The sequence below is a fragment of the Manacus candei genome, unplaced genomic scaffold (genome assembly GCF_025592945.1).
Source record: "Manacus candei isolate 608988 ecotype Guabito, Panama unplaced genomic scaffold, ASM2559294v1 h1tg000159l, whole genome shotgun sequence".
Taxonomy (NCBI): Eukaryota; Metazoa; Chordata; class Aves; order Passeriformes; family Pipridae; genus Manacus; species Manacus candei.
The window spans coordinates 1,289,942-1,362,030 of NW_026138207.1; the positions used below are offsets into that span (position 1 = coordinate 1,289,942).

The 72,089-nt window shown below is 40.3% G+C and overlaps 1 protein-coding gene across 1 annotated transcript; it reads right to left on the reverse strand.

Annotated features, from left to right (window-relative positions):
- Positions 1 to 8,173: 8,173 nt before the first annotated feature.
- On the reverse strand, positions 8,174 to 32,818 carry IRS2 (insulin receptor substrate 2). The gene is given in 4 exon segments (XM_051772805.1): positions 8,174 to 26,795; positions 26,797 to 26,873; positions 28,900 to 31,966; positions 31,968 to 32,818. Coding segments are annotated over 4 exon segments (3,759 nt in total). The 5' UTR covers positions 32,403 to 32,818; the 3' UTR covers positions 8,174 to 26,615.
- Between the last annotated feature and the right edge of the window lie 39,271 nt (positions 32,819 to 72,089).

Consider the following 72,089-nt stretch of genomic DNA (forward strand, 5'->3'; position numbering starts at 1 on the left):
AGTTTGATGTTTTGTGACATGTCCCCACTGGTGTGGCTGGTTGGAGCAGGAGCAGCTTGAGTGGACCGCGGCAGATCATACATCCATCCCGTTAGTTCTCCCCGTCCCAGTGGCTAGGGAGGTTGCATAAAGTATTACACTACTGCCTTACCCACCACCATAAAGGTTTCCTGTAAAATGATGCACATGGCTCTCTGCTTAGCTGGAGGGGTTTATTTCTTTCCTTGTCAGGCTCCTGAAAAACCTGAAATGCAAAAGGAAATAAAAAAAGTCTTTTGCTCAAGTCAGACATCTTCCAGAGCCTCCTTGCAGAATAATGCAGTGAGACAGCAATTCCAAAAGAGTTTTGCAAAGCCCTTGTCCTCGCTACATCTCAGTCACACAGATCAATGTGATGATTTAAATAGACTAAGAGAGGGGCACAGCTAGTGTTTCAGGCTCTGAGGCACAAAGTTGAAGTCTGGTGGCTGACAAAAGTTGGAGGACAAACGTTGGAGAGCCATTTGAATTATTATTCAGGGGACATTCAGAGGTTGCACCTTGTGGATCTTCTGTGCTAGAGGACAAGTAAAATAGTCACCCACTCATCAGTAAAACAGGACAAACAAACACCCTCCAAATGCATGTCAATGGGTACGTTGACATCTGGCAAACTATATCTGAGTGCACACAAAGCATGAGATTTCTTGTGTAGTAACAAGTATAATGAGGCCTTTATCAGAGTATCCATTTATATCCTTGTGCTGCTTCTGCCTAAGAGGAGAACCCAAGCACATCACTGAACAGCATGAGAGTGATGATGCACCTTGCACTGAGATGGTATATCACTGCTTTACCCATCAAATGGAGGACAATCACAGTGTCCAACAACACAATTTCTTGAGCTCATAATTTTTCATAGGACAGGGAGTTCAATGGCTGGAAAGTGTAAAGGCAAGACCAAACATAAATGAGGTTCTTCTGCCCAAGGTCCCTGTATGTTTCTTCTAATCTGCACATCTGTAAATGAAGAGCGCAAATCACAGATATAATCTGGAAGTGGTGTACTCTGGGTACATCACATAATAAGTCTTATCGTTCAACAACAAAAGATCAAGTTTTCAAAATGAAAATTATGATGTCCTGAATTTCTTTGCAGTGCTGCTTCTCTGGTTTTGAAGGCATTGGACTAGAGCTGCTCAGTTAGAAATCTCATTTCTTTTTATTCCCTTGGAACAGAAAAATCCTGGTGTCTGTTACCTTATGAGAAATACAGACATAGTCAAAAAAAAAATTAAATGTTTATATTGTCCACATATTTCCTGAAGGAAAACATTATTCCTCTTTGGTCAAGCCTGTTACTAAGAAAAGACTTTACCCAATGTAGAAATACTTTAATAATTGTTCTTTACATAAATAAGATGAAATTTTAACCTTTACTGTTCTGAAACCTTTAGAGAAATATTTATCTGCAGCTGAAATTAAAAATGAATTGCTTTATTGAATCATTGGCTAAAGGCACAGACTAGCTGTGAAAATTCCTCTCTGCTTTCATTGACATATTGAACACGAATTTAAAAAAAATGTAATTTAAAGGTAGTTTAGCCTCAAGAAAATGGGTAGTCACTGTAAGGTCTGGCATCTTAGAAGAAAAAAAAAATTCTTCATGCATCCCACTTAGGAACCAGGATGTTTATATGGAACAGCTTGATAGACATGATAAATAACTGATTATAATTACATTTCTTGAAGTTCTGCTCAAAGGCAATCTTACACCACAACACAGAATAACCTTCAGAGAACATAAGGTTTAAAAAATAAAATATCAGAAATACATAAACAACATCCCAAATGACTCTGAGTCAGAGTTTCAGCTGCAGTAAATCACCATGAATGCAATGGTGGCATATTCCTAATCTGTGGCCACTGGGACCGGGGCTCCAGAGTTTATCTTTGTGCAACAGCTTGTGATATTTAGACTACAAATTGGCAGCAGTAAAAGGGCAACTGGTGGTCATGTTGTAGGTGATCTGGGTGACCGGTGTGAACTTAATTCCCAGTGTCTGTGTCATCACAATACCCTGATCCCAAGTGTGAGACAATTTGATGTAATCACTGTTCCATAGGGAAGGTGTAAACACCTCACAGTTACCTCTGGGTTGGATTGTAAAATGATGGAATTGTTGTTGCTTTACCCCTTATTTCTTCTTTATCTACATTGCTTAAGTATATACACATTTACATGAACCATGACACCCTCACCTATGTTTATCACACAGCTGAAGTCATGGCATAATACACACCCTGCCTCATGCGCTTTCTGGTCCTTTTGCAGGATGGTCTATTGTCTTCAACATCTACATCCAAATTAGGCCAATTGCCAGTAAAGGGTCAATGTTACAGAAACCATAACTTTTTTTTTCCAAGAGTAGCTGCTCTGTCAGATATGGTTGTAATGTATTGTAGCACCAGAAATTTATAATACACAAAAATGTGTATCATAAAAGATACAGGGAGACCTTTCCACAGTCATTTAGTGTACAAATTAATTCAAAAAGCCGTTATGCCTGAGTGAAAGAAACATTTTAAAGTAATTAAGAGCATAAGAGCATATATTATATCTACCATTTTAAGGAGACTTTCACACAAAAATATTCTAGTGGAGATGTAGTAAATTCATCCCTTATACACAAGTTTAATCAGTTGATCTGACATTTTGAATTATGGGAACACTTCAGTTCATTTTTTTTTTGGAGAGAAATCTAAGTTGTATTACAAGCTCTAAGTATGGACCCTTTTGCTTGAGCAAAGTTTCCGTGCTGGAGTTTCTCTGAGGTAAAATAGTAGTCCTGGATGTTCATCTCTGCAATACAGCATTTTTCTCAGACCAAAGAATGAACAGGGAAGTAATAACTGCATTGTTGCAAACACCCACATTTTCAGACAGGATCATTACTTAATGAGAAGGAAAACTATTTTTGGGAGCAGCAGTAGAAATTTCAAAGGTTGAGACAGATTAAAATACTAATATTTAACTCCTGTCAAATGTGGGAGTTCAATTTAACTGGTCCATCTGCAGCAAGCATGTTTCCGACTAAGGAAATCCTGTTCCTTTATCTAGTCCCTCCTCATATTCATAATAATGGATGTTTCAAGGTGTGCATAATCCCATCTTCTGCCTACTCCACTTACAATATGTAAACATAGCCCAATGTTTATATCCTCTTTCTTATGTAAGAGTTAATATTTTTGCAGTAGTGCTTCTCACCTTCTAGACATACTTTCTACATTCAGTTTAGCACTTACTGATGCATTTTTATGATTGTGTTTATTACTCACTTTAAGCAAAGGGGAAAAGAGAAAATGAGAAGAGACAAAGAGGCCCTGCAAAGAAATACTGAGGGTCAAGTGGACTTTCCAAAACCCTTTGGCAGCCACGCACTCAACACATGACACTATGTTGCCTAATAAAATGAAAAAAATATGAGGCCATAGCTCATATGAAGCAATCTTATGCGCTATATCCATCCCTCAGGCCAGTTTCCTCATCCCTAGATTGAACATTGTAACATATATGTTTAGTCTGATATATAGACTGGACACATCACAATGATAAATAAAAAAAGTTTAAAAAAAATCATAAAAAACCCCCCACAAAAGCGAATAGTGACATTTTCTGTCCCTAATACTTTGGTAGGCCATTAAGATGCTTCAGAGAAGTCATGTTTTCAGAATTCAGATTCCCACTAAATGTCACAAATCAAGAAATATCTATTATCAATTGTAAGTCAAATAATTACAGCTCCTAAAAGGAAAAAAAATCCCATTTATTAAGTATAATATCTGTTCGTAGACCGTATCAGAAACTCTTGCCCCTAAGGAAAAGCCAGGTGCAAGTCAGGTGAGTCTTGCACTGCATCTTTATATCTCTGTAAGAGCTGGTTGAAGTTCCTCAAGGCATAAAAGCCATCTGAAAAAGACTGAAGTGTAGTAATATACTGAAAAATCTGGCAGGTGATCTCCAGCCAAATCTCTTCCCTTTACACTATTCAACAACGGTTCTCCCAAGAGCAAACTCCAGAATACTCACAAACTACTTCAGAACTTGCAAAGCAAAGACCTGAACGCTTTCCTCTTCCCATGGTCTTTGAGAATAGAAAGTACGTTGGGGTGACATCTGGCCATGTACCAACTCTTCTCTGAACTGTGTACCACAAAAAAGTAACCCAAGGCTCTCAAGGAGGCTAGAAGCCATGGACTCCTTCTCATCATTGACAAGGATAGTCACTGCAAAAGGACTACAAAAGCACCACTCACATCAGTGCAAATGTTGCTCTGTCTGAAAGCATACTACATCAAACTAAACTGCTGCGAGGATGCTGAGTATCCCAAGGTTTCCTTTTTTCTCTGATTCTCAGAGAAACTGACACTGGATTTCCAGATGTCTTATCAAACACATTCTTCTTCTAAGGTGTCATAAGGTACCACTCACCTGTTGACAGCAAAAAAGGAGGACATTCTCCTGGATAGTCATATTTCTCCAGAGCATTTCAAAGACTAAAGCAATTGCTCTTTCTTTTCAAGGATGTAGGCACCATGACATCCAAATGTCCCATTTTTTCTCCTCTAACAAAGCCTACAGCTAAGAAGGTCAGGACAGATAAGAGAAGGAACTGAATGTTCTCTCTTACACAATCTCATATACAATTGTCTGTGATTTACTTCTGCACTCTGTGGTTTATACAGACACTCTAGCGACCACAGGATGATCCTACTGCAGCAGGAAACAGAATTGCTCTTTTCCATTCCAGACACTTTCAGAGAAAAAAATCTTACCACGGCAAGCCAGATTTTGTCCTTTAAAGGTCAAATTATACAAGTATGGTCCTTCAACCACCCCCAAAACATAAGGTAATCTTGAAAGTACCAGCCCACCTAGTTGCAGATGTGGCCAGAATACAACATACATATCGCAGTGCAGGACTTCACTTCAAATGACTTTAAACATGGTAGACACAGATTGTGACTCCTTCCACTAGCAGGCCTTGTACATGATTAAAGGTTAGTCACTCAGACACCCTTGAGCTTAAACAAAGAAGTTCTCAGCAAGAACTGCTGCAAAACAGACATCAAGCTTTTTATGAAGCTGTTGTTGTTGTCCCCTGCCCCTCATCACCATATTTCCTGTCATGAGTCCATGACCATCTCATGTCATTTGCCTGGGTGCAAGGGACATTGCAAAAGGGGTCTAATGTCAGGTATAAGAGACATTCCTACAGCCCAAATCAGGCTACAGTGACCCCATGGTGTTTGTGACTGCAACTCAGATGCCCCACATGCAAACTAGCAGCTGAAGACACCTACAGAGAGCATTAGGTTCCCACTCACCTTGTACCAGTGTGACTATACAGTTTGTATAGGGCAAGTCTGTTCCCACTAAACAGGCTGCCGGAAAGACTCACATATTCTTCCACTCACTTTTAAAACTGGAATTAAAAATTAAGACCAATTTCTGCTCCTAGTTATCTCCTCAAATAACAAACTTCACCTTTATAATACCAATCTTTTTAGCATTAAAAAATATTCAAAATTATTTTGTGATTTTTCAGGAGTTAAGAGGAAAGCAATTATGTGCAGAGCAGTTAAGATTTAACAATAGAAAGTGCGTTTCCATTTAAAAGAGAGAATAAACTGATTTCATGTAAACCACTAGAAAAATCCATTTCACCACCAGAGAAAACAGGCACACAAATACTTTACTCCTTTCATAAATAACGTATTTTATTGCATATGGCTATTAAGGAGAGCATCCATGATCAATACAGACTAAATACAATACACTACTCTAGTCCCATTTACTCTGGTCTCCAGCAGCATCACATTTATCCTTATATACAGCGTGTACATTGGAAGACACAGCAAGATAAGTTAAGTCTCTTGTCATATCACAATAGCAAGAAATATATTTAACATCTTGATATCCAGAAACAATACGTACCCAAAAAGAAAGCACTGCTTAATAACTGTTAAGGTTATATAGCAAAAAATATTTTAAATTTAAGGTAAGTCAGGCAAAATGTACAAAGACCCAATATACATTGTGAAGTTATAGCAAACATAACATTTATACATTTTGGTTCCATTCTGTAAACTAAATTAAGAATGTAAGTATTGCATATGCCTTTGTGAAATATACAGGATAGAGAATAATGGACTATATTGTCAAGTTGTTTTGAAGTTGCTGTATGCATTTTAGTCATTTGTTTTAGTGGCACAATTTCTTAATTGATACAGAGGGATACTTCAAAATAGAGATGTTCAAAACATTGAATTCAGCAGGTACCACACTCAGTGATGGTGGGGGCAGGGGTCAGGGGGATGGTTCAGACAGAAGATGTCAAATGTATGTAGTTATTTTTCATTCCAGACTTGAACAAGCAGCATCTTAGAAATTCTGAGAACCATTTATAGCATTATTGTTAGAAAAAAACCTCAAACAGATCAGATATTTAAATTGATTTTAGATGTAATATTGTATTAGCCTATGCATTGTTGTGATTTAAGACCCCAGAAATTACAGTGAAAAATAAAGTGTATCATAAGGTAGGGAAAAAATTAGTTTACATTCATCTTTGTCTTGTAATACAATCCTCAGTTCTAAAAACTCAGCATGTAAGCAGGAAGACCGCATTGCCATTCATTGTATTTGTAAGACATTGACTCTTGTCTTCCTCAGAAAAAAAAAAAACAAAAACCAAAGATAATGCATTGCTAATAGTGAAGTACAGGTTCCATCTAGCACAAAAAAAAAGTCTCACATAACTCATAACTTAGTAATACTTACATGTCTATCATGTCTATCAGAGCAGGCACTGGGGAGGTACCCTTTAAATGTATACAAACTCTTCAACAAATTTAGCGAAGGAGAAGCAAGGTGGTATGACATTCTGCTAGTCTGGTGCAAGAGCTGTATGTGACTTTTGTGACAGTAGCCACATCACTCGGATTTTCAGGCCACTGGAAATGTGATGCACAGGTAGCCTTGAAAAGAACTCAGGATAAGTGACTGCAATGGTTCTTCTTCCCTGTAATAGTGCCTGCAGCTACAATGGTGCTTTCCCGGTAAAAGGCAAATATCAGGACTTTCTAGATGGCAAGATAATACTGTGTTAATATTAGCGCTTGAATCTGCCCGATACCCATTATCATCCCTGCATTCCTAGCATGCCTATGTGGATTTTTGGTTACAAGAAACGCAGCTAAGAACAGGGTTAGCTGACAAAAGTGAGCTTGTAAATAGAAGAAAAGGCTTTTGCAATCTGAAGTACCTACATAAACACCTACATAGAGAGGATTAAACAAGTGTGTCAAAGGTACAGAGAGATACCTCTAATACAGTTGGATGTTTTTAACTTATGTTTCTTCAGTTACACATTTTATATTTTTTAACTACTCTGAATCCTTTGTCCAAGTCTGATTCACAGAGTTTCATGCCATTTTAGAATTTTCAGTGCCCTACTTCGGCTTTGTCTGAGAAGTAAACCCTGCGGCTAGCGATTCAAAACCCAGCAGCAGCAGCAACTGCACGCATTGCAAGTTCAGTAAGGCTGGCAACCGTTCTTGAGAGACTCAGCATAGAGATAAAGGAGTTCCTGTCGTACACCAACACCGCAAATCCGGCTTTACTTTGAACTGAGGTAGTACTGTCGTAGGCTTGAAATTATGCCAGTAAATACCAGATCTTGCTGCTTCAGCAGGTGTTACAGAATCCCCTAATATGCCAAAGAATAAATACAGCTGTCTTTGAAGAAAAAGAAAATGAAGGCATTGGCCATTAGTTAAAGAGGCCAGCAGAAAAGTTCCTACAATTTAAAGAGCATCTCCAACTTCTGTCGAAACAGCAGCAAAACGATACCATAGATGCCATGGACAGGTAATGAGTTAGGCAAGTTGCTTTCCCTTCCTCCTAGATTTGTTGCACAGCTTGGCCCACAACAGGTAAGTAACTGTTAGGACCAAGAATAACAACAATAAAAAGTAAACCTTAAGCAGCTTCAGTTAACAAAAAAAAAATTAAAACAAAAATCCAAAACCAAATAAACAAAAAGGTATATGCCGAGCAGCTTCTTTGAATGTTGTACTCTGTTGTTTGAGGTCATGGTCAGAAAACTAACTCCTTCACTCTGAAAAGAAAAATGAAAGAAAGTCAATAAAAGAGGCAAAAAAATTTCATATATATGATTTAAACAACACAAAAAATACCACAGAGAGATTATTCAGAATAGGTTTTCACATGAAAAAAAAAAAGCTATGCAATTATTACTTTCATAATTGTATACATCATAAAGTATTGCAGAGGCAATAAAAGGAGTACTCCTCAGTATTTTTAATTCCTTTGAGACAATAAAACCAAAATAGATTATATACAAAACCTGGATGTCAAAGTAAGCACAGTGCTTATCTGTGCAAGTTTTAATCCATATAAGCCTCTGATAAACCAATAAAATGGCTTTTCCCTCAAGTTTACACAAAAACAAAGGTTGATATATCTTGACATATATGTGAGAATTGCTAAATTGTTATTGAATCTCTCAGAGCTATGGTTTACTTAAGAAATTAGTCCTGCTGGAGTCAATTGGATCCACTATACGATCAGATACTCAGAATACTACTTGGTATTTTACTTCATGTCACAGCCTGAGATTAATTACTAGCCTGCCAAGACCAAAAGGAAAGCATCTCATTGCCCCCACTTTTCTCATCAGAAACTAAGTCAAATCTACCCACTGAATCTTCAGTGAACTAGCTTTTGTTGTTTGGTTTGGAAGGGCGTTTCAAATTAAGAACATGAACTGGCTTATGATGCAACCAGAGCATCCCAAATCCGCCACCATCATCCCGAACGGCTGTATGGGTGAACATGTGGCAGGATGGACAGCTCTCAGACAGCAGCAGAGATCCCTCATTTGAGGAAGAGACGCCTAACAAACCACTTTGTTCCCATTTTTGTTCAGGGAAGCAGCATAAATGCATCATGTAGGCAAACGAGTGAATGTTTAAAGGTCAGTGCTGACTCTGCATTACTGCTTTCCGCCTTCAAATAGAAACCAACATGACAACTAAATTTACATTCCCAAAAGTGGACAAATGATAGTGAAAGCCAAATAAAGTTTAAAAAAAAATAAAAATCTCGTCTTCAGATAGGGAAATCAGTGGAAAATGCACAGAGAACAAACAAGTTCCAGAAGAATGTCAGACTAAGGTAGACATGAGGGAAGACTATTAGCAACTGAGTAAACCTGATGTTGCGCTTGCAGCACACCAGGTACTGTCCAGTCAGAATTAAACTGCAATAGGTGAAGTGGCTGATGCTTCAAAGCACTTTCAAACTTAGTTCGTAGGGTTTTGCAGGTGGAATTATAGGACTGCGGGCACAAGCCTAAGAGCCTATGATGCAATAAACACATCATTCAATGACTCTATAATGCTGACCTATCACTCAAAATCTACCCCAAATAGTCTTCAGTAATGAAACAACTTCCCCTGACTTCAATAAGTTTTCAATCAGGTTTTGAATAAGCTTTGAATCGAGAAAGGAAAAATAACTACTGCTACCACTTTACCCATGTAATAGTGTCAGCTTCAGAGGAAGCCTATTTGTAAGAAATGAATTTGGAAGTTCCACGCTAAACTAAAAACAGAACCCAATCAACCAACCAAACAACAAAAAAATCAATACCACTGTTAATTTTTACCTCAGTGATTAGTATCTTTTATTTATTTCAAGCCAAAGGTCAATGTTCCACTCACACCATGATCATTGCCGAGTTTCCAAAACAACTTTTGTCATCTGATTCCACCAGTGCTTCTTGGGGAATAAATCAAGGAATAAACACACAACACAAACTGCTAGGAAACTAACAAATACTCACAGACTTGTTAAATATACTGTGAAGAGAACACAATGGTTACCTAATTAAGGAAAATCTACTCTGCTTATTAATTTTCAAAGTCAGTAAGCAATGAATAATTTTTTTTTTAATTCCTAAAATAATTCTCATCTGCTTAGAAGCACACAGGCAAGAACAGTTATTCATGTGGCTCATGGCAAAATATGTTGCTGGTTATTCATAACCAGTAAATTTATTCACTGGCAGCGTGACTGCCAGAGCAGATCAGGCATCGGACGCAGAACCCTCGGCTCTGCTGCAGGCTTCTGCCCTGACTCCAGACAAATCACTCAGTGGCTTTATCTCTGTTTCCCCTCCCCTTGCTGTCTGCCAAATCAGCTAAGGCTGTGGTTCTGCTAACTAACTTTTCCTGGAAGAACACTCCAATTAATAAAACTGAACCTGGAGCTTAACAGCACGTAAGTTCGTGGGCATCAGGCCAGGTTGTTAGACAGCACAGCCCAAGGAACTGAATCCACCCACACGGAGATGCCTTTGGTACCCCAGACACTGGGCAAGGCAGCTGGCCACCCAGAAAGGGCTAGTGTACCCTCCCGACCCTCCAGCTTCCTCCAGCTCCATGCATCATACCTGGCCAGGCAGCTCACAGGAGATGGGCCTGCACAGGTTGGAGCTTTGTGCCTCAGAAGCACTTCTTCACACCCAGAGCAGTCTGTCAGCAAGGAAGTGAAGCAGAGAGGCAGGGGCTGAGGGTGGGAAGGGACAGCATGGGTCCTAACAGTAATAATCAACCCCATGCTGACCTGGCACTGACAGCAACAAGAGATGGTCTGAACTGCAGTCTCCAAGGGCTTCTTTGTAGGAGGGATCACAAGGTGTAAACTTGGCCAAGCATCCAAATGCAAATACAGCCTGTCTGCTACCCAGGGTGCTACTGGGGAAGCGCACAGAAGCCAAATCCTGATCTGGCTCCAACTCTCATAAAGTAATGCAATGAATACTGCACTTAACGTTATAGGTAACCCTGCTAAAGACAACAGAACAACTCGTGCTGAGCTATGGCTCTTCACAAGTAATTCCAGGGAATCTGAGCTCCACTCAGTGGGACTCCTCTTATGAAATAAAGCTGAGTACAGCCACTGTCAGAGGAAAAGGTTTCAATCAGAGCTTGAACATTAGCTTTACCAACACTTTGCAGGAAATCATGAAGTAGTACACTCTGAAAGTACACAAAACCCATGAATAATATCCATCCAAAGTAAAATGTTTCCACATTTGATGAGAAAAACAAGCTAAACTATTAAACAAAAAAGCCATGTTATTTTTATTTTTTAAACAAGTCATGGTTGGCCATAATTGGAGACATGCTGCCCAAAGTAACTAGGCTCTTTTGATATGTTATTCTACTAAGAAACAGTATGCAATGTTATTTAGATATGTCTCTGTTGTTTTATGAATTTAGAAAAGCGAGCATCTGACCAACATAGGTTCTTCATGACAAATAACAAAAAAAACCCCAACCAAACAAGAAAAAAACCCCAACCATAGACTATATTTCTTTAAAGTAATAAAGTAGGGATTTTGCAGCTACAGTTATCTATACTAAAATGTGCTTTATAATACTTTTAACTCTTGTGTCAAATGGTTAAAAATCATATCATCTTGAATTGCATTAAGATAACCAGGGAGAAAGATTATCTTCTGAAGTGGGAAACAAAACACAAGATTACCTGGGAAACAATGCTGCATGTCAGTACCTGCAAGTACCTTTTAGTTTTTTATGCCTAGCATACACACAAGAGGTTAACATGTTCATCTGATGTCATGGACAAATACCCAGAACTTACAATAAGTGCTGACTTTTAACCAAAGGTACTAAACCCAAAATAATTTGGATGTATTTTGATGCCATATATTTACATGACTAACACTTATTTTACCTACAATCTTACACTGGAGTTTAAGCAATTGAGTCTGTAATAGAAGTACAGACGAGAATGTTGGCTATGCTTGGTTGACTTCAGAATTCGATAGAATTTGTGTTTCATATAATTTTGTCAATGTTCTTATACATTTTGTAGTACTAAAAACTAAACATTAAAATGTAATTACGTGGAAAATAAAGGATTAAACTTACAAATGTCATTATAATGAATTTATAGCCCTGGTCCAGAAATACATTTTCCATATCAATTATAATAAATATAGACACTTCAAATTTAAAATTAAGAAGCTAGACATGCTCATTTTTCCCAGGATTAATTTAATACAGCTGCTATTATATCTCTTAATTTCAGAGCTACAGCCACTGTGTAGTATTAAACAAGTTTGTATAGATGTGATTTAATCTCATGATTAGGAATACAATAAATTAGACAGCAACCTCTCAACATAGTATTATCTGAAATGTGTTCAATTATCCTCTCCCTTGCAAGGTGGGTATACAACCATTCAAAAGCATTACATGAAATTAAACAAAATCCATCTGCTTTCTCTGTACAAACAAAATCCTAGAAAATAAACATGTTTAGTCCTTCTGGCCTTCCACTGGGAGTTTGTAAGAGGGACAGAAACATGCACACAGAAGATGTAGAAGCTATATAGAAAATTTGCCACTGAAAAAGATTAGTCTGTGGCAGGCAGGCAAAGAGCCAAGAGCCACTCCACAGTTCACACGCACAGGATGCACAGGATTTAACCATCGTGGAACAAGAAGTCACATTCTTCATTGATGACCATTATCATGCAAGTGGAATTGCCTCCCACCTTACAACCACCACATGATTACTATATTAGTGTAGATTCAAGACCTAACATCATAAAAGTGGCCTCAGTGAGGTGACCGGCTTAATTTTTACAGCTCTTTTCACTACACCAAGGAGAGAGAACAGCTCTTCCCAGGTGCAGCCTGGCAGCAATATTTGCATACCAAGTGAGGCTGGAAGTTTCTTAAGAGACAGAATTTTTGCAAAATACATGCTCACCTTCCAAATGATAAAAGGGTGAGGGTAGAAAGGATTGGTGACTAATACACTGAACTACCTACCCACCCCATCTTTGGAGAAACAACAACTGAATTAGCACACCTGCCGGCACAGACCAGGCAAGACTCAGCTAAATTCTACCAAGCCTTGTGTGTACCCCTCCACATCTCTGACCTACTCACCCTATGAGGAGCTAGTCACTCTAACTCCTTAGAGTCAATGGGAAGAAACAGCCACTTCTAAGCAACAATTCATTAACAAGGTCAACAAGGAAGAAGAGCTCTTGTAAGTAGAGTCTGATATTCTCACACAACTGCCGACTGAAATGCTGTCAGTGTTGGCTGTCCTATTTCAGGCAGTTAACAGTGAAGTAAAAAAAAAAAAAAGCACAATCAGACTTCTGGTTAGATCCATAAGTGAGAATCTGAGTGCCATCCTAAGTTTCAATGGACAATACCACAGTTCAACAGCTGCTCCTGAGCCACTAGGTTACCTCCACCCACATGCCTGAAAACACAACATTAGAGTACTCTCAAAGAGCTTAAAAGCATGCTTTTTTTCTCTCTCACTTGGGATAAAAAGCAATCTTTTCCACTGACTAAACTGAAAAATTATTCATATTAAAAATTTAAATATTAATAGGAACAGAGATAAGGACTCATGTAAGTTGTGGGAACTCATGTTCACTCTCCCTTTCCATTACAGTGAAAAATCTAATATCATGAAAACAGCTTCAGTAGAAAGAACAAGAGAAAGAACAAGAGCACCCTACCAAAGAATATATGGTAAAGATCTGCTGTAAGATGAGGAGGGGGGAAAGAGGACTGAGATTTTTTTTCATCCAGAAAGGTACTGGACACTGGTCAGTCCTGGGTAAGTGCTCTAGCCATGTAAATGTTGTGGGGAGGGGAACAGAAACACTTCATCCAGGCACTCTGAAAGACTGATCCCTGCCTCTGTCACTGCCAAATGGGCTTAGGCACCTCATATCAAAAGCGGATTCAGATTTACAAAGTCTTTGAGAAAACTGGAGCATTCCTCATTCCTAGAGGAAGACATGCATGTCGAGATACCTCTCAAAGTTCTCATCTAGTTTCTACTGATTTACCTACAAGGACAAGCCAGCTAACTTCCTTAGTATTGTAGACTGTAGAGTTGTACTGTAGACCCACAGCAACCACTAGCACAGTGGATACTCTGAAAGCCAGATTCACAAATTTAGTGAGTTGCCCTCACCCTGTTGGTTTCAACTCCTTCACCTGCTTGAGCCTTAATAGTTATCCCTCTACAGAAGCCCACTAAGTCTTCTCGAAAACAGCCATTCTTTCTCTAACACAATCCCCCAGGAGACATTTCCCAATATTCCTTCAATAAACAGTCAAACACCCCGGTAAATCAAGCCAAAATGATGTCTCAAAGAACAATATTTGTAGATCTATTATTTACAGATTGTATTCTGTTCTCTCTTGCATTAAATACGTTTCTGAGAAATGCTAGAAAAATAAAAAAAACAGTTTTATGTTACATTTTTAAAACAAACAGGTATCTGTAACTTCCTACTCTGACTTTAAGCTCAAGATGAATTAGCATTTCTTTCTGAAGCTGGTATGGATTTTATTGCATACAGAAGTTAGTATTATATTAAGACATGAAAGGAAAAGATGTGTTTTTGTCACATGGTCATGATAAATATCATGCACCTATCACTCCTGGAGGCTAATTGATACTCTGTTGGAAAGCAGAGGCAAAAAGCGTAGTAAGCTGTTTAGGAAAATAATTTTGGTGGTTGAAATTTATCTTCTGAGAACACCAGTTTCAAAACTGGAAGCTGGTCATAAAATAATTTGATAGCAGAAAGCATATAATTACCTCCTCTTTTTTACTCATATTTTACTTTCTTTCACAAGCAAGAAACATAGATTATAATGAATGAATGAGATTGTTCCCAGCTCCACTGGGTGCACCTTGAATCCTCCCCATCTAAGAGCTTATTGCAGAAAAAGAAGTGAAGCAAGCCCACACTGATTTGCTCTGCAAGACAAAACAGATGCCAAAAGTGAATGCAAAGCGCCAGGTTTTACCTACCCTAAGAAACAAGAATATCTGAGACATGCAACAAATCTCAGTTTAGAAAACAGCACTTATTTGTTTTTTCAGCTATGAGACCTGCCGTAAAAATGTTACTTTCCTCAAGAAAAAAACCCCAAACTTAAAGTATGAAAAATACTATGCTGTCAGTGTGCTTCACAGCACTTTTCTCAAAACTTCAAAGGGATTGTTTTTAAAAAGAGCAAAAAATTAGTGTTGGTTATATGCAACATTACGCGCTCCAGAGCAAGATGCACTTTCTTCTGTAATTACACAAGTACTCGGTAAATATTTACAGAAAAAGAGCTCTACTCTACTGTTTCACCATTTTTTTCCTTCTCTCCCAAGTGCTCTTACACAGGTGTCTTTGTTTTGTTTTATGGCTCTCTACATTTTTTGCCATTAAATATATTTATAAGCAATCAATTACACTTAATTTCCTTAAAAAGGAAATTATCATTACTCATCAGTAACTGATACAGCATTTTTAAAAAATGCATTTTACTTATACCAATATATCTGACCACACACCTATATAACTGACATTGTCATCTTCTTGAGATTGTATCATGTTGCCAGGATTGTTTCTATAAAACAAATTAAAACCCATCTATGTCACTCAAGATGTGATACTTTGGAGTTTGGCTCTAGTCCCTCAATGCTGAGCAGAGAATTCCCCTGAAGTTCAGGGAGGCTTTCCAGTACATCAAGACCTGCATGTATTTTCTCCCATTGCCAGCATCCCAGCTCTTTAAAGATGCTTAGGACATCTCGAATAGGTGTGATGAACACCTCTCGATGTCACATAAGGAACTACAACTTCCTGTAGGATATCATGCAGTGGCCGAAACTTTATAAAGCTATGATGCTGCTCTAGAAGTTTGCTCTGTCAAAAACAGAAAGACTGCAGACAGTGCCACAAAGAAATACTTTGCAAAATACCAGTATTTCCCCCAAGGCATCTGCACCTTTAAAGCCCAAGTTTGCTTGCAAGCGATAGGGCCCCAATACTGTTGCATATTTCCCATATTGTAATTGACCAGGAAAAATACTGGAAAGTGTTCAGCCAACAGTGCAGCAGCTGCACAGCCAGGAAAACAAACAAACAAACAAACAAACCGCAAATCCCTTTTAATTTCACATTTACGGCACAAGTACAATATACATCATCAACTAACTGAAGTACAGTCTGGGTCAGGCAGGAATACTTAGCTATGCCAGCTGATCCACATACAAATATCAGTCTCATTTCAAGTCCTTCTGTTTGAAATAGACTCCACACAGCAAGGTTGATCTCACAAGCTGCAGATCTCTGGAAGTTCGGTGTTCCATTTATGCCAAGCATATGAGCTCTCTCTATGGTCAGGGGAGACAGCTTTGTGCCAATCTCCAATTCAGTCAGCCTCTTCAATACTTAAAAGGCACCTGTATCCTTCTAGTGACTACTTACAGAAGCCAGATCCTTATTTTAGGAGAACTCCTTCAGTAGGCTCCTAATAAGGTTCAAATTAAGTGACTACAGACCGGGCCAAATCTCTCAGTTCTGCAAAAAGTGCAAGAACACTGGCTAGACAAAAAAAACCACCATATATGTAGAAATCTAAAACAGGAACATGGACCCTTAGGACATATTGGAAACACTTGAGCTGGAATCTGCAACATAAAAGACATCAAGTAGCTTCACTCAGGACACCTACATGAAGGTCCCTTAATATTTGGTCACCTCTAGCCTCTGCCTTTTAATTATAGTCATATCCATCAGATCAAAACAGGAACCCAGCACAGCTGAATTCCACAAAATCTGTTAGGAAAAACAAAGATAAATGGCCTCCTCTGGAATATCCTCCCTCGGTTTGCAAATAATCCCATCCTGTCTGTGCTAAACAATCCTACAAAAACATTTCCACAGCAAACACAAGATGCCTGTTTACAAGGAGGGGAAAAAAAAAAAATCAAGCAACCTGAAGCACTAATAAAAGGCAAAACAATTTTGACAGTGTCTTTCACTTTGATGCCTCAGCCTCTCCAACTATCAACAACAACGAAAGAAAAAGGCAGATTCAATTTATGTTTGAGACAATAGAGTACAGACACACATTTCTATACAGCAGGAATAAGACTTGGGCAAAATCACTTTACCATACCCATAAAACACATATAAAATAAACTCAACATGAACAGGCTGTAAATGACTGGTTCCTCCGTATCACAGATTTCCAAATTACAGTATAAAGTAGTCCGTGGACCATGTCAGAGGTTCTTATTTCCAGTAGCTATTTTTAAAGTACACTGAAAAATTAATTGAAGCAATAATTATTACTATTCCAGAAAGATAATATACGGCCACAAATGGCCCAAAAAAGAACCTAAGATGATCAATGAGAAAGAAGAGAAATGGTTCCAAGCCTCCCTGTTAATATCTCATCACTGCTATGAAAAATCTTGGAAACCCCTGTCAAAGTAAAAGTTACACATTATAGAACCAGAGGAGAAGTTAGAGAATGGTGTCACCATATACAGCAAGACAAACACACCTGGTAGGAAAAAAACTTCCAGTACCAGCTGATCCAACGAAGAAACAATTTCAGATTTAAAAGACAGATGGCAATGCTGTTCATTCCAACAGTCATAGCCACATTATACTATATCCTGTACAGAATGGGTACCACTTCTTTTCAATGTTTTTCCTAAACTAAATCATGGAATTTGGACAAGTTTCTCCTGCTACTCAATTAACTGACAATTACCAAATCTAATTATTTTTAGCACAGTGCTTTTCTGAACTGATGAGACAACAGGCTTTTATGTATCAAATACAAACAAGGCTAATTCTTACCTAGCGAAATAAAGTGTATCTGATGTAAATAAGTTAATATATTTTGAGATATACTGGAATGTTTCTTTGACTACAGAATCAAAATTAAGATCTTAATCGGGTGCACACACACACACACACACACACACACACACAGAGAAAAACACAGCTATACTAACGAATAAGATAAAGCCATTTCACAGTCTAATAAAACAATGTGACTACATGGTAAAAAAAAATATTGTAAAGAAGAAATTTAATATAAAGTTTCAATAAAAGACTTATTTGTCTACTGTTTTGTCATCTTCAGCAGAACTTAACTTTACCTCCAGAGAAGAATGAAGAAGAGTCAGCTGCTCACAATACAAAACACAAGAAAATGCCTCAGGAAGACAAGCAAAAAAAATGAGTGCCTGATAAAACAGGCACCTGACTAAAGACAGGATGTATACACTTCATTCCACTCAGCGTGGAGAGTTTAAAGTTGTCTCCTATGCATCACTCCTCAACAGAGCCCGGTATTTCCTATGTACATGTTGTAAGTCCCAGTACCTTTTCTTTTTTATTATAAAACCTTCATTCCGTTTCTCCTATGCCTTATTAAGGAAACAGTGCAAGCTGCACTAAATAAATATTATTATTTAGCAAAGTAGAGTAGAATACTTTAACAAAATAAGCAGAATACAAGCCTGAGTCTACATGACACAAAATATCATGTAAAAAACTCCCAGTATGTTTTTTTAGAACAGTATGGATGAAATGCTGTCACCTTGTAAAAGTGACAACAGCCAAACTATGAGAATAAAGAAAATTGAAAACATCTACTGAGGAGTGAGAGGAATAGAAAACGCTGCAGCATTTTCTCTTAATATAACAACATAGCATCCACGTGGCCAGTATAGCAAGTTAATGCTTGCCACATTCATGACAGATGAAGCAGACTCAACATTTAAGGAATTCCTTAATTTCAGACTCAGAGGACTCTCTAAATGACCTCTAACAATGACTCCATCAAAGAGCAGCCTGGTATACAAACATCCTACATAGCTCATTCACAGCAGAGTCCTGCTCTCTCTGCATTCAGGTACAACAGTTTGACTGTGTTCACTCAAGTTGCAAGATCTAAGTATTGTTTACACTTCCTAGCACAGTCAAGTGTACATTTACTAAAATAGAAGTCCATCAATTTATATCCTGAGGGCTGAATCCTAGTTCTACTAAAAATCAATTATATTTCACTACTATCAAGTTGTGACTTTTTTTTTTTAAATAACAGGTGTACTATCTCATGTTACCATATCTTACAAACCTCTCAGTTTACTGTCCCTTGAATATTCATACTGAGGGGGGGTGGGAGGGAAAAGAGGACACAGATTAGAAATCACTTACAGTGCTGAAATACATCAGTGCATCTGGGAATCATCCTAATGGCTAACATTCAACAACCAAGTACCATCAATTTATTTATTTAGAACTCACACAATCTACCATTTATTTAAAAATACACTGGTTAAAGTTAAAAGCTTATCTTCACAGAATTGTCATTTAGTATTTAAAGATTAAAACAGAACAGTATAATAAGTCACCTTTCTGTACATACCGAAAAGAAAGCAATACTATCCTGGCACTCGTTAGAGTATGTTAAGTCTCTCTCTGGTATTTGTGAGAGTAACTGCTAGCCTATTGAGATTATAAAACAGTAAGTACTAACAGTTTTAAGTTTATGGTCAATTCTTTCAAGTATTGTGTGCCTCAGGATCATATATATATATATATATACACACACACACACACGTTTATTCCTAATGGTCCTCCACACAGTTCATTTTCTATAACTATTATTAAACTCAGGAGCACTAATTCTGTAACTTCACCATTCAGGGAATTATGTACCCTTGCATGAAGTTATACAAGACTGATTCCAAATCCAAACATAAATGTTCCAAGTTCTATGCTAGATCAAAACTAATTAGTTGTAAATAATTTTATAATAAAGTGCCTCATTGTAGTTCACAAACAACTTTCATAGTAATCATCAGCACAAATCTTTATTGTTTCTGCACAGGATTGTTAAAGTGAAAGCATAACTTTTCTTTTTTTTATGATAAAGAGAGTATTATAGTTATATTTCATTAATTTTGACAGAACTAATTGCTTGGGACTGAAATATCTTGTAAAAGATGCAAGTCCATCCTCATATAAATTTTTCCAAACTTTTATGATGTAAAAATGAATGGTGTTAGAACACAATTGAGTGCAACTGCCTTACAGAAGAACTTTACCTCCACCTTTCAGTTCCAAATCTCATAATTGTGTCACCAAAAGTCTTTTTTAGGTGTAAGTGAAAATTTTGGTTAGACACATCACCTAACTTTTGGTCTGCCTTTTAAAGTAAACTAAAAAGCACTTCCTGAAGTTTTTGAAAAAATCAGTATCCGAGAAACCAGTAAAAAGACTACAGAAGAAATTCACACCTGAACTTCTCCGTAATTCAAGCATGGGAGAGACCACGGTAGTTGAAGCAGTCAACTCGGTGATGTAAAAGAGTTTTGTATTAACTGGAAAACTGATGAGGTTTGTGTCTGCTTGCCAATTTTACCCTAATTCTTTTAAATAATGCTGAAATGTAACATTACCAGTTACTGCAAATAAGTTTCTATAGCCTCAGTTATCTTCATCAGAGAAGTAAGACTAAGCCAAAGTCATTATTGTTTTCTTGTTCTTGAGCAACTATTCAACATCACTGCTTTCTATGTAAGAGTTAAGTCTAACTCTGCCCCAAAAGACTGTCAGATGCCTTGGTCACCAGAAGTCACAAGACTGATTGAACAAAAGCCTCGATCCAAAGCAAACAACAACAAAAAAATCTTCCTAATTCTCATTCCATACATTAATTTAACAATGCTAATCAATTTAATGAGGTGTTAAACTGGACATTATGACTGCCTTAAACACTGTTTTTTAAATAATATACTGCCTCGGAGGAAACAATGCAAGAGGCAAATCTAAAACTGCTTAGATCTTATTTCATTAACATGATTTTCCCACTGTTACTGGAATGATTTATTGATTTGTCTTTGACTGAAGAGAATCAAAGTCCTCTGCCTCACGTTCCACTTATAGTCATGTTCTTAGTCTACTTTAAGATATCTGTAAAACAGATCTGTAAATTGAAACTCAATGGAACAATAAGTTTCATACCTTACACTCATCATCACGGCACATATCAAACAAACTTTACTAGAGCATCACTTGGAAAAGCTTGGAAAACTCTCCACAGTGCTCTACTGTTTCTAAGAAGCTTCTGCTATTTCTGATTATCAGCAAGTTTGCTATTTTGGCATCACACTAAAGCCCCAGTGCCTCCATTTCTGACCCCTTCAACAAAAACAAGCTGCTCAACAATGTCTAATCCGTGCGTCATGTAATCCTGCTTAATACCCTACAAACTCTGGGTAATATTTGGGTAGTTTTTAAATTTAGCAAAGAACATCCTGGCCTAGTTCAAAGATACCCTTGCCTTGGGTAGTGTCCCCTAGAAACATCGCCCACACTAGTTTCAAAGAAGAAAAGCAAACACACACATATGCATAACAGAAATGAACAAAAAAATAAAGTAAGAGATCCCGGTCTAATGACATAATAAAAACATATCAAATTACAAATCAAATTATTGAAATGGGAATGCATTATGCAAGCACCAAATGTGCCATTCAAACAATTAAAGAGACGTTCTGTCATTCTAACACTGCTTATGGCCTCATTTGCCAGCGCAAGCACATCTAACTCCCTGCTTGCAGCGAGGGCAGACTATGCCGCAGAGGATAGTGGCACAGCCAGCTAAATCACACCAGCCCAAGCCTTCCTCCCATCAACACTGAGCTATTAATATAAAGCCAGCTATCGCTCTGCCAGAGAAGCAGAAAATCCCTTCTTTGAGACACTGCTTTTTGAAGCATCATTATCTTAAAAGTGGCTCATACTAAAAACACTACCAAAGAGGTCTAATCTAAATTCCATTATAATTTTTCAGCATACTGTTCTGACTGTCCTGCCTAAGATTTCTCAGCCTCTTGTTGAAGGGCAAATACGTTCTTATTCTGTTTAGGCTGTCAGGCAGACAGTCTCTAATCATTAGCCTCTTGTCAACAGCGATGCTGGGGTAGATTACTACTGCACAGTGCTTGTAATGGCAGGTGCATGGCCCTGGGGCTGCCATCTGCCAGGAAGGAAGTGTTCTCCTCCAGGATGCTGAAGAGATTGACAAATAATGTAAACGAAACACTGAATCACTCCTAATCTATGCAATAAAGCTATTGCATTACTCTTCTGCAGTGTAGATGTTACCATCAGAGGTGGAGAGTTAGGTTTGTGGCTAGGGTTGGTTTTTTTCCTATTTTTGTGATTGATTTACTGAGGTAAAAAACACACTCTAAAGTAACTTTTATTTAATCGAGACAGGGCAATTCTGGATTTGAAAAAAAAAACAACATCCTAGTATCAAAGATGTTTATTCTGGAAAGTATCTTCCCACTGTTAGCTCATAACATATCTCTTTCCAGAGTGTATAGCCCTTTACTGAGAACAAGAACTGCGTTTTTTAAAATTACTATTTTTGATGCACCTACACACAATTTGGGGTCATTATCATCGATAAAAAATTCAGAACCTCTGTTTGAAAACTATTTGTTAAAGCAAAAGTAGTAACAGAACTCCAAGTATTGCCTTTGGTCTTTTAAATCAATTTCTAAAGGCATTTTTTATCATCAGATTGAACAACTCTCCTAAACAGTCCTAGTTTAGTGGCCAATTTGTCACCTCAGCTACCAAGCACTAGTACAACTCCATAGAAATATGCAGGCACTTACCTATTCTTCAGGAAAATTACTCATTACCATTTCACTGGCAATCCAGAGATTACAAACTACTGCTGTCTTTGAGTGAGCCTCAAATGTTACTATATATGTTAGCACTTTAACACTCCATGAAATGTATTTTTAGGTGATCCTCTGTAAAAATCTCTGCATTGATTTCTCTGCGGTTTGGATGAGGCTTACAATATCTAAGTCTTAAAAGCTTGTTTTAACTATGAACACTTACAGCCCTGCAACTGAGGGATTCATTCTGCCTATATTAGTGTGGAACCTGCAAATACAATCTAAACCAGTAATCCTGGTTTCCTCCAAAGCTGACAGAGATGTAGAGGAAAAATCCATGCTGCTTTATAACTTGCATTTAAAAGACAGCGGGAGCAGTCACCTTTGCTGGCTCTGTTTACTGCTGCATGTTCTCAAGAGTGCCTGGCAGACTGACTAATCCAAGAAGCCAACATGCTGGATAGCTAAAGGCAGTTGACACAAACGCAAGTGTAAAAAAAAAAACAAACAACAACAAAACAACACACACAAAAAAAACCACAAAAAAAGTTTTCCCTTGGAAAGTCTGTAGTAGGAAAGCCAGCCTTTTCAACAACCAGCAGCAAGGGGACTACTCAGCTGAACTTGGCTTTTCAAAGCTGCCACTCTTGACCCCCTATGCACAAAAACTTTAAAAATAACCATATGCCAGACAACAAACACACAAAGAAAACATATCTGAACTTTGGGGTCTCTACACGGCCTTCTAAAAACTCAAGGAATACTACTGACTTCTGTGTTTACACAGATCCCTTCAAGCAAACTTTTTATGAAACTACAACAAAAACGTTTGTGAAACCCTCATAATTACAAGTCCTAATTTATCAAATCAGTCAATATATTCACTTTAAATTGCTATTACACATACTGCACCAACCTAATGTTAAAACTTTCACAAAACTACTGGACTATATCATGACTAACACAACGAACACAAAGAAAACAACATATGGACAAACAGTACAAAAAGCATACTATACTTCAACAAAATCAGAAGAAAAAAGCCATAGGTTTATTACTTTAAAAAGAAATATATTAATACACATAATATCTGTTCACTTTTAGATAAAAACTGATATAGACAGGAAATATCTGGATGTGACTATGTTGCCATTTAGCTATTGAATAGGGAGGGAAGTTAGATTACATACACTAGCTAAATTTTTCAGTGGATGCTTGCTGTGTTTCAACTTATAAACCACTTCAGCATTCCAGCGTAATTAATGCTGTTTAAAAATAACAGTAAATCAAGTGTGAAGAAACACGTTATTCTCTCCTTATTAATAAAACCCAAACATAAAGAACACCACCATATAAAACATGTCCTAATACTTTTTCTGTTCAAACGCTCCTTTATTCTTATTACTTACAAACCAACATTAGTCTCTGTAGCTATCTTGAAAGAAATCAAGTAATCAGAAGCAATCATCAACCTAAAGCATTTCCTCTGCCTTAAGCAATGACTGTACTGGTTCAGTTTAGAACAAACCTACCATTCAACTTGGTCTATAACACTTTATCTTAAATGACTCAAAGTAACCATGACATTCTTTCTATGAGCAGTATAGCTAAACATAATTTAAAGTATAAAGAAAAAAAGTCTAATAGATGTCACACATTTTAATATTCTATCTGTTTGTAAAAAGCTGACGTCCCTATAATCAACATAATTTAAAATATCAAAGGCTTAATTTAATCTTAGATAATTTCAGTTTATATTTCATGTTTCACAAGTAGTACTGCTAGGTTCAGACCTAAGCATTCAGACCTGACCAACTGGTCAGCTGGAAAATGCTATCTGAAAGACAATAAGTGAATTTTGACAAGTTGTAAAAAAAACTCTCAAATTTTTAATTCTAACTGTAAGTTAAATAATCAAACTATGTAAGTTATTAAAAGTAGTTCAGTTCTTTCTGTTGTTAGTTTTGATGTTTTCACAGAACTTTACAGTAAGAGAAACTACTACAACTGATTTATTAAAAAAAAAAGACTTTAAAAATGTATAGATTTCTAACACAGCATATATTTTAATACTTTGAAGAAGTAATTTTACAATTAATATTAGTTTTGTTAAAGAGACAATTAAACATTCTCATGTTGCTCTGAGAACCAAAACTTTATGGTAGCTGGCATATGAAGAGGAAGGAAAAAAACGACTTAGTAATATAATTCATTGTGCAAAGTAATCCCAAAGAAAAAGGAAACGAAGGTTATTTCTTTAACAATCTAAAATGGCATTAGAAAGACACAAGAAGAGATTTCTTAAGATAGGTTTTTATTGTTTAGGTGCAACCATAAAACCCTCACAAAACTGAAAGCTAATTGACAAGGCAGGAGTGGGGGTCATGATTATCAAAAATCACCTTATTATGATCTTAAGTAGATGCATTACAGATGATGACTTCTTTAAACAAATCAAGACAAAAGAAACTAACACAGGAGGAAAAGAACCTTCAGCTTTTTTTGCACCATTACACATAGTATCTGCCCATTTTTAGAAAACTAGACCAACTACTAGAAACATTTACAACTTAAAGGTACAGAGCACTCTGTGAATGGAAAAGAAAACAAAATTAAAGATTAACCACCCAATTCTGGTGGTTTCAATTAAGCAAAATTCCCTATTATACATTCACTAAATTTAATAGGAATCTTAAGAATTTCAGGAATACACACAAACAGTAAAATCCCCATTAAGACAGAGACAAAACTACCATTTGACTTCAAGAGAACTAAGATCCACTATAAAAAGTCACATCATTATTGTGTATAATCTCTCATAAATATACTGGAATAAATAATTTGCACTATATGAAAAAAAACAGTGTAAACATCTCCATAAATAATTAAATCCATACATGGTTCACATGTTTTTAAGCAAAAAAGCAGTCATAATTTAAGAACAAAGGCTAATCATTAGCAAGTAACAAGCTTTAACCAACCAGTAACAGTATTATTTTATTTACATTTCAGATGAAGGCAATTGTTTCTCCAATTATTAAATATTTTCACATTTTCAGAACACAGTAAAACTAAATGAAACTATAATTTTAAGCAACTTTTTAACTGTTCTGTTTTGACATCAGCTGTGGATGCACTCCTTGCTTCTATCACAACAGGATAATATGGAGAGAGATTTCCAAAAGCAGAGGCAAGCTACAGATAGTAGAGACAAGCTACATGTGAAAGCCAGCCACCTTCAAATGATACAATTAGTTTCCCTCAAAACATTTATCCACATGAAAACACAAGTACTGCTACAAACCTTAAGGAAGAATTCAAACTGTTTTTTACATGTATTTTACACAAATCAAATGTTAATTTACTAAGAAGGTAATTACAACGGGCTTGTCCGTATAGTCTGTATCTCAGCCTCCTGTTCTAAATATTAAATATATGTGGATTCTCCATTGTTTTAAAATTACTAGGAGCCACACTTGGTTTCTGAAGAAGTAAAGCTTCTCACTTTTCTAATATAGTTAAAAACAATTCAAAACCAGTGCAAACAACTAAACAAACAACACTGATTATATAAGCTCTCTCCTGTACGAACCATTTTTACAGAATTAGATTTTCTCAAACCTGCTGCATGACTAATGTTATAATAATCTTGCTTACCTGCAAAATACTGTTTTCTTTAAAGCATGTGTTTCTCTATAAAACATGAAATTCTTAGTAGTCTCCCAAATCAAAATGTTTGAAATTCAAATACATTAGTACAATACTAGTTGACCTTTCTAAATGGTAGCAGAAGTCCTTCTGTAAACAAACTTTGATGTGAAATCCCAACGAAAACCAAAAGGGAAACTAGGAAATTTGCGGAAGTTTATGCTTTCATTCAACTTATACCGATCAAGTCCTTTGTGATGTATTTCTCCTTCCCCATGGTATGACTTTCCCAGCTTGACTGCCAAAAGTGCAATTAACCTGATGCCTCAATTCTGGTACCCAACCCTGCACACCATTGGCTGAGGATGCTGGTGGTGTGAGGTTCTTCCTTATCACCTTTGGCCTGACTCTGGTTACATCCATTTATCCCTGTACCCCTGAGTGCACCCCACAGGCTGGCACCCCTCTCAGGGCAGCGAGGTGCTGGAGAATCTCCGCCCACCTCCTACAGAGCCGGTCAATCCCAACGAGCCTCCCCGCACCACTTCTCCACGTGACCTGCGTTTAAAAGCTTACGGGAAAGAGGAAAAACAAACACGCATGCAGATTAAATATTAAAATAAGGCAAGCCTATAACCATCCTTGGACAAACACATGCAGCAGCACTGAGCCCTCTCCGCTGTACGCCGAGTACCACATTAACACGGCTGCGTTATCCTTTTGTTTACTGGACGGGAAGGACAGCGGTCGTTCCCCCCTCCTTATCTGACCGACAGCCTCTCCCATTCCCGCGTGCCGCCGGGATGCCGGCCGCGCTCCCGCGCCGGGTTTTCCCGGTAACCGGTGCCCGCCCTCTCCCGCCCCCCTCCTCCCGCCTTAGGGTTAGCAGTTTGGGGAATGCTGTGGAAATAGCTCTTTCCCAACACTGGGCTTGGTTTGCAGCTGGGGCTGTAGGTGGCTCAAAAAAAGCTCCTCGTTTTTGTGAAAAATCCGTCTGCAAAGCAAAGGGGCGTGATCGTCTGCTGGCGCCCGGCAACGCCATCCCAAGGCCGGGCAAGGAGAGCGGGGGCCGCAGCATCCACACCGGGCTCGGGCAAGCCACAGGGATCCTGAAAACGACCCCAGCAAAACTAAAAGCAAGACACAAATAAGGCTCTGCCCTCAACCCCTCCAGTCATTCAGAATAAGCCTTCATCCTTTCAAAACTCTGACATTGCATTCAACAATCCTCTCGTCTTAATTAGGTTCAAAGCTTGCTCTGCAAACGGTGGATCTCTCATCTTTTCCATCTTCCTGTACTTCCTATCAAAAGAGAAAATATTTTCTTCTTCAAAATCAACTAGCTACTAAGAAAACACAAGGAAAAAAAACCTGCAAGTGGCTTTTACAAGCTGTTGCTGTTCACTTGTTATTGATGCCTCTGTAGCACCGTGAATACAGAAGCAATACTTATCCCCCTACAAGCAGCTACTTTTTCGTATGTCATTTCACCCAGCTAGACCCATAAACACGTATTACAGCTATATATGCACAGAGCTTTAAGCTACCACGTCTTCCATAAATTCAAGAGCCGAGGGAATCCTAATGGTGTCTTATCATTAACTTTTTCTCCTTGACAGATTGGCTATTTTGTGCCCTCCTCAACCAGCCCCCAGTTGTGCACAAACTCTCACTCACTGAGGGGAAGTGAGTTGCTATTTTGGGGAGAAGGGAAGGTATTTGTTTCTTTGCTTTATTTTTTCTTTCAACAGCATAACCAGCACCCCAATAAAGGAACAGCTACATACTTAAAACCTAAATTGTCTCTCACACAAAGTTTCAGAGTTCTTCAATTTGCTTTTATCTTTGAACACCAAACATTTACAATCCATACAGAAGCAAGCCAACCAACTGGTCATCCATGCTGGGACTGAGCCGTCAGGGTGGGCCCTTAAGTTAAATGTGTGATACAACGTGTAACAGCTCAAGCATATAGTGACTTCTGGAAAGAATTATTACATTTTTTTAAATTTACATTCCATGCTTACTATGATTTACTGTTAAACTTTTGCAAGAGAGGAGGTATTTCAAAACCATGGTATTAAATTTATCTTTCTCATTTTGATATTACAGACATTCTGAGCTAGAGAGCCAAGGATTGTTTTTGTAATCTGATGTCCTCAGCCAGACAATCCTGGTTTTAAGTCAATCATTTTACATTTTTAAGTAGTATTCAGAAGCTGCATTAACATGAACTATTTTGGTCACATTTTCCAAACACCTTCCAAAATTTTATGTAAGAAAACTGAAAGACAGCCCAAACATAGTAACTGTGTAAACATCAGCTTCTATTGGGATACCCAGAAGTATACACTCATAATAATAGCACAGTAGAACTGAAACATGAAGAAATATCACAAAATTAAACCTTTTTTCTCATATAAAGAGCCACCAAATTCCTCTAAAACTGCTTATTACAGGATGTGTAAAAGGGGGCTAAGAGTGATTTCTAAGGAAGCAAGGAGGGATAGTGCTCTACACGACAAACACACAACGCTGTGATGGCAAACAGTAGGCACAAACACACACAGCAAGCACTGTCAGACGTAGCTACTCACCTTTCACAGCACTTGCTTCTTTCAGGTTGTGAGACAGAAAGTCTATGCTGGCATAGGCGCTCATCTCTACTCCATTGATGCCCCCATTCAGGAGGTGCCTGGCTTTCAACCTGGATTTGTCACAGTTTGCCAGGGACCCATCCACTACATCAATGGCAATGTAGTTGAGGCCATTCTGGAAGCCAGCTGAGGTCTCACGGCACATGGGACTGCTACCCTGCTCCTCCTCCAGGCCTTCGCTTTTCCTGAGGGACACATTCTCCACTGAGGCCGAGTTGTGTCGTTTGGGGTTGTGTGCGAAGGAAGGGGACACTGGGGTCACAGTGGTGGTGGAGGAAAAAGTTTCTGAGCTGTGCCTCCTCCGCCCCTGAGGATCTGCCCGGATGACTTTGGCCCCCCGGTTTGGGTCTGGGGGAGGGCTTGAGAGAATGAAAGCCTCTACCCCAGAGAGGGTGAGCCTCTTCACCCCAGCTGTGGGGCTTGTGACCCGGGCACTTTCTGGCTTCTGAACGATGGGTTGGGGTGGGGTGGTGGCCATGCCAAAGGTCATTTCAGTGTAATCCCCACCATCTGATGGGCTGGATGAACAAGCCACCCCCACAGCCGCCTTCAGGTAGCGCCCATTGGGCTGGCTGGTGCTGGAAGAAGAGCTCGGTGAGAGAGCTTCCAAGGAGCCCACTGAGACTGTGCCTGACTGGGAGGGTGACTGTGACCCAAAATCCATGTTCATGTAGTCAGAAAGCGGGGAGCGCCTCTGCCCCGTGCCTGAGCCCAGGGAGGAGGCTGGGCTGTCAGCAGGCAGCGAGGGGGGAGAATAGACAGCAGCATCCCCAAAGTCAATGTTGATGTATTCACCAGGGCTCTTGGGCTCAGACGGCAGAGGGTGCTCATTCATGCTGGGCAGCACCGTCCGCAAGGTCTCCAAAGAGAGGCGGCTGGGCCGGGCTGCCCGCTGGCACCGCTGGCTCAGGAAGCTCTCAGTCCGGCTGTGCCGCAGGGGTGAAGGCACCATGTGGCTGGAGGGGGTGAAGGTGCCGGCAGGCGACTGGTCCACTCCACACACCGCCTCCTCCGGGATCATCCTCCCCGGGGAGTTCATGAAGACATATTGGTCGCTGTCCTTCGCCAATCCCTGGCTCTTATAGGAGCGGGGTAAGGAACTGTATGAATAGCAGCCGGGCTTTAAGGGCTCACTGGACCCATGCCCTGATGGGGCAAAAAAGAAGTCGGGGGGGGTAAGGGAGGGAACATGGGGCCCATGCTGGGGGTCCCGAGGGGACATATTGATATAGTCTCCATTACTCAGTCTTCCATCTGAGCTCTCCACAGATAGCTTGGAACCACACCACATTCGCATGTACCCACTATCATCAGGGGAGCTTTCCCCAGGTGAGCTGGTCTTGTAGCTGCTCCCGTTCCCAGGGGACCCACTCCCCACTCCTGTCCGGGGCTGCAGGATCTGCTTGGGGGCAGATACACTGGTGGGGCTCATGGGCATGTAATCATCGCTGCCCCGGCTTCCCTGCCCTAAGGCTGCAGCCACACCAGGGGTCATGGGCATGTAGCCGTCATCATCTCCCCCACCACCACCCGCTGCCGGTGGCCCCAGATTGGTGCTGCTGCTGCCAGAGCTGCGGTGGGAGCCGATCTCGATGTCCCCGTAGTCCTCGGGGTATGGGGTGTAGGTCACTTTGGGGGAAGCCCCGGCTTGGCACGAGGGGAAGAGGCGGCCGGCGCTGCCGGCGAAAGTGGCGCGCATCAGCGTGTACTCGTCGAGGGAGGCGGAGGAGACCTGAGGTGGGGCGGGTCGCTGCCGGCACGGCGTGGTCAGGGAATAGGTCCGCTTTCGATGGCACCTGTCGCCGCCGGCGTCGGGGCAGGGCCGGTAGCAGAGGCGGCCGCTCGGGGGACGCTCCATCGCCATGTAGCCGTAGAGATCGGTGCCGCCCCCCGGGTCCCGGACCGGGGGGGTATCGGCCATCGACTCGGGAGTGTTGCTGCGGTTGCTGGCAGTGGAGGAGGAGGAGAAGGGCCGCAGGTCGCCGCCCGGGCTGGAGCCGTACTCGTCGAAGGACATGAAGCCGGCGTCGCTGGGGGAGCCGGAGACGGAGGCGCTGCCGCTGGACGGGCGCTGCGGGTGATGCGGATGGGCAGTCTCGGAGCCGAGGCCGCTGCTGGAAGAGAGGCTGATGGGGCTGGTGGCAGAGGGGGGTGAGTGGGAGGCGGGCATGGACATGGAGCGGCTGCTCTGCAGCCCGCCGCCGGCCAGCACCGGCAGCAGCTTCCCCGCCTGCCGGCCTCCACCGCTGCTGAGCGTGTGCGAGCGGCTCAGGGGGGTCCGCACGGGGCCCGGGCTCATGGGGCTGCCGGCCGCCGAGCCCACCCGGCAGCCGTCACCCTCGCTAGCCGTCCTCACCCGGCACGGCGTGCACTTGGTGCCGGCGCCGGCGGCGAGGCTGTCGGTGCGAGAGCGGCGGAGGAGGCCGGTCTGGCTGGGAGGCAGGTTGACCAGGTGGTGGTGCCGGCGACCGGGCACGGTGATGGGGTGGGTGGCGGAGGCGCCGCTGCCGCCGGGCCCGCCGGCCCCCCCGGAGGAAGAGGAGGAGGACGACTGGCTCTTGCTTCGAGGCCGGAACTCGGACAGCTCCTTCAGCGCCTTCATGGCCTCGAGGATGGTCTCGTGGATGTTCTGGGCTACCACCGAGTCGTCCGCCTGCATCCAGAGCTCGCCGGGGCCGGTGGCGGCCGAGCGCCCCACCTCGATGAAGAAGAAGCTGTCGGAGTGGCCGCAGCGGCGGATGTTCATCAGCTGCAGCGTGACCGAGGGCTGCTCGCAGTTGAGACGCACGAACCCAATGGTGCGGGCCGAGAGGCAGAGCCGGTGGACACCGGTGAGGTTTTTACTCTGCCCCAAGCCCTTGGGCTTCAGCGTCACCTGCCAGACCTCCCGGTAGGCAGCAGTGGCCGGCGCGATCAGCCCGTAGTTGAGGTCTTCACCGGCGGCGGCCAGGGAGGCGGCGGCCGCGCCGCAGGAGGCGGAGAAGGGGGAGGCGAGGTGGCGGTGGGGGGGACCCCTGGCAAGCCGCCTTGCCCTCATTGAGCAGATCGGTGAGAGCCCGGTACCAGCCCTCCTGCTCCTGCTCGTTCTCGGCAGCCACGGCGAAGTACTCGTCCTTGGTGTAGAGGGCGATGAGGTACTTGTGCTTGGCGTCCGCCCGCTTGTTGATGTTGAGGCAGGAGTCCAGGGCGATCACCCGCTTGGGCGCCCCGGACTTGTTCCTCCATTTCTTCTCGCTCTCGTAGTACTCCAGCCGGGCGCCTCCCGCCTCCTCCCTGCCGCCGCCCGGGCCGCGCAACACGAAGAAGCGCTTGTGGCCGTGCTTCTGCTTGCGCAGGTACCCGCACTTCCTCACGCCCTGGTTGTTGTTGTTGTTGTTGTTGAGGTTGGGGCCGGGCGGGGAGCTCAGGGGGGGCAGCAGCCCCAGCACGGCGGGGCTCGCCATCCCCAGCCCTGCGGCGGGAGCACCGCCCGGCTCCTCTCGCTGCTGCCGCCGACGCGGAGCGGAACCGAGAACCGAGTGCCGCGGCGAAAAAAAAAAGAAGAAAAAGAAAAAATAAAGGAAGAATTGAGAGAAGCAGGTAAAATAAAGTTATTCCTCCGTAGAAGAACGCGGCTGCTCGGAGCCGCAGCGGGGTCCTCTGCTGTCGCCTCTAGGCAGCGGGTGCTGCCGGCAGCCGCCCGGCGTCCTCCCCGGCTCGGGTACCGGCGGCGCCGCTACCGCTCCCGGTCCGCCGCTGCTCCCGCTGGTGCTGCCGGCGCCAGCGGGAGTTTCGCCGTAAGTAACACATCGCGCTCCGAGTGCCCCAACTAAAGAGCAAAACAACACGTGACCGCCGCCTCACCGAGCGCTCACACACCGAGACGGGGCGGGGCAACGGCGCCGCCGGCACCGCCCCGCATTGGCCGCCGCGCCGCAAGACGGACGGCTCCGCCCGCCAATGGGACTGCAGGGCGGGCTCTCGGGTGCGGGACGGCGCTACGCCATTGGCCGGTGGCAGCCTCGCCTCCCACTCCCTGCCCGCCCCCCCTCGCTCTCGCCCACACCCCGGCCCTCCCCGGGCCAGCGGGTCCCTCCTCCTGCGCCCCTCCCGCCGGTGCGCTCGGCGCACACAGCGGGGAACGTGCCGGGGGCCCGGGCACTGCGGGGGGACCCGGTACACCCGGCAAAGCCCGGGTGATGCCCATCGCCGCCCATCGGTACGCGGCGGGGCGCCGGCGTGGCTCACCGCAGCCGTCAGGTGCTGCGGACCCGCCCGCCGGAGCTTCCGGGCGCGCGTGTGCGCGGCGGGCGCCCCCCGCACACCCACCCAGCCCCACCCCCGCATACACGCGTGTGTGCGTCACCCGCCCGCACACGCACGGCCGCTCCGTGCGCGCGCTCCCCCGCGCGCTGTGTCACCCGTGCCCACGCGCCCCCCGCACCGCTCCCCGCGGGGCCCCACCGCTCCCGCCCCGTGCGGCGGGGAGATGCCACCCAGGGAGGGCGCGGGGAGTGTGTGCCGCTGTTCAGTCGGTTTCAATTAAACACATTCATTTGTCCAGGCGTTTCGCCGTAGCGGTGAATAAGGGCAACGTCCGCGTTTCCTCTGGAAACGAATCCGGCCCCGCTGGAGGAGCGCGGCGCGGCGATCACGGAGCGAGCGGCGGCGGGGGCTAAGCGGCCCCCGGTCCCCCCGCCTCCCTGCTTCCCCTTCCTCCCAGCTCCCCCCTCCTCCTTGCTCCCCCGGCCTCCCCCGCTGCCGCCGCTCCCGCGCCTTCACCAGGCGTGCGGGGACTCCGCAGGGGGCGGAGGCGTCTCGCTTGTTTACCGGGGACCCGCACGCTCGTCACCAGGCGGGCCGCGCCCCTGGATCAATGGGAGCCTTTCTCTCCCCGCTGTCAGGGGGAGGTGAACGGCGGAGGGGCCCCGGCCGGGGTGGGCGGCAGCAGGGGCAGGGGTCTCCCTAGCCCGCATTTTGCCGTGTGCGGCGGGAGCGGGGGAAGGAAGGGGGAGCGCAGGGGCCCGGGAGGGGGCTGCGAGCGGGGATGCCGGCCTGTCGCCCCACGGTGAGGGCGGTCGCGGCGCCTCACGAAGCGCGCAGCGTGATGCGAGGAGGGCAGCGATAGCAAAAGTCGGGGGATGGAGAGAAGAGGCTGTACTGAAACCGTCCACCCTGTTCCTAACGCAGCCGCATCCCCGCCCGCCTCGGGAACGGCGGGGGAAGCCTCCCTTAGCACATGCCCAGGAGGAAAATCGAGTCTGGGGTCATGCGAACATCCATCCGCGCCTTCCCGTCTACCCCCTCAGTGCCGTCAGGACACGCTTTCATTTGTCGTCCTGCGACGAACCTGAAGCAACCGGTTTTGCGTGTAAAGCCGAGGGAAAAAACAAACAACACAAACAAGCAAACAATACGTTAAAAAATACGAAAGCAATGCGGCGCCTGCCGCTGCCGTTGTGCGGGGCCGCGGCCGAGCGCTCTCCATATTCCCGGCGGAGCAGGCGGCGGGGCCGCCCGCAGCCCGCACCGCTGCCGCCGCTCTGCTCCCTCCTGCCCCAAATTCTCCGCGGTTTGGGTCATAATAATCCATTTAGAAATCAACAGCTGTAACTGGGGGGGGGGGGGGGCGGGGGGGAGAGAGGAAGTGTGATTGGAAAAGACCACCTCACTGTAAATACCGGTACGTCGCAATAAAGCAGCTTTTGAAGATAGCTTTTGAAGATAGACCTCTCCCTTCGTCTTACGGGAAAACATTTACATACAAGATTGTAGTTACCTGGGTTTATTAATTTTTTTTTTTTTTTAAGAGGATGGGGGCGGAGTTAGAGATGTAATTTGAGATCTGAGGCACTGACCTCTCCGCAGGAGCAAGAAAAGAGTGTAACCTTGGGCAAGGTACCTGTGACCTCTGTGTACCTGTATGACTCTTCACAGAAAATGATGCTGACAGTCTTTACTGTCCTGGTAATGTTCTTTGATTTCTGTATCTGGACAAATGCATAGAAATAGTAATTGCAAATTTATATTATATGTAATGATTGCATAACATCTCAATGAGGACAGTTTCATATGAAAACTGGGGAATAGTTGATTTTCTGGCTGTGGCTGTAGCGGTCCAGACTATCCCCTCTACTCACACTACTGAAGATATAAGGAAATTAGGTATCTGAACAATTTCTTGCCACTCTGAGCGATCTGGGTCCATAAACACAAACTTTTGTCTGTAAACACCTTGGGAATTTGGAAGGATTTTTCCAGACATTTATGAAATATGATTGGTGACCTTGAGTACACATCCTTAGGTCTGAAATGTAAAAAAAAAGACTAATATTAATTCACCTACGTGATACTTTTATATATTTATTCTTGACCATGTGGGCAATACACATTTGATATACTGGCTATAGCAGCAGAACCAGGTTTGCAAACAATTTCTGTGACAAAGGCATTAGGATAGACTGGAATCCAAGGTTGCAGTTTATACTTTTTATTTCTGTATTGGCATTGATATAAGGAGCATCTTTAGTAGCTCATTTTTAGCAGTGGCCAATTCATAACAAGTATTATTTATTCCATAATTATGTTTGGAGTTTGGTTTTTAATGCATAACTGGGGTACAGAACACAAGAAGTGCGACTCAGGTGTATGTGAAATTCAGGTTAAAAAGTCCTATTGTTTCATGCCCAGCACTCTGGAATGAATGACCCCAGTTTACATAGGTGATCTGTCTTACTCAGAGTTTTCTCAGAACTCCTCTGAAATGCTCTTCAACGCTACATCCCTTCTGAAAAAATTTCCCAGTCATTTCAATGTAATTACAGGGGCATTTAATTATGATAAATGCACTAACACCACTCGTCCATCCCCGCTCTCAGCTACAGGTGAGAGGTTCTACAGCTGCCATGTCTTATGATTCAGCTGTTCCTATCTGTTGTGTAGCATGTTAGCTTTATTTTTCTGGAATAAGTGGTTTTTCAGAGATACAGAGGGCTGTGAATTGGGATGGTTGAGCATAACACATGTATCCTTGTTCCACCAAGGAACTTCAGGCAGAACACAGGGGTGGACAGATAGAGGCAGCAGCATCTTCAGTAACTGCAACAGTTCTGCCAGAGGATGTTTGCTTAAATTGCTCTGTAGAATAATTCCATCACGGTGAAAGAAAAAATGATCTCATTTTACCATCCCATTCCTTTTCTTTTGTCATACCACCCTTCCCCATCTCTATTTCACTACATTTACCAGTTTGAGGTCTCGGCTGGGAATACTTTGCTAATACGCAAAGTAGACCAACCAAATAGTGGTAATAATAGCAACTTTCCTGCCTCCTAAACTACGCCTTTGCCAGCATACCATGCTTCAGCCATCTACTTTTTCCTCCAAGAAAAATAAACTATGCTGGGCAAGGGTCAGATTTATCAAAATATACTATCTATGTGAGGGGCATCATGTATGTCAGTCATAAAATGTTACTTCTGTCCACCCTAAACTGGCAGAGACATGCCTAGAAAATTATTGACCTTGCTTTTGACAATGAAGTTTAGATACAGCAAATACAGTTTTGCCAGCACAGAGCCCTACTGATTGCACATTTCCCAAAGCACTCAAGGTTCCTTGGCTATATTAAAAAAAAAAAAAAGTGTGATAATGACATTTATGCATTTATGTATAAATATATTTAAACTTCCTGTTTTCCTTACTGAACTGGATGGATGGATGCTGAACAGTGACCTGCAACACTGTTTTTCAAGCCATGAACTTCTGAAGCCATTAGTGAGTTTTGGTTGGGAAAGCTGTTTGAATAATAGTTAAATGATTGAGTTTACTAGTTCTAGGGGCATGCAACTGGTATTAGTTACATGTGGAAGCTTGATTCTACAAGCCTAACACACACAGGATCCAGTTGGGGGGGTTTTTGTTGTTTGCTCCACACACAGCGCCCTACACTGGGGGGGATTGAAGCACGAGGCCCTATGAATATGTAACTATATTTAAATACTGCCCAAAGACACAGCCAGTTACTCAAAAAACACTTTCTGAGAGACTGGATGCATGAGTAGGTTGAATTTCAAAATTTGTGACATCCTTTAAATATATGTTTTTGTTTGTTCTTAGTCTAAATCTCATTTTTAAATATTTTTCAATTTCAGGATAAGAAGTAAGAGTTGAAAGGGATGTGTTTGATGTTTGGCTTGGCTGTTGCCTTCTACCTGTTGCCAGGATCACAGAGCTGATGGTAGTGAAGCCATGGGAAAAAAGTGCAGAGAAAGATTATGTGCGTCAGCAACACTTTCTTATACTATCAAGAGTACAGTTATCTGTTCCAACAAAACAGAGTGATTTATATTTTGATGTCCTTGAATTTCTACATAAACAGGTGAAGTCAGTTTATTCCCTGGTACATTTATTTGCATACTTCTGATACAGTGTCATTCTGGTTATATATTTCATAACCTTACTATGAGAGGACATGAACTCCCATCAACTTCTTTCTCACTACCCTTTCTCAACTCCTTTGAGTAGTAATGTACCATGACTGCCCAGTAGAGAAGTCTGTGTTATTTGGAAAGAAGTACAGACCATCTTTCCAGATAGTTTTACAAAATACTTTGTTGATACTACTTATTTAGTAACTCCTAACATCTGGCTTTATTCCTCTATAGCAAGAGTAACACTAAGTTGCTCTTACCCTTAAATTGGGGCTGCCAATTTTTATCCCCCCCCCCCCCCCCCCAGTCCTGAGTAAACAATTATGGGTGGCTTTGTACATGAGGAAAAGATATTCAGAAAGCATAAATTCTAAAAATACTTCTTTCTTAAGTAAAGGTTACTTGCTTCAGTGAGTATCACACCCAAAGATTTCCAGAGAATTACAGGTTAAATAAATAGGAGTTATGGCTATGCAACTTTGGGCATATTCAGTAATTCTTGAAGCTACTACTACTTTTATTAATTATTTGAAATATATTCTGAAATAATGTTGATGTCATTAGCTTGTACATTCTTATATGGGAAGAGTATACAGGAAAATCTGAAGCATGACTTATTTCCAGTTCATTGTTTTTTGATTAAGCGTTTTTGACTAAGATGTTTTTCTGCATTTGGATCATTTTTTCCTCAAAATTCGTCTCTCAAGCGGCAGGTTCAGAACCCCGCAGCCCACAGGCAGGCCGATACACTGGCGGTATTCTGGAGAAAACCCTGAGCAAAGTTCCCGTGGTCTGAACAGGGAGACTTCTTCCTGTGGCAGGTGAAAGCAGAAAAAGGCCAGTGTGGGAACAGGTCTGCAGCAGCGTGTCCCCAGGCCGGCCGATGCTCCGGGCCGCCGGTTTGGGGTCCCCGGGGCAGCTCCCCGGCCCCTCCCGCCGTCCGTCGCGGGGGCTCCGCGCCTTCGCTACCGCCTGCTTGCCGCGGAAATCGCCGCCTTTGATAAAGCTCCCAGGAGCGAGCCTGGGCGGAGGGCTGGGGGGCGTGCGGGGGGTGTGGACCAGCTCCTGCCCCGCTCCCGCCCCTCTGCTGCGAAAAATTACGCACTGGGGGCTGAGATGCGTCAGCGCGTCGCAATCATCGGGACTTTTTTCCTGGAACATCTATTTTTGTTGGTGCGGGTTTTATTTTGGTTCTGCTTTTGTGTGCCAGCGCTTTTTGTATTGTCGAGGTTGGCCGCCCCCCATCCCCGCCTCCCGAACGCGCCCGCGGCGATGGCGCAGCCGCGGCGCTCCGGGGGGGAAGCCCCGGGCCGCCCCTCGCCCCCCCGGCCGGGCGGGCGCCGCGCCGGTGCTGCCCCCCGATGGCGGCACCGCGACAGCGCAGCGCGGGGGCCCTTCTGCAGCACCGACAGGCGGGTTTTGAAATGGGGGAGGGTTGGCTTTGTCTTCTGTTTGGGTTTAGTTCTGTTTCGTTTTCTTCTTTTCTGTCCTTCCTTCTGGAGTGATCACTAATTCAAAAAATATAGTTATTTAAAGAAAAAAGGCTGACAGAATATAACCAGCCCTCTCCTAGGAAAAGAAGAAAAAAAAAAAGAAAACGTCTTCGTGAAGCAACAGAGCCAAGTATTTTCAAGCGATAGTTGAAGTCGATACCCCTCTTGCATCAGAGAAGAACACATAAATATCTAAAGTAATTGAAAACAGACTTTTTTTTTGTTTTTATTTGTTTGGTTTTTTAAAATAAAGAAGTTTTGTAATGTACTTTTCTGACCCATATAGATAGCCAAGATCTAGAGTCCTTTAGGGCATTTCTCTCCGAGAAGAGAACGGATGATAGAATTCAATATTTCTTTGATGCAATATTTACAGAAAATTTGTGAAGGCTTATTTGCACAAACACCCCAGCACTCCAACAGAAGACGGTTTGTTTGTTTTGTTCATTTGTTTCCTGCTTTTTTCAATTCAGTTTTTTCCAGGTAGCTTTCTTTTTGAAAACCTATTTGTTTACTTTTTTTCCTTAGGCACGTCATTCCAGCCTTATTTTCCTGTTTGTTTCTTAGTGCTCTTGGAGGCTGTTCTCTAGCAAAACCATCCCAGGCATTCAGCTTTCCCCTCTGCCTTACAATTCATTTGGCTATTTGCCTTTATTTCAGATGGCCTTTGCACCTGCTTTAGGTAGTAGCTCTTTTTCCTCTAGATTTTTTTTTTCTTTAAAAAAACTTCAGAATGGACTTCCTCCATCATTTATCTTGACATCAGGATAATTTTCCTAACAGCAGGGGTAATGCAGTCCTAGAGTAGACTGTCAAGAGTTTTTTTTTAGACCCTATCACTGGAGCATTTTAAGCTGTGCAAATATTTCTCAGGAATGGCACAAGTACAGTTGTCCTGACTCAGGGCAGTGTGATAGCCTAGATGATCTCATGTTTACTTCCAGTCCTGTTTTATTGGATTTCTGTGATATATACACCTTATAAATAGCCCCAGGATTATTACTGCCGAAAGAGAAAAAATCCAATCTTCTCTTTCTCTCTCTTTCTTTTTTTTCGTTTTCTTTTTCTACCTACTTAATTGATTGTGCAAAATAAAGAGTATAAAACTGTGATTATGAATCAGCACTTACTCTTCCTGTTTGGGATATGCTATTGGTGCAATTCTTACTCGTGCAAAACATTTGCTGATCTCATTTGTGCACACATAAGACTACTGGGAAGATGAAGAGACATTTGGGGAAATAGAGCCACTACAGAGGAAAATCTTGCCTGCTTTTCTCAGTGTACCCCTTCAGTGGAAGTTTTATGTGAATAAAGTAAGGAAGGCTTGCCCTCAGAATGGGCTGACTGCTTTCAAGGAGAATTATCATCTATCTGCATTATTTAGACAGCGTCTGGGAAACTCACTACAGCCTCAGGCTTCCATTGTGCTAGACATTGTGTAGATGAGTAATTAATGGTGGGCCTTCTTCCATTTTGTAATGTATATATTGTACATATGCAATGAGTTGAGGAAGATTGCTGAAGTGAGGAGTCGAATGAGAGACAGGCGATTCCGCAGTCCCATGAATGGTGTGGCTGACAAGCAGCAGCTTCACCTTGCCGGTTACCTAACTGAAGGATGCTGCAGGCATGCTCAGCATGTAAAGAACTAAAACGTGCCAGCCTTCCGTATTTTGGTGGGCTCATATACATGAGCGAAGCACAAAAGGCAACACGTGTGCTGAAAGAAGAGGTGGAGGATCTTTTTAAATATATTTTTGGAAGCATTTTTTCAGATGTGCAGCTTAGGTGCAAGTCTGGCAGAGTTCAAGAAGCTTTTGGACAATACTCTCAGGCACTTGGTGTGACTCTTGGGGTTGGTCCTGTGCTGGGCTAAGGGTTGGACTCGATGATCCTCGTGAGTCCCTTCCAACTCGGCATATTCTGTGAACTATTAATTTCAGAATGACCAAGCATCACAACAAAATGAGTACAAAACTACTGGCACTAGAAATGTATGCAGTTTCATGTGCCTATGAGAGAGGTTGAATAAAACTTTCTGCCAGGTTTTGGGCATCATGGTTGAAACACCCTACCTGTGGTACAGACTCTGTTATAGTTTGTGGGGCAAAAGAAAGAGGAGTGGGCATCTCCAAGGTCCTTGTTTTATCAATTACTACCATGGTAGAAGGCAATTTGCATGTCTAATAATAATAACTTGCTAAAAATAATTACTGTTAAGTAAGTCCCACCAAAAAAAAAAAAAAAAAAAAATTCACACCTGTTCTACCAAGTGCTCATGATCACAAAATAAAACGATTATTTAATATATCTAAAATATTCATGTGAACATGACATGTTCATTACTAAAATGTGAAACCACAAAATCAAATACAACTGAAGAGTGTGCTTTTAGTTAAACTGCTGATTAAGCAAAGAAACAATACATATAACAGAAGAGAATGAGGTAATCGTGGCAAATGAACATGTTTTTAATGTCATCTGTTGCGTTTAATCATACAATAAGGGAGTGTTTCTGGATGCCTCGCTTAATTCCTACACAATTCTCTTTCGAGACACTCTTTGCTCACTTGTAAAAATTTTGAAGGTTACAGAAGCAGATTTTTTAAACGTGAATAACTCCAAACTCAGATCTTGCAAGAGCTGCTGTCATCTCTTGAGTGCAGCTGGTATGGAAGTGGATCAGTGAGCTAAGACTCAGTCCACTACCTTGCAGTAACCAAACCAAAGAAAACCCTTTCTTCAGCTGGAGTTTTATAAGGACCTGGAAGATGCCTCAGAAATGAACCCTTCTAGGGGTATCTTTTTCTTACACCCTCCAGTGAGCTGAAAGGACCTTTTGTTTCTGGTACAGAGTGTTCTCAGTTTGTCTGCTAACAAAAACTTCTGTCCCAACAAACTTAGACCGGGTGAGAGATTCCTGGGCTACACTGTAGTTTGGCCTTTGGTTTACTCTTGCCAACCTATGTATTTACAGAAGTCTCCTCTGTAACTATTTCCTAAAAAGGTGTCCCTTTTTGTAACAAAATTACCTTTTCTGTTTTGTTTAGGACTGGGACAAGCACAACAAATGGGTTAAACATGTAACTGTATCACAACAGTATAAATTACACGGGTACAATTTATTGATTGTGGAAAGATCAGATAGTTTTCAAGTCAATGGTTGGCTGTCAAGTTGTTAATTGAACATTTGCTGAAAAATACCCATGGGTAAGTGATCTTGATATTCTTGCAGGATAATCAAGTTTAAAAACAACAGTTGTCTGCCACTCTACTGTGTTGGCTATATTTAAAGAAATACCTGCAAGATAAAAATCACAGTCCTCAAAACATTCCCACTCAGACATCCTCACATTACCAATCCTTTAGGCTGGTAATATAATGACTTGTTGATTTAGTGGGAAGAAACAAAGTAGGTTTTCCTGTTTCTCACTTTTGAAGGCTGTCTATAATTAATTTTTATTTGCTTTTTCCATGTGCAGGTTCAACTTTGTAACCACAAGCATACAAACATCAAATTAATGTATTACTTTAAACAGATATCTTACCTCCACTTGGATTTCAATGTTTTGAAAAATCTTAAAATCTTACAAAGCATTTGTTGAATCACAGGGTGACTAAGGTTGGAAGGGACCACTAGAGGTCATCTAGTCCAACCTCCCGGTTCAGGCAAGGTCCCCTTGAGAATGGTGCTCAAGATTGTGCCCAGATGCCTCATGAATATCTCCAAGGAAGGAGACTCCACAACCTCTCTGGGCAACCTGATCCAGTACTTGGCCACCTGCACAGTAAAGTTCTTCCCCATTTTCAGGTGGAACTTCCTGTGTTTCAGTTCCCTCTGAATTGTTTCAGCAAGACTCAGGAGCACACATAATTGGCAAGGTTCCCTTTTATTTGAGAATGACCCCACAGAACTGGCAATATTCATTAGTTTCAAATTAACTTCTGTCCCTCATTATAAAATTTTAGTGCTGAATAGACCAGGGGTATTTTGCAGAAATGCAGCAGTTGTACTCTGCATTTCTGGAAGAGATGTTATATCTGTAGAAAACCATCACAATCCACAAGACCTATTTTCTCTCAACAAGCCCATTCTGTTATTTTTCTTGGATAAATCTTATACTTTTTTGTAGGTTTAATGAATCACTTAAGAATAGATATTCTCAATTTAAGTTGTGTTTGTTACAGCAGCATGGATTTTAAAGCCAACTGTAGAGTGTTCAGTGATTTGATATCCTCTGCAGCATGAACAACTTGTGATCAAACTAAATTATGATATTTAAGTCTTTCTATACAAGTCTTGAGTGGCCATTAAGTTATATCCATAAGTGATGGAATAAGTGAAAAAATGCTGTAAAGTCAGCTGAGTCTATTGTCCCTGCATATTTAGTGAGGTGGTGGTCATATCAGCTAAACATAGGTATCCAGAAGTCGTATACTAATGTGTACTAATGCATTTTAGCTTCTAGAATTCCTCCAAAGTAATGAAGGGAGAGTTATTAATCCTTTCTTCAGCTAGTTCTGAAGTCTATCAGTTGGTATGGTGAATCTGGGTTTATGTGCCTCTTAATAATGGAAGAGATAATATGTAGCCATATGATGTAGGTGTTGATTTGTACAATTACAACTACTAATTCAATTTTTTTTTACAAATAATTAAGACATTAACTTTGTACCAGGAAGTTTATGTCCATCCCCTCTCATCACGCCACACTTCACATCACCTTCATTCCAGTTAGGGCATCTTTAGAGCTCCTGTAGCATAAAACCCTGATGCCAGCATGGACTCGACATTGTGTGCTCTGCTCATTTAACAAAAACATTCAAATTGTTTTGAAAGAAGTGTTCAAGATATGCTTAATATATCTTAAATTCATTTGTATGCAGTTTTGGTATCAACAGTCAAAACACAATGGCTTAAAAAAGGTATGACATATTTCCATTAGAAAATAACTGTCCTCCATTTGCCATAGAGGGACTCTAAAGAACTAGCTTACACTTATCCCCTCTCTTTTACATGGCCAGATGAATATATGCATTTGATTACTTGCCTCCCTGGATACAATGTGACCACTTTGGAATTTATTGGAAATCTTCAGGAAACATTTTAGGCATTATGGGGCACAACACTGATGATTTTTCTGAAAATCAGAAAACTGGAAGACGTTTGGACTTTAAGGTAACTCATTGCTCTCCAAGTGCTGTGTGACAGCTGTGGGACAGATGCTTAGCCAGCAAGGGAAGCCAGGGGAGAGCAAAATATAGACATTTCATTTTTTCCCTTTCCCTCTTCACAGATGGTTTGTTGATGATGGTAGAGAAAGAAGGAAGACACCAGCTGTTGGGTCATTGTTTTAGAGAGGGTAGAAATGCAGACTATTTAGAAGAAGGATTAAAAGCAGAAGCCCAAAATATCCTTGATGGTGAAGATGTTGAGGGGCAGGGATGTTGTTCATCAGTGCTTTATTTATAAACCATCCATTTTATCTCTCTTGATCTTTATTGATCTTCACATTCCATATGAGTATCAGCAGCTATTAGATTAGGTAATTTTTTTGACTCCTGAATTCTCCCAGCACTGATATCAGTCCTGCCCCCAATTTACCTCTCGGTTCCCAGTCTGTCAAATCTCATGCATCAACCATGAGATTTGTACTCTTGCTCCTGCCTAACACTTCTCTCCATTTGATCCACATTGCACCCATTTTTGCTGCAGGCTCTTCTGCTCCATGAACTGATATACTAGATGCAGCTGATTGACAAACCCCTGGTTTTACTGGTCAGATATATGATCATGTGTCAGATCAGAGAGGAAAGTCTGCAGGACAGTAAGGTAGTAAGTCACCAAAGATACTTTGCACCCTTAAGTGTGTGGGGTATATGCCTGTGTTCCAGGGCAGCACCCTCACAACATGACCTGATGCACCAGTTTGATTCCCCATCACATCATCAACCATTACTTCTGTCTTATCCACAGACACTGAGTAATACCAAGAGATATGCATCTCCCCACTTTTTTCTCTTCAGCTTCACCTCTGCTTCCCTACAGCAGCCTACCTAGCTCTACCAGGTTGCCAAACCCCAAGCAGTTTCTTCAAACTTCAGATTGGGCTCCATACAGAAATGAAATCTAAACACTGAGTGGCCCCTTTTCCTGCTCCATGGTTTCCATCTGAAACCCTGGCCCTGGGGTTTGGAGAAGACTAAGAGATCAGAGTCCTGTGGCTGGCTGCATGCAATCTCATATAGCTTCTCAGGTCATATAAACTTCATTTATATATGCTTTCTCCTTTCTGAACTACAAGAGTGAGGTGAGACCTGAAGAGAGTCTTTATCATCTTTCCCTTTTAAATTATGCCAGAAAGGAAAAAAAGGAGTGGAAAATTAGTGTCTTTCTCTGGTGCTCCTGGAGAAGGGAGACTGGAGGAAGAGAGTTAATTGGGGATGGTGTGTGTATGTATGTGCGACAGACAGCTCTGTCCTTCCATGCCAATGATGACTGTCCAGGGAGGGACCAGGGGAGCATTCCAACTCTTACACAGCAAATCCCTGGGGACCAGGGGACAGGAAAATAAGGAGTGGACACTGTAAGTATAGGTTTCCCATGAAAAATCTCAAAAAATTTCACCACTGCCTCAAGCTTTTTTATTCACTCTGAGACTTGTTTTGTGCTTACTAAAATAAAATAAAAATCCAAAACAAAAACAAAAAGACCACAAATGTGCAATCTTATTTACAAATAACATAGCCAAAGCCTTGTTTCCCCAAACACAACAAGGAAAAATTCCCTGCTGTTCTACTGTGCCTTATTTATGCAGATGGACATAACCCCTGCTAAACATTTCTTCATCTGCTGTGTTTGCAATATCCTAGAGAAATTGCTCTGTTTGTATAGTCTGAAACAGAGTAATATGTGTTTGTAGGGTGGTAGCTTTCATTGCTTCTGCTATTCTCTATGGAGAGCTTAATTTGGTCTGACCACCGTACTCATAAGACCAGCTGTCACCCCTTCCAGAGTAAAACTGTGGATCACACTAACTAATTTTATGCTATTTTATACTAAAAAATTGACCAAAAAACATTGGCTAACCTTTTAGTCCTGCAAGTGTAATCTCCATGTTCTCCTCTGAAAAGAGTTTTTAATCATCAATATTTATACCTATATCATTTCTACTTAGCTACAGAGTTGTCTGAGTCCCTTTCTGTTTGTAATCTGTCCTCATAATCTCTCCTTTTGTCATTTGCATAATTTAGAGTTATTACTATAGTTTAGTTTATGGATCTTTTTTTCTCATGCCATAGGTAAAGGTTTTGAATAACAGCGTCTAAGACATGAAAGGATCTTTGCAGCAGCACACTGGCAATACTTGGTAAGTCTTAGTTAACAATTATACATTGAATTTCTGAGTTATACAGTTTGGTCTCATTTATTATATGTTGTCCTGGTTTTGTTCTGGTGTAACATTTAGTCAGAGTGTCATGTGGTGTCAATGCTTAACGGAAGTCTTAAAGACATTGTTTTGTCAACATAGTTACTTTTATTAAACAAATAAAATAATCAAAATTCTTATCTCGTAAAAGTATTATGCAGTTTGTTTAACTTAACCTGTTTTGCATAAAGTCATGTTGACTGGCAGTAATTATGTTACCATTTTCTATTTCCTTATGAACAGAGTCCCATATCAGCTGTTCCATTCTTTCACATGGAACCAAGGTCAAGTTAACTCATCTACAGTTACCCCGGTCATCCTGTTTACATTGTTGAAATATCAACACGGCATTAGATTTTTCCAGGCCTTTTGGACTTCTCCAGTATGCCAAAGCTTTTTGCCAATGCACAGCAGTACAAATTCTTTTTAAAAGCTTTTAATCAAGTTATCTAGTCCTGCCAATTAAAACAATTAATAGATGCTCTTTACCATCTGCTTTGGAAAATGTCAGAATACATGATAGTTTGGCAATGCAGACTCTATTTTTCTTTCTAAATGCAAATCAGAAGTATTCAATGAAGGTTTTTTCTTTTCCTCAGCTAGTGATGAAGTATGTCAGCACTAAGATTTCTATTGTGCTAAGTAGTCCTTCAGAAAATCAGAATAACATAGGAACATGTTCTTATTGTCTTTATATTTACATTTTTTCATAGATATATTTAGTTTGCATACCAATATACTGCATGTGTTAATGTATGAAACTACAACTGTTAACTATAATTGCCTTTTAATAGTTCTATTAGGACATATATATATACATATTTGTATAGATATGCTAAGATACTGATGTACTGCTATATACACTAATTATAATACACATACTAATCAGCAATTAATTCCCTGTGCACATCTTAAATTGGATCACTGCTATGGACTTCTTGGCATGTGTTAGTTTTAAGTTTAGTGAGCAATCACTTTCACAAGTCAGAATGAAGGATAACACAGTATTATAACATGCTTTCCTTTGTGCTAGAGATTTCAGTCTTTAAGTTTTATAGAATCTAGGTCATTGTAGGGAATGTGGAACGAGTTTTAGCACGTATCATTCTATTAGTAGCCCTTTTTTTTAGAGAGGCAGTGTTTCTTTCTTTATAGATATTTATTCTTGGTCACAAAAGTTGCATGGGGTGGAAATCATCTCACCTTACTTGATAGCATAGATATCCACATCTAAGCAAGTGATTCCCTAGGGTGACTATGCCTCTGTCCACAGAGAAAAGCAGACATTTTAGAGCTCAATGAACCTGACCTATTTTAGATGCCTACATTAGGATGGTATGAATCATGCCTTAAGTGGTTTTTCTCTCTTTCTTTTTCCATTTTCCCCCCACAGACAATAAAAGGAGCTCATGGTGGTTAGTCCTGATCCAGTTCTTTCGCACACCAGACTTCTACATCTGCCCATCCATACTACATTTCTCTTTCACTGAAAAAATAGTTTGTTATATAATCGTGAGGAAAAGAAGCAGCTGAGCCTCAGAATTTTCAAGATGCAAAAATTATTTAAAACTATTCATTTTCTATACCAACTTTGGAGTTGAACACTGGAGCGTCTCAATGTACAGGAAGGACCTCAGTCCCACTTATGTAAAACAACTTTTAAATGAGGTCTGCTGAACAGCCCTTCATCATTGTTACCTTTCTCTCCCATTCTACCATTTACCTCAGAGTCATTAATATCTAACAGGGCAACATCATGTGGCCTAACGAGTACACGATAAGTTTATTGTTACAGCAGGTACTGGATTTTCTGGCTTATTTTTATTACACCTTCAGCTTTGAACTGAGTTGTTACAAATCACCCAATTCTGACTACAGAAGTATTTTAATAACTGCAGAGATTCTCAGCATTTTATATAACTGGTGATATATTTTATATAATTGGCAGAATCCTGTTTATTTAAAAGATGGCTTCATACTGACCCACAGATATTAAAAAAGAAATCTTCAGGCCAAGATAGTTCTGTATTTTGGAATGGATATTGTGCAATTAAGGGAAGAGCAATATTTTATTATTCTTGGCACAGAGGTTATTTCTTGGGTAATGACTACCTGTTCCTTTTTACCTTTCCCAACCAAGCCACATTGCAGCAACCATGGCTGCAGGTGCCTACACTGGATGAACACCCATTCCATCCATGCAAAAAGGAAAGGAAGTCAAGAGGTAGCATATTTACTGATTCTCTGTACACAGCAGAGTGATAAAAAGATGGAGAAATGAAAAAAAGTGAAATTTAGCATGATTAAGGAGAGAGAGTAGAGAAGAGTGGTCACGACCCTTCAGAAATAGCTTTTGCAGGAGATAGAAAACAGATATTTCTATATATGCTTTTTTTTCAAAGACAACCCCCTACTTTTTGTGTCTGTCAGCCTTTCTTTAACAGCAAGTCTACTGAGGTAGCACCTTCTCACAGCAGTTTGCAGGTACAGCTTTGTCCTTCCACATTCCACATTGCAAAGTAACAAATAGTATGGGCATGGTGTGGGACCCCATGAACTTATTCATCTGCCCAAAGGATAGGGTATTTCTACAGTTCCACAGACTATTTTCCCCTGCTCTCTTGCCCTAACTAACTTATACCTTCTGAAGTGATTTTCCTAACCTTGTTTGATTATATTAAAACCTTTGCAGAATTCAATAAAATCCCTGTGTATGATATATTAAAAACCTTCAGGTATATGCACTTCCCTATTCCTATACTAAGAGAGCATCCATTTTGTTCACGAATCTGCACTCACTTCACAAGTGAAATGTAGGGCATTCCAGACTGTTGTCTTCTTCATCAGATGGAGGAATGCACCTTCACCACTTTTTTTTCTGACTCAATATGTCTCAGTGTTTCTCTATTTACTTTGCTGTGGAAGAATCTGCATGACAGAGAAAATAATTTTCATTAGGTAGATATCACCAAACAAGCATCAAGGTTTTGAGTATTGTTAATGCACAGTCTAAAGCCACCCCACTTGACTGGGTATAAATGAGCTTTTCTTTTCTTAAGCATCCTTCAGAAGTCTTCAAAACCAGGGGAACCATGGATGTTAGTATATACTTGATTTTTTGAAAAGACAAGACTAATCACAGCACTATTGTTCTCTATGTTTGCTCTTAAAGAAAAAAAATAGCAGTCAATAGTCCAGTGTTTCTAAAAATGTAGGCTTCTTGGACCTACTCATCGTGTAATTCTAATATTAGTGAGTCTCCCATAGTGATCATCTGCTACACCATGGAAAAATTCTGCTTTCTGTCAGGTACGATCTGAAGTGATAATAACTTTATCTGTCATATTATTCATAGAATCATAGAATGACCTAATGACCTAAATGCAATTAACTAACTTCAAATACTTAGACTCATCAATAAGTGCCCATCTGTTGCCAACTCAAGTAAGCCAAACAGCTTATATTAGTTGTTGCACATAACCCATTCACGATAAACCTGGCCATTTTTCCTGTGGGCTTCTCTCTGCAGAAATGGTTACCAAATGAGAACAGTGAGCCTTCAGATGAAAATGAATGAGTATATTTCACCAAACCAAGATAAATTCTAAAGACATTTTCCATTCTTACAGTTGAAGGGCAGTTTCTCCTTGTAAGGCTCTTGAAACCTAATATTCCCAAACCCTGTTGAAATGGCTGGCTCTCCCTGTTCTGCATCACTACTGAGCCTGACCATTTCATGCATTAATTCTTAGTCAGTTATCTCTGCTCAGCTTCAGCTCTGTCCCTGTCCCTAAGGATATGCAAATAGCACCAGGAACCTCTCTGGTCTTCAGTGCTTCTTGCATGATGATCAGTAGTCCTTTGAAAAGAGAGCTCACTTTGAATGTTGTGATGAAATGAGAGCAATCATGAAAAATACCCCACTACCTTCTGGTGGGATCTTACATGATGAGCAAGCAGCATGGAAAAAACCAGAGAGGCAAAGCAATAAAACATGGAATGCAAAGCAGGAATGTTGTAACAGCTGAGTAGACATAGTGGTTCCAGAGCACTGTGTGTAGACATGATTATTCCAAATGCAAATTGCATCACCAAGGATAATGAAATGCCCTGGACATACTGTTCCCTGGTTCACAAGACTTATAGATACGGATGTCCACAGAAAGTTTCAGCCACATATAGAATTTAGGTCTGATAAGCTTTGTGCTGTGTGGAGAGTGGACTATAAAAATGCTTCTAAGGTAGCACAACAGCAAATTACAAAGACTGGATCTTTGCTGCTAAAAAAAACCCCAAACCAAACCAAACGAAAAAAATTCTGTATTTTTCCACAAAATTACTTGTATGTGCCAGATATGCCAAAGTGGTAACACAGCCAATTGTTGGATACTTTACCACAAGGTTACTTCAGCAAGATCAGTCCAGTCCTCTTGGGCTGTCACTGACCTTGGAAAATTCACCCCAGTCCAGAATCAAAGCACCTTATCTTGACTGTGTTTTTAGCACAGGAGAGCTGACACATGTTGGTTTCTCTAAGGTTAAAAAAAATTAATTAGTTAACCTTTTCAGCAGTAAAGTCCAAGTCAATAGTGTCATCTTCAATGGGTATCTCTGCAAAATAAATGTGTTACCTATGTGTTACATATGTTCTTCTATGTGCTCATTATTGCATTAGAACATGTTTGGCAACCATGGTATAGATACACCATTGCATTAGTTTGGCTGGTGGTGGTTTTATCCAGGACAAGTCTTGAGAATGACATAGTATGAAATAAGGTGGAGGTGAATTTAGGCAGACATAGAGGTTGATACAACAACTAACCTTGATAGCCATACAAATGGCCAGTGAGGTGCTTTACCTTGCATCCTTTTTATACAGGTAAAATCCCAAGGGGAAACCCACTTATTGTTGCACAAAAGTGGTACAGCTTATTTTTCACTTTTGCACTGGTGCATGTTACATAGATAAAGCACTTTTGCTGCCTATACAGGCTCTCCCGATCTTAAGAGAGCTTTCCGGGAAGGCTATTCTGACAAATCTTTCCTGACACGGACTTAGCTCTAACTTTGTACCAGAGCAAATGTTCATGTGTACGCTTCTATTATAAAGTAAGCATGACTTTCTCCATTTGTCTTGAATACATTAATGGCAGGTTGAAAATGAAAAATGCCCTCCTATACCAAGAAGGTACATAACATGGACAGGCATTGCAGTTACTATACTGGCTCCAAAGCTAATTAAATTTACCTTAGTGTAGTTTTCCACCCTAGACAAACCCCCAAGTGCCAACCCTGTCAATCATCACCTCACTCACCTTACTGACCTACCTTTAAAACTAGAAAAAATAGCTGATCAGTTCCTCTCTCTTTCAATTTTATGCTTCCCAGCCCAAAGATCTTTTTATGTCCTAGCTTCTGGCGTGATGCCTTCCAGTCACTGGTCAGATTCAGCAGTGGCAGCTGCTAGCAGAAAATCCTCCTATTCAAGAGATGACCTTATGTGCTCCAAACGCTGCTTTCTCATTCTGCCTAAATTGCTTCTCCATGTTCAACATGCCTGCACTAATACTGTGATGCAGATAGATAGGTTGCAAGTGTTCTGGAGAGAAAGGTATTATTTAAAAGGTAAGAGATTTTGTATTTTAAATTCAAAGTGATGGTGAGACAGTCTTTTTTACTACAAGAAATTGAAAAAATTTGACACATAACACCCAAATTTTGTTTTGAAGTCAATGCCACAGTAACCATCCTGATTTCCTTATGAAACATCCGCTGTAAAATCCTTGTGAATGCCTTGTGAATAATGTTAGTGATTCATTCCCATGGAAATCTCATGTTTTCCAATGCAAATATTGCATAGGTGTAGCACAGTACTCTTAAACACGAACAAGACATAAACCAATTCATTCAGATTATGTTTGTGTCATAAATAAGGCTCTGTATCCACTCAGTTCAAATCGGCCTCCTTAAGCAGGCTTGCACTCGTTAAATCCTGTCTATGACCTCAGGCAGCCTGTTCTAAGTGCAAGACTCTTGCATGTGAAGAGAGGAGCTTAGAAAATAACACTGAACTGAGCTAAGGCTAAATCTATTCAGATTCATTACATCTATGACCAGACTGCCTTTGTAAACAACACTTATTTACATATGTTTTAAGAACTGTCAGGTTTGCATATGGCAAACAGAATCACGAGAATATGAAAAACTAGTTCAAGTATAGGTGACCCATAGCCATAAAAAAAACCCCTGGGTCCTTATTCTTCATATTTTAAAGAAAATATACAGTCAGTGCATGCCCACTAAGATTACTGCATTTTTCCCCTCCCTTTTTTTCCATATCATTATTTTTTTGGTTTTCTTCTCATCACACTAGCTTGAGTATTGAGTAGATTTTAGATATGCAATTCACTGTGTGTGTGTGTGTGTATGTCTGAAATGACTACTATTACTGAGCGACAAGCCAGTATCCAGGCATATTTTGATGCTTTTTCTTTAAGGAACTTTAGGAATTTTCCAGTAGCACAAAGTATGGTAAAGTCAAACAGGTTGCATATAAGAAGGTGACCGTTTTTAAGCAAATGTCTTCTTATAGTTTTCCTCACTAAAGGATACCTCTAAGGTAACAGTTTTTCTAGACGTTAACCTGGGTTTACTCCTGTTTAAAAGGTTTAGTTCTGATCACCATTTAATTTTTAAACATAGGATTTTTCCCTACTTTAATCTTTGCTTAGGAGCCCAAATAAAGTGCCATAGCTAGAAATCTGTGGTTGTGCTGACACAATTAAGGGATTTGACTCATGCTCACACAGGACTCTGACTCAGGAGCTAGAATGGCTTGTGCTGCCATGGCTGTAATGTTTCCTGCTCACAGTCATCTATTTTGGTCTAGCTTTCTCCCCTCTTTTTGAGTTTACTCACTCCACTGCAAGATGGGATAGGCTCTTTGGAAAGCAACCATAAGCTCAAAGTTTTTAGGCTTGTCAAAATAAACCAGAACTGATATGTGGTTCTTAAATTCATGGCTATTGGCAGCTTCATTCATGACTTAGTCACCTTGCAGTAAAGGTGGGGATGGAGAAGTGCATCTGTGAAATGCTCTGTCTTGCCCAGTGTAAAAGAGGTAATGGGGGGAAGCAGAGGGGTGCCTCTCCTGAGACAATACTGTGAATCTAGGAGATTAAAACATTATCAGTGTGCTGCTGTTCGCAAAACAAAATCCCTCATGAGCAGTGCTGTGACCTGTGCAACACATGCTCATCCAGAAAACCACCTCCCAGCCAGGAGTTAGGTGGATCAAATGCAAGTCCATGGGTTACCATGTTGGTCCAAACCCCAACAGTTTATGTTCTGTATGAAAAGTTTATGCTGAGCTCATAGACTCTGCTGTAAAGTGGCTGAGGATCATTCACATATTCTGTATTGCTATTTGCCTGAGGCAGTTGTAACCTTGGTCCAGGAAAAAAGGAGAGGTGGAGGACCAAATAGCCACAGGTGACAACTCTTTAGATGCTACGATTTACTTGTCATTCTTCTAAATTTTCAGTGTCAAGAACAGGATCAAATGGAAATCATGTGACTGTGTAGAGGTCCTAAATCACACTGCAGAGTTAGTGTGCAAGATCCCCCCTGTGCTTTGAATGGATAGTGGAGCTTGTATGTTGGACAGACTCATGCTATAAAGATAAAAACCAGTTTGAATTATCTTGGCTTAAGGGCTGAGACCCATGGAAAAGTTGAGAGGTTTTTTTTGCCAGATTTAGTAAGTATATAGTTTGGTTCTAAGTGTAACCTTTACCAAGTCAGAATGGATTTGTACAGTCCAGAATTAAGAGTAAATTAGCAACTCAGGTAACACTTCTTATTGGGAAAGGTAATATATATACAGGATGAGTTAAATTCCAGGGAGGAAGAACTAGATGAAAGCCTCTGGAAAATGTCAATTTTAATTTTGTTCAGTGCCTTGTGCTTTAGCAATTTACTAAGAAATAGACCTTTTACACTACTAGTCTTCTTATGAGAAGATATCAGCCTTCTCAGGAAGAGGATTCATTAGAGCTACTGTGCTAGTAAGGCCCTGAAGGAGAAAGACAGAGAAGGTAAGAAAACGTGATCGCTGTCTGAAGGTGACCTCTGTCCGGGTCACCACATATACCATTTGCCACATGAAATGCTGGAGACCAAGCCTCAGGCTCTTTAATGCTAACTGAATCCTCAGAAGAGAGTTAGACAAAAGGCTATTTTCCTCATTAACAACAGCAAGCCAATTGTATAAGAGTGCCTTAAAGAAGGGTGACACAAGGAAACCTGTGTTGATTCATGCTGGAACAACTTCAGCAGATACTGCCCTCAGCCTCTGCTGCACCTCTCTGTGGAGGTTACTGTGCCCACAGCAAAACCAGTGTGTTTGCTTCCCAACCACATCAGTCCACAGTCCAGCACATTAGGTTTAACTGGGATTGGTGGCCATTTAAGCCAGTCTGCCAAGCTTGAGGCAGTGGCAGCTGAAGAGCAGACCCAGTGCTGTTTCTTTCAGGTTTACAAAGGGCTAACGATTTCTTCCAGAAGAGCAGAGCAGCCAGCAGGAGCTATATACTATTCTAAGTTGCCCCAACTGTGCTCTTTTTAAAGCATTGCTTGCTTTTTCTTTTATTTGCTGCTATTTTGCATTTTCAGCTGATATCACATACTTTTCCCAAGTGATATTGTGAAAACATAGTTACTGCTGTTGCAGTTGGTGCCACCATACCCAAGCCAGAATGTTGGTCTGGTACTCTGCTCTCAGTGTAACCATAGCAATCAGAAGCTGCACATCTGAAACATAGCAGAAGGTATGTTAATATCTTCTTCCCAAGGAGTCAGTTGACACAGTACAAAGTACAAGCCCTGTGTCCATTACACAATATGTTTTGACAGGAAAACACTAGGAAAATGACCACTGCTATGAAAAATAGATTTTTGGAAACCGTCTGTAGTTACTCGCTTGCCTAGATAGTGGCGATCTCTGAGCTGGTGTTTTTAACATCTTTCAGGTTGTTTCTCCCTTTATTTTGAAGATCAAGTGCCGTCCCTCAGTTCCCTGGATAGGAAATGAGGGACTATTTAGCTCAGGGGTCCTTCCAGATGTTGCTTCAGAGAAATCAGAAACCTCCAAAACTATCAGGTAGGTTTCAATCTATTAATTCATTTCAATTCAGTTCAATCATTAGTCTATGAAGATGAATAAAAGACTCTTCATGTAGAGTCCTTTTACCTTCAGGACAAAGGCTCAGTGATGCATCAAAACTCAAGTTTGAAATTCCTCACATTACTAGAGAAAGTGCTGTTACCACACCAAAGGCATTTGGTATCAGAAACAGTTTAAACCAGTTTGAAAAGTCACAGCCACTGATGGAGCTAGTTCTTCCCCTTTGCCTATGGCCACACTTACCTGCTGTCCCAGTCATGCTGGCACACAAAGTTACATTGAACGGTTTTCTGATACCAGTAAATACTGATCTTACCAAAAATAAAAGTTTATGTTTCACCTGGATCAGAGAAGGAAATATGAAAGCATTGTCAGGACAAAATCACTACTTTTTTGAACAGTGTAGTCTTAGATCACTTCCCTGACAGAATGACTGATTAGTGACTTTGTGTTCAAAGAAATCTGTCACTTGTTTTACACTGGCATTCTTCTTCAAAACCGTTTCGGTTATTAATCCAATTTATCCCTATTAGAATATTGTTCCAGAGCCTTATTTTTCCAGTGGTCCTGGTAACTGTTTGATTTTTATTGAATGGCAAATTGTAGCACATTGTTCTATTTCACTGGGGAGACATTGCAGGATTTATGTTTTCTATGATGAACACAATGAATTCTAGTTAAAAGAGAATTGTAGGTGAAGTTTAGCTACAAAAGAACAGCAGCATTAGCAAGACATAATTTTCTTAACTGAAACAGAAAGATAACACATTCATCAACAGCTTTTTTTTATTATCATAGCTCTATAATAAAGCTAAACAACTTTTGAATTGTGTCAAAACAATGCACTGCATCCATCTTGCATCAAGTTACCTCTGTTGAAAACCAGTGCTCATGTAGTGTAGCAACTATTGACATAGGTCTTCTCTTGCCTAATATGAGGTTGAATTTTTCATTGGTAAATCACAGTGTGCCTGGATCACTGATGGCATAATGGGGAATTACATTTCAAATTGACTTTAAAATTAGTTATTTCCTTTACACTTTCAATCATTTAATAAATAAGCACTTATATATTCAAGTGATCATTTTTGTTTCATTGTCCTTCCTTTTCAGTACTAGATAAGAAGTAATTAGAAAGCTATCTCCTTTGTGGGTACTTTCATTTTAAAATAATACCTATTATTACATGTGTAATCAGAAATAGAGTGGGATCATTTTAAATATATAAAATCAAAATGAAATTATATCATAGCTAAAATAAATTCGTAAAAGGAACACTGTAACTTTTTGCGAAAGGACTCTAAAATTACTCTAAAATAAAAAACTTAACTTTGCCTTGTATTTTAATCTGTATCTTTTCTTAGAAATACATACATATATTTTTTAGGTTATTTTTGTCTTATTGACAGAAATACTACAATAAACTGCAGAAAACAAGTGTAAATTTACTTGTATATCTCATAAATATATTCTAAAATATAACATTAAAAAAATCTTTTTGAGTGACAAAGCTAGTAGTTGTAATTTCACATTTATGAAATGGAAACATTTTGTTGAAAACATGTTCTAGTTTCCAAATGAATGCAAAATGATTTTTTGTATAATTAGCACACATACTTGCAAAGGTTCAGATAAAATTAGAATTCAGTCAAGATGAAAAACTACTTAAAATGCATAAAAAGAGACCCACAATTAGAGACTGGAAGGGGGTTAGGCACAATAGTGGGAATACATAATTCAAAATGTCACTCAGCAACCTACTTTGGAATAATATTAGTTGTACGTCGATTCTCCTGTTTGGCAACTCAGAACATACTTTGGCTTAAAACTGGAAAATAAAATGTAGTTCAGTTTGGAAGGATGGTGAAAAGCGGAACATTTTCTGACTGTTTCAAGAGACATCCTTATCAAATTAAATAAGGTTGCTATCTTTTATCTGGTTATGACTCAAAAACATAATTCATTTATGTACAGAACTCAATGCAGATTTCTTAAAGTCTTCAACATATCTGCCCTAACATTTTAGCTCATTAAGCAAAAAGTAATGCAGCTTAACATGGACTAGGTTGAAACAGAGGAAAAAAACACAGGGAAAAAAACCAAAGGAAGCAAGTAAAATGAACACATTATAGACATTTTAAGTCTTTTCAGGAGTCAAAAAACCTCATGCAGTTAACTTATTCTTTGCTTGGAACTTTATACAGATGTTTCTTCAAGACTTTCAGAGAAGGAGAATTGAGGGAGAAAAAGAAGCACACTGTGGAACAGCTGGATAATATAGCAGAAAGGACAGCATATGTGGCATGAATAGTTATGGAAAACTGGCAGATAGTGACAGAATAGTCAATGGACAAGAGCAAAGGTCAGCATAAAGAAATGAGTATTAAGGTCCTGAAGCATGGAGAAAAATGTCTACACACTAAACAAAATTGTTTACATAGTTTTGATTTATAGCTACTGCATCATGAATTTCAGTTACTGCATAAGACACATTTCAATTCAGACCTTACAGTAAATGAAAATATCTGATTTCCAAACAACCTTTCAGAAAAAGAGTATTAAGTAACATATGACTGATAAGTATCTAAAGGGGTATTAAAATTAATCTAGTCTAATGTACTCCCTGAGTTAATTGTTACACTTTCAAAAGCTGAAACAAAAAATGAATGGACCAAAACACGTTTTAAAAGACAAATATAGAAAAACTTCAAAACATTACATAGCTCTAAGTTTTGCCTCATGCTTGCAAGTCGCAATTCAGTTATTTATGGATGGCAAGTCAGGTGTCTGACCATTAGCCTTCCTGCGTGCTATGAGACATTGAAAATGCCTTGAATCCTAACTAGTATCATCAGGCACCAACATCTGAGACCTCTTTAGTTTCTTGCAACCATTCCACATTAAACTACTCTGCAGCCACAGACAGTTTTTCAAGTAGCATTTCTAGCCAGAGTTGGTCCTTTCTTGGATCATTCTTTGCGAGTTTTACCCATGGCTACCCACAGAAGTAGCTCTGGGGGTTTGCACTGTCCAGACTACCCAGAAGAAGTTCTCTGTTTACAGGCTGAAGTTGTGCATCTGGGATCACAGTAATAATTTAATAAATTAGCAAAGTAATATAAATACGTGTAGATAACAGCTGAGGGAAGGAGTGTACAGAAGCCTTTGTCTTCATTTCTGCAAACTTGTGAATAGAGGAGAATATAGAGAGTGCCACTGCATGTCTTGGACATTGAACATGTAGGACACACTTCATGGACCTTCAGAAAAATGTGAAACAAATTTCATCGTTTAGAAAGTGTTTATTCAGCACATTATCTGGTGTGGTTGGGCCCTCTGGGACATGGGGAGATGTTCACTGCAGAACACGTGTACTTAAGTGTGTTTTACTTTCTAACTGCTTAGCATCACCTCTCTATCACATATCATTTCTGGAGCAAACTATGTGAGTATGCTTCATCCACTGCAGTGCAAAGTTACTTGAATCAATTTAAGCTTCTTTTTAAATGAAGCAAATAAGTGTCTTTATGTAGTCAACAAACACTAACCTCCAGTAAAATTTTTTTAACAACTGAAAGTGTCAACGATTTAAAATCAGTCCACTGCAATTCTGTTCTGGTTATCCAGTCTACAAATGATTACTTCCTGTAGGTCACTGCAGAAGTCTAAAACTAGCAATGGTTTTAGATAGCTAAAAGTAGGGAATTTACCTGACACCTGAGATGGCATTTGGAAGCCACCTTGCCTTTTATTAAGGTGACTTCTAAAGCCATAGTGAACCTTATTCACCAAAGAGTGATCTTTGATAGTGTCTCCTTTGGTTAGCGGTTTGATCTATTTATTTGTTTTCAGCACTGATTATAGGATGCAGTAGATTTTAGTGTCAGCATGTGGCAAAGTATTTGCCTGATCAGGGATACAAGTAACAGGAGTGTTTAGTGAATAAAGAAAACAAACAAAAAGACCAGCATAAAACTACTGTCTTGAGTTACTGTCAGAAAATAAAATGCAGAACTTCATCTACCATGAAAATTTTATAGAATGAATATTAATGTTATGAAGAGAAGTAGGGTGGATTTGCATTATGTATTTGACTTGTCCCTGGAGCGCAGAGGCTGACACAGACTTGTGACTGCATTAACTATAGCCAAATTTTAATTGAAGATGATTGATTGTTGAGTATTCTGTTAATTAACCTCTTATTCTGCATTTTCCTGGAATGCTCTGTCAAAGTATGTTTTTAAATTTAACCATCAAAAGATATGGACTGGACTTCATTTAAAAACAATGCCTTGTAATAGCAATCCAGGAAAAAGAAAATAAGTAATAGCAAATAAAATACAGCTGGATTTGAGCTCAGAAAGGGTTTAATGAAAATCAAAAATTATTTAAATCCAAGCTAGTTACTTATCATTTCAAAACTAGAAGTTCAGTCCTCAGACACTTGTAAGGGCCTGGTCTTTGTAATATAGAAGTAAGCTGTCACAGATCCATTTGAATAATAAAAAAACCAATAAATTAATTTAAAAAAAATTATACCTGAAAAATATCTGCCTCCCCATTTAAATGCAACCAAGTTTGTTTTCTTGAGCTTTTATTTCTCCCAGTTGTCTTGCATTTAAAATTAAATGCATATTCAATCCCAAAATAAAATTTCTTCTGTATTATTTGCTAACAGGTTTATGCAATATGTCTAATTCCTCATCCTGGCATAATACAAAGGTCAGATTTGTGATATGAATGAATAAAATAATTTTCCCAGGATAAGAAAGGATACTTGTTTCCTAATGCAAAACAGCTTTTTTCTAAATCACATAATTTTCTCAGTTGCTTGTACTATGAAGGAACCTTTTACATACAGTGACATAGAGAAAGGGAGGGATTCTTCTCCAGTTAATACTAGTGAAAACAAAAACAACTGTTCCACATCTAATCAGGCATCACTCCACCACTTTCCGGCTGCTCCGCAAATGGCATCTTTGAAACATCTTGTCAGTGACAGTCTAATGCAAATTTCAGCACCTTTACAGTGCAAACCAGATCATGATTCTAGAAAACTAGAAGGAAAACAAGGCAGTTAAAATGATTAACCTGTTTTGGGATGGCACACTGTACAGTTCAGACTGAGATTTAGGGCGGGATTAATCTAAACACTGAAGTAATTTCAACACTGCAGGACTAAGATGAGTTGTTTCTCTGCCCTCTGTCAGTGTGTGTTCAGGAAAAGAGGTAGACACCACCAGACAGTGATCACCCCATTCTAACGTGGGTGTCAGAGATAGCATGATGAATTGCTTCCCAAGGTACCTAGCTCTTTTCACGGACTGCAGGGAGCTCACAGACTATGTATCTTATTCTATAAACTTAAATTAGGTGAGATTAAGGCTACACAGCTGCTCCAAAGCCAGACAGCATTTATTTTCCTTTTACACACTTCATGGGAGGTGCAGATAGCAGGGTCAGGAAAGGATGAACAGAGCTCAGTGAGTAGGTAGTTGTTCAGTATTTCTTTTCAGACTCATGTCTCAACGTATGCTCCATCCATTATTTACCACTCACCTTTCAAATGCTGCACTGAATAGAGAATCACTCATTTTCTCACAGGCTTTTCCATGGTACTCTCATTGTAGTACTCTATTTCTCTGCAAATATTAATGAATTTATCTTCATGACACCCTGGTGGTATTGTTATCTTCCTTGTGCATGTTGTTACTGAAGGTGCTGAGAAAAAGGAAGAACAGTCCTGTGATATTGTTTCCCCCCATGTATCGTGCTTTCCAGCTGGATTTTTCAGAAAACTTGGCAATTTTAGGGTTTCATTAGGTCAAAGTACGGTTCTGTTTACTTCTGCTGCAATTATTAGCCCTTAGCATTCATCTGAGTAATCTCTAGGTGTTTTAAGATGGATACCCAGAGAAAAATGAAGGGAAAGCAGGGACCTGATTTTTAAGTTCTCTGCCATATTCATGACACACTTTTCAACATTTGCAACCAAACAAATTCAGGCCTTTTTCATTGTTCAGCTGTTCACTGTTCAGCTTTGACTCATTCCCTGTCTGAATATGCTTCCTTTATTTCCCCTCCTGTCTGGGAAATCTATGGATTTTTGGGCTGCAAATGGTTGGACTTGGTAATGTTAGAGGTCATTTCCAACTTTAACGATTCTATAATTCTATGCTTCATATACCCTCAGACATAAACAGTCACAATGCAAGCCATGTCTCAGGCCCTCTGCTGATGTGAACAGGCTCTGTAAGACTGTTCCTAGACAGAGCAGAGGGTGTATGCTGTACCAGGGACAGAAAGGCCCATAAATCAAACTTAAATAAAGAGGCCTATAAACCAAAGTTAAGCATTGGACCCCTGATCATTGACATTGCTGGCTCTTCTTTCTCTGAAAGAAATTCCCAGATGGACAGGGGTAATTATGTCCTGGACATCCAGGTCATCGTAGAGATCACAGGACAATTTGCACCATGGCACCAATACCCATCCTGATGAAGGAGCTGTGCCTGGGCAGGGTTAGCATAAACCTCTCAGTGCCACTCGGTTTCAGCAGTAGGAGCTGGTCCTTGATCTCTAATTTAGCACAAACATTCCTCCAGGACCATGCAGTGAGAGCAGCCTCACTGTAAGACAGAATGAGCTGGTGAAGGGTGCGACTCTCCTCTTTCCACAGCTCTACCTGCATTGTGTCAGGCTTGGAATACATGCATTGAAGAGTACATGCTTTTCCACTACTTTGTTATGAAAAGGCTGGTGGTAGTGTTGTAGCTGAGATGGGCTAAAGATACAGAAGCAGAAGAGTTTGCAGGAAAAAATTAATTTTTTTATCAATTATGGAATAATGACAAATAAATTTTTAATCACCTGGCTCTAAATAATGCTCGAGTTTCAAAAAGAGGCTTTTTTTTTTTTTGGTGTTAAATAGCCCCGACCCCTAAAAAATGAAAAAATGAAAAAAAGAAAGCCTTTCTTGTTTATGAAAGGATTGCTGCCAGAAAAATGTTTTTGCCAGAGCTGCGATCTGTCCAGGCTGTGCGGCAGGGGTACACCAACTTGATATGTTAACTGAGTAAGCTTTATTATTTCAGTGAATTTCAATTATTCTATCAAAATAAACCAGACTGTTCCCCTTAATAGTGAAACAAAAGAAGTCACAGGAAAATTTGGAATAAAAGTCGTCAATACCGTGGTCTGATTTTAATATAATTAAACTATGATAAGCACAAATGGTAAATTAAGATCAGTATAAACAGTGTTTATAAAATCAGCATAAGTCTTGGCTTGTAACAATGTAAAAATAAAAAGTGAATAGAATACTCAGTATTGCTTAGCTAGTAGATTTCCATAGTTGAATATGGATTAATTAGAGTACATTAATCTTAATTTTCTGTCTGACCGAATATAAAGAAATTTTATTTTATCAACTCCATTGATCATTTTTACCATTTACATTTCTTAGTTTGCACAGAACACTCATGTATTGCTACATTCCTATTTTTATTGGGAATATTTTCTCCAGGAAATTGTGCAAAAAATAGATTTGACATTGCACTGCTTCTGTCTTCACAAGTCCTTCTTTATCTCTGTATCCATTAGCTGGCTGTTTGCAATATGGATTTATTTCTGTCTGCTTCTTACACCATCAAGGCCTTTAAATGAAGTTCTGCCCCTGTACATGAAAAGACTTCTTAATTTGCAGTTTCACATTATATAGAGATTAACAGTAGAAGGTTATTAACAGTGCAAGGTTATTAAGAGCATGTATAATATTATTTGAATGATAGCGGAATCCCATGGAATCCCATTTCAGTATATTAATGACAGAAGTATTCAGCTAATTCTCTGCTTTTTCCTAGAACGATGGATAATAAATTACTGCAAATCAGTATGCATTTTAATCTTCTTTTCAGTTAGCAGTTGACAATTTTGCGGTCTATTAGAAGCCATGGTTGCTCAGAGTAAATGTTGAGAAATGAATGTGCTTTACCATTGGCAAAGCTAATAATAGTATCACTATTATTTCAAAGAAATTTCTTTCTGGTTTGCATAAAATCATTGCAAATACAATTGGAAATAAGTTTAATTTTCTAAATTCTGATGAGAGTCAGATCCTGTAATTTTTCACTTCAGTGCAATCCAGGAAGGAGAACAGGGTAAGCACAGAGGCTATATCAGCTAATTTGGTTTGTAAGGTGCTAGAGGTGATAATTTCTGGATCTAACTGGGGCTTATAATTAGGCAATCTGAGAGGTGTTACTAATCTTTAGCAGAAGGTCTTTGCCCCAGAGCTCACCTGACATCACGGATAGACCAGGAGTGCATTTTCCCCTGCTCTGACACAGGCATCCACATGGACACTAACACGCCCAGATGTGTGACTAGGAAACCCTTTCAAGATTCCTCACAACACCTGTGCTGAAGGATGGCACCATCAAACCACATGGCAAACATCTTAAACTGCCAGGACTGTTTATAAAGTAATGAAAAAAGTCTAAGCTCCTAATCAGCACCTATACTGAAAACACCATAGACTTAGAGGAGTCAACTAATGCATTAAGAGCATATAGCTAAACATATAAAAAACCCTCTTCTTCTCCAAGCCAGTGTAATACTTCCCCTGTAAAGCTTCAAGATCTCACAACTGGTTTCAATTCTTATTCCTTTGTGATTTTCTCACAAATTTCTTGCAAAATCAACCTAAGTGAACAAAGACGCACTTCAAAAAAACTTGTTCTAGTTATCCACTAGAAAAATAAAAGGATGATTTTCAGTTGAAGGATAGACTTATTTTAATTTTATAACCAAACTAACTCTAGCAGCTTTGTTTTAACAGCACTTTGTTTATATAAATTCCCTGCTATTGTACAGCATATGCAGCATACTCCATGGGATGCTCATATAGATGAGCCCATGGCTGCTATCTTCATATTGTCCAACCTTACTCAGACAAGGGCTGTAGTGTAGTTCCAGACTTCATTTTCTCTGGTCCCAAAACCAATTTAATAGATTTGCATTGTTTCTCACCCCAGTTATTAATTCTTTCCCTTGTACCACGATTTATCATCTCCTTAGTTGTGCCCATGTTGCAGGAAAATGTGTGTTCAGTACCATGGTCTAAATTAGATTAGTGAAATAATCTTTGTTGAAAAGACCTTTCTATTTTCTTTTCTGTAGGATTTTGTGTAGCTTAGAAAATTTTGTTGATCCTATTGAGTAAAATCTTATTAATGACGCCACTGGCAGAACTGAGGAGATAAATATCAGTGGGGGAATGGAAGCAAGCAGTGTGAGAGGAAAATATTGTCAGAAGGAAAATTGCTCACAGACCTCCATCCTTAGATGCTGGGGAACCAGAACTCCTGTTTTCTGTGATACGGAAACCCTGCAGTGCAAAGAAATCTTAAAAAAATATTTTGTCATAACTGTGAAATCCACAGATACCAAGAGCTCTTAAAATCTAGCAAACACTTTGGAATTTTTATTCAGAATAGAAAATTGTTATTTGTCCCCTAATTTTATTGTCTATTCAGCTCTCTGCCTGGGTCTGGAATCTGCAAACCTATAAGAGCTGACTTTGCACTTTCCATTTGAAAAGCTATTTTTTCTGATTCCAAAGGGGGTATTGCTCCCCCATCACTCAGAACATTTTGTTACCTGTCTTCTTTTTAGCCTAAGAGTGTGAGATAACTGAGACAGAACAGAAAAAATCTTGAACACATAGCCTGTGACATTTGTGAAACACACAGTATTTCTACACACAGTGCCTAGGAACAGCCAAAAAGAAATGGTCCATGGCTTGATCCCAGCAAGCTATGAAAACCCTGGAGACACCTCACTTTTAGGCTTGGGCAATAGATATGTAGGGCATACCTCCCTCAGCTCAGTAGGGCCCGTGGCCACGCAGGGCAGGGCGCTGAGGAGCTGGACTGTGACATCACTAAGGCAGGAGCTGACAGTCCCAGGGGGGCTGACATGGGTTCCTGGACCTTGGGCAGGGTGGGGGGAGCCCTGGGTATGAGATTGTCCATACCCTTGGGGCCATGCGAGGTCAAGAGTCAGGTCAAGGAGTGATAGGGTGAGGGAGGATAATGTCACACAATAAATCTAGATCTGCCAGAATGCATTTGCCCTGAGTTAGGTGAGAAATTGCAATGAAAAAACACTAGCAGATTTAACAACTTACTGAATGCAATTTGTTATAATATTGATATAGAAATAAAACATACTCTGTGCCTCAAAGCCACTGAAAAACAATCATAAAATTACTGCAACAAATAAGCATATCACAATAGAAACAGAAACGTAAAATAAATTTTTAGGGCCTTGTCTTGCCTCCTGTGAGAGGAGGGGAGTCTGCTCTATTGTTTAAAAACATTACAAAAAAGATTTTAGACAAAAGTTATTGGAAATATCTTTTCATTCAAGCCTACCTGATCCTGCCTCCTTCCTGCTCCCACTACATTCCTGATTTAAAAAGATGGTTTGATACGTGGTTCTCTAATTGCTTGCCTCTCCCTTTCATCTCATGGGTTTCTGTGGGATGTTAGAATCCAAGGAGAAGATAGATATTTTGCCCTCTTCTGCCTTATTTTATTAATAGGTAGAACTGTTTAAAAAAAAAATAAAGTAAGTAGAGAGACGATCAGATGATTGGGGTTTTTTTCTACCTTGAAAAAATAGTTCCATATTTTTACTGGAAGATTTTCTGAAGGGCGTAAAAGCGCTCTGCACCTTTCACAGCAGAGGGAAGAGCAACAAGATTCAGAAGGGCAGTGTCTGGGCATTTGAGCAGACATGCATGCCCGAATCCCCCACAACCACTTCCCTGCCTGTCCCACCCACATCTCAGTCACTGTGGGGCTCAGTTGCTGAGATTGAGGAACCGGAGACATTTACTCACACAGTTATGTCACCTTGTCCCTAACAAATGTGTCCATCTACAAACCTCTAAATCAGAGGACTAGGTCAGCAGAAGCACTGAGATGTGGGAAGCACCTGTCATACCTGCTACACAGCTGCTGGCTTTATTGTGCTTTCTTCAGAGTTTCCTCCATTCCAATTCTTTCAGCAAAGAAAACATAGTCTTGCTTTTCTCCATTATAAACCCTACTGTGTATTGTTTGGAGACAGTGATGAAAAGAAGCACTTATTCTAAGCTACAGTGTTTAACATTTTTTCTGAATTTTAGTAAGAATGGGTCCTCTATAATTCTCTTCCTGCTATTTTTGGTAAGTTCATATTTTATGTGAGGTGGGATCACATCAAATATCTGAAATACACTTTTTCTGCAGTGATAGTTTCTAATTACTGCTTAACTATAAAACTGAATGAGGAATTAGATGGGCAGAATGACAGAGTTTGACATAAACATTCAAAATGAAAAATAAACTGACCCGGGAGTGGCAGGGAGGAAAACAGCAACATATGCAATTTTATAATTCAGGACAGTTTTGAATTCTTCAGCTAGTGCTTCAGCTTGGCAGAGCTAAAGGCAGAAAAATGCAGATTACCAGAATACCTCAGCTTTAGGGTTTGTATGAAGACAAGGTGATTTATTTTGTTGACTTTCTCTAGTGAGATTTATGTTCTGATTTGTTGATGTATAATTATGATAATGGTTCTATAGGTCTAATGCAAAAAGTCTTTCATTTCCAGGTATCACTTGCAAGCTGTCATTTCACAATATGCCATCCCTAACCACTCATTTCTGCCACTCCAAATTGCACCGCCTCCACAGTTGTGTCAACACAACTGTTTGTGGAACTGCAATCTAAACTGGATCACTGAACTGATTTGGATTAAAAATAACATTTGCTTTGGAGGGGACAGGGCATGGGAATGAGCACTGAGGGCAGAAAAGGGCTGGCTGAGATGGAGGGGGGGACAAAGGATGGGAACTCATTAAACTAGTCTTACCACTGAAGCTGACCTGTGTGAAACTGAATTCATACTCACCTTTTAGCTAGCACAGCCATGGTTTTCATCTAGTATTAATCAAGTTAGAGACACTGAATTCATGTTCCCACTACTTTTAATACAAACAAGGGGACAAATTCCATGAAGAGTTTATGAACCATCAGTCAAGACTACATTAATCCCATGTACTGGTCATAGTATACCAAATAAGTCAGAAGCAAACAACGTTACTGCAAATGTCTAACCCAAACCTTAGGGAGTTCAGTGAAGATACACCTGGATAAATAAGCAGGGAGTTAGTTCTAGCCCTGGTCTTAGTCATCGCCACAGTGTTTTGTAAGTTTACTCCCTTACTCTGCACTGGCTTGTCACATCTTGCTTATTCATGGCAATTCTTATACAGGAAGGACTAACCTAAAGTGGTGACCTGGCTACAGGTCAGAGGAAACATGTGGACCCTGACCTCCCTTGCTTTGCTTTCAAGAGGCTTTAGGTCAGGATCCAGAAACTGGATTGCCAAAACAAGGTGTTCATATTTGAATGAATGCTGAAGATTGAAGACTGAAGACTGGAGAGAGGTTTTTTGCAAGGGCATGTAGTGATGGGACAAAGGGCAATGGCTTTAAATTGATGGAGGATAGATTTAGATTAGATATGTAGGGATAGGTACAATTTTGGAAGAATTCGTGATGGAAAGCTAGAACTCGATTTCGCCTAGGAAGACTGTAAAATGCCTTCTCAAACGGGTTACTTTTTTTTTTCTTCTTTCTGCATTTCAGAGAAAGTTGCAGGGAGAAGCTGTGAGCAACCTCTCTCTCTCCCTGGTATGCACAGAGATAACATGCTTGCAGACATGTGCAAGGCCTCCCTGGGCCAGAGAGGGTGGAGTAGGAGAAAGAGAAGATACAAAAAGCCTTGGAGAAGGTGAGGCATTTCGGTTTTTACCTGGGGCGTGCTGTGTGCAGCATCGTAAAGAAGTGGTCCTTGCATCTGAAATAAACCTTTTTCTTAATCCTTCCACTGCCCTAGCATTCTTGGGAAGAATACCTGTGTATGTTTACCTTACTGATATTAAGAATAACTTCTGTACTGTAAGGGCAGTGAAGCACAGGTGCAGGTTTCCCAGAGAAATTGTAGACTCCATATCCCAGGAAGTGTTCAAGTGCAGGTTGGATGCAGTTTTGAGCAACCTGGTCTAGTGGGTGACATCCCTACCCATGGGTGTTGGAACTAGATGATCTTTTAAGTCTCTTCCAACCCAAGCCATTCTATCATTCTATGAATTTCACACAGGGATTTAAGCAACACAAATGCACTTGTAGCCCCTATGTATATTTCACTTAAAATAGATCTGGAATTCAGGGGCTGAATTAGAAACTGACTTCATGAAAGGATGATTCCTTCTTGTAAAAATCACTATGATTACCCAGTGATCTGGAATAATAATTTAATGGCATCAATATATCAAGTAAACAGTTTCATAACCAAATAGCCTAGTGACCCAGATGTAATTCCCTTATTTACAGCACAAGTATCAACAGTACATAGAATTGCAATTAAACATACTAGATTATTTCCCATAAGTTGATCAAAGAGCTGCTAAAATAATTGTTAATATATCATCATCTTGCATAATGCTTTTGACATATCTTAAAGTATTATTCCATGTATTCGTGTCAGCTTTCTCCTAAAGAACAATCATATCCCAGATGCCCTATCAATCCATATAAATAAAAAGCCTAGGAAATTTGCTAACTTCTGAGAGTGAGAATATAGTTAGACTTTTGTTATCAAAACAGCCTTGGGATTATGGTTAGAAACAAAATGACTCTCTTTAATAGAAAGAGATAAGATCTTACGTCCTCTTACAAAGAAAATCAGGACCAGCAAATTAATGTTTACTAATTTTATAGTAATTCTTATTTTACTAGCCATAGACCCACAAGTAGTTGTGATTTGCAATCTAGCCTGTTCTATATTAGGAGAGAGCTAAGTACAATCTAAGTTAACATATCAAAATCGTGATTGATGAAGGAAAAGAAGTTAAGATTTATGATTTCTCTGAATGTTGTGCCTGTGAACACCGCTGACAGTGGATAGTGTTTATAGACAGAGACATTCAGATGCTGTTACTTAATCCTACTTAAGCAAAGGTTATTTTTTTAAACAAGGTTATGATTATCACTGTCGCAGACCTATTTGTACCCCATGTATTATCTTTTGCCAAAAGTGCTATGTAATTCCTTATGGACTGTGTCTCCCATTTGACAGTGAATGACCCTCTAGAAATATTTAATCAGACTTTATTTTACCAGGGGACCTACAGAGGCAACAGGTTTCCTTCTAACACAGAATACCATGGTATGTAATGCTTTGCTTCCTGTAACAGAGGCAGAGAAATGTAACTGTGCAATTCCTGCTTCTGATCATGAATGTCTTTATCCTGTTAAGAAAATCTTCACTTTTCTCATTCCACTTGCACCCACAGGCAAAGGACAGATAAATAACATAACCAGATTTTACAATACAAGAATCACACTGCAATTTTTTTCACAGAAGTAATTGCCAAATTCTAGTCAGATATAGCCTGTATCATTTGGGAGGAATGAATCTACACCCTCTGCCTCAAAAAAGAGCTGCAGAAGGGAATGACAGTCTTTGTCTACCTACAAATGCGTCCACATGTTTGTTAGATCTGAACAATGCAGTCAAAATGGAAAAGAAGATCCAGTGAGAAATAGCTCTGTAAGTGTGCTGTATCCCAGAATCATTAGGTTGGAAAAGACCTCTGAGATCATTGAATCCAACCTATGACCCAACACCACCTTGTCAACTAGACCATGGCACTAAGTGCCACATCCAGTCTTTAATGTATGATGACACATGTATGAGGAGTTCAAAGACTATGATTTAACCGACGCTTGAAAATGGAAGAAACAGAGCAGGATGGTTTTCCAAATTCTGGAACAGGAATTTGGAACTTGTCTAGAGTGACAAGTGATTTCTGGGCCATGGGTTCACACTACAAAGGTTTTATCCAGTAAGATTTTGAGTTCTGCAGAGCTGAGGGTCTGCTCTCAGCCACATGCCACAGTGCAGGGTGGCAGGAGAAAAAAAGAGAAAAAGGTATCTAAAGACAGTGTTTTCGATGAGCACTTTATACCATGAAAACATATCTTAAATGTATTCCTTTTCGGATATTCCTGTTAGGCAAATCAAAAGACCAGAAAACACGAGTCCTTCTCAAAACCTAGGACTTTTCAATAACAGCTTGGACTAAACTGCCAAAGGTTGACACACCAATGTTCATTAGTCACAAGAAAAAAAAAAGATTATATTTATCTCTTGAAGTTGTTGATCTAATTCCTAAATTCTTAAAGTATGACAACCAATGAGTACAAAGATTATTCTTTATGGATTTTGGTCTGTCTCTGAGAAGAAATTGTGTTTAAATTACCTTTTCTGATGTACAACCATCAGTTTCTTCTTGTAGGCATTGAAAACTCTGTAGAAAAGTAGTGGGTTCCATAAATAAAACAAAGAAATTAAAATCTGCAAAACATTACTGGCAAGTCTGGTCAGAGAGTTTTTAAAGCTGTAACTAAAGTCATTGTAGACAACAGCTGAATTTACTGTGAAATGAATTAATTGTGGAGACAGATGGCAGAAATTATATTCCCTTATACATGGAAAAACAAAGTGAGAACTATTTGTTACCTAGAAGCTGTGGATTTAAGCCAGTTTTCCATCAACTTCATAGCTAATAAGATTTATACAAACCATAGGATATCCTGTGTTTCTATTTCGATATTTATAATTAGAAACAACCCAGCAATACTGCCCAAATACATATATTTTGCCTCAAAATATATCTGCAAGGTAATGCTACTGTTTTAGATTCAGTTTAAAAGTTACATCTAAAAACTCCAGCATACTGAATGGGGAGCATCATAAACACCATTCAAGTATCAGTGAAAAGTGCAACATAGTTTTATTAGTCATTAAAAATAGTGCTCTCATTTTCCCTAGCGTGAGTCATGAAGCCAAGCAGGCAATTATGTAAGGTAGCGTTTGGTAAGTATGGAATGACATAAAATGGATCAGTTTAATTACAAAAACTTCAGACCATTTAATGAAATCCTATGTTGTTTTCTCTTGTCAGCTTCAGTAAATATTAAGTGTTGTCTCTATCTCAAAAATTAGGGCTTTTTTTGCTAAAAGTTATGTCAATAATTTTTATTGTCAGATTAGTGTGTATTGCTAAAATTTATTAAAAATAAATTGCAAGATAGTAATAAGAATCCAGGACAACAAAGGGAACAAAATGCTTAAGTGACACTGTGTAGAGTAAATCAGAAGAATTTCTAGATTTCAAAGGCTACATATTAATCCATATCTGCTAAAGACATAATTCGGTAAGTACACAGATGCAGCCAACACTTAGTGAATTTATTTTTCTGCTGAGGGTCTATGCACACCCTGTCCATTCTCACTCACAACAACCTGCACGTTCAGAACCTGCCCAGTTTGATCAAGAGTACGGAAAACAAAACCATGAATTATCAAGAATCAGAGACCTGGAAGTCTGGGAAAGGAATTTTTGTTCCCATGTTTTGTTGCACTTGAGTTCCCTATTGAGAGTATTTTTCCAGTCTTCAAGTATGAGCTTGGCAGTTTTCTTTCTGAA